Raw genomic sequence first — 72089 nt, 5'->3', positions numbered from 1 at the left:
GCACAACAATAAAAAAAATCTATTAAGTAATTTACCAGATTTATTATTGTGAATTTTACCTCTCCTTATGCCAAATCCAACCTTTTTAGCATATGCCAAATAAAATCGATATGCAACTTCTTCTATCTCAAATTCCAGCCTCATTTGTGGTATAATCAAATTTGTTTCAATGTTAAAGACTATAAAATCAAACAAACAAAGCAAAATGTCTAAAAAGGGAAATTTGATATACTGAAACTCAATACATTCCCAATATGAATTTTATTACCTTCATCAATGGCATCAAAGTCACCTTCTCGACTAACTTTATTTCCTTCAAAATTCAAATGATGACAACTCTTAGATTCACCCTCCATGATAATTACTTTGATCCTGCAGAAAAAAAATAACAAATTTAGAGCTAAAAAAAATAGCGACCGGATTAAGTGTAAAATTCAGTTCTAGCTACTTAGAATTAGTTGCGAAGAAGGATCAATAGCACAAAAAAGATTAAATCAGGAAAAGCGACCAGGAGGAATTAGAAACCAAGGGGTCGAATGAAAAAGGGAATCAAAATTATAGCAATAACTGAGAAGTTTTTTAACCACAATTACCTAATTACACTAGCGAAATGGCAGAAGCAACAACCGAAAAGATCCTCACTTTCTTCCACATGGTGCCAAGGAGGGAGGCCGATAGAGGCTGTGAGAGGGAGGCCACTGGAGGTAATGTGTTCTTACAAGTCTAACTATGTCTTTTTGACATTTATTTCACACGTTAGATAGATTACTGTAAATTAAAAAAAATACAATTTTATGTAATTTTATCCCAAAGTCAGTAATTGACTTAGTTTATATACACTCAATAATAGCATTATGTATTTTCGAAGATGTCTGTCCTTTGAAAAAAAAATATTCCACTCTCTAATTATTTGATGGTCCTTTAAAAAAAATATTCTAAATTATTTGATGATCGATTATAAGTTAATTTTATGATTTATTTTTCTTGATATAACCTAAGACGAGTTATAAGGAACGTATAAAGTGAATATAATCATCTTTGCATATGTATTCCTAAGCTCTTGCGATTATAACCATGTTCAAAAAAAATTTTAATCTAGATTCTATATAATTATTAGTGAATTTGGATTAAAACCTACTGATAAATTTAGACTTGAATTTAAATCAGGATTAATACATTCTCGAGGTTCAACTGAATCTTATCCTCCAATCTTAATTTCACACCTTATTTATGAAAATAAAGTGCTTGATTTAGTATAATACCACCATAAGGTTGTTTTTGCTATATATATCTAATAAATTTTTTAATACTTTAACTTTTTTTGAAAAAAAAAATATATATTATACAGCCCCCCTTCTAACCCAATCCTACAATATTTTATGACATTCTACTTGTAAATCTTATAGTTTAATAAAAAAAATAAAATAAAAGTTTATGTTGCCTGAATATAAAAAAAGTTCCACTAGAATAATAGTGATACAAGTTCAGAAATAAATATAGTTGAGCATCCAAATTGCATCAGTAGAAACCAACATAGTTTATACTTGCTATCCTTGCTCTCTTATTCGCAGCAACCGAAACGCAGCACCACATCAAGACAGGCGGCGGCAGAGTGTGAGGCCATCGGAGATGGAGAGATGGCAGATTTCGACGCGGTGGTCGGCGGCGAGGGACTTGTTGAACTCGATGACGTCATCCCTGAAAGGCATGACAAAGCTAGGGAGAGTTTCCTCTGGCAGTGCCACCACGGAACCGTACCAGAGCGTGTTGTCGTAGGCGACGATGCCACCCACCCGCACGAGCTCCACCGCCCGCGAGTGGTAGTTGATGTAGTTTTTCTTGTCAGCGTCAACGTAGATGAAGTCAAAGGACCCCTTCTTGCCTTCCTGCAGGGCCCAAAATTTAGGGGCAGTTTTATAAGTGCACATATCAATGATCCGTGCAAGCCTGTTCAAACTGGCGAAGAAATGGATCCAACCAAGTGGCTCGCTCAGATGCCATACCTCCTTCATCAGTTCATCAAGGATGGGTAGAGCCTCGCCCTCTCGGAAGTCAATCTTGTGTGAAACCCCGGCATTTTGGATCACAGGCCGCCCAAGCTCATAGAACTCTCGGTTTACATCAATGGCTATTATCAACGCAGAGATATTGAAGCAACGAGAACTGTATACCAAAGCAGAGCATTTGACATATTGTGAGATGTAGGTGATACCTTTCCGTCGTCCGGGAGGGCAAGGGCAGTCGCGAGGAGGGAGTAGCCGGTGAATACACCGATCTCCATTGTCTTCTTCGCGTTCATCACCTTGAGAAGCATGCTCAAAAATTGAGCCTCATCTGCTGCTGTAGCGATGCCATTCCTACTCATGTTAAATTTATATTTGAATCAGAATAATTAACAGAAAGTCAAACATCATACTCGGCTGCAGGAATCTGTAGGTTTGCTAATTGTGATGTAGAAGCGAGTTTGATTAATGTGGTTAACAACTATTTCCTGAGGGTTGAAACTCCGGGAGGAATTTGCTCGCACAAAGCTTAGCAACAATCTTGCTTCCAACGAGAAAAAGCATAAAAAAGAAACAAAAAAAAAAATTACCTTCCAAGATCCAAGGATGCTACATATCATCAAGCATTAGTCTTTTATCTCCATGTATCACTTCATGAGTTTGGCCCTCTCTTTTCCTCTCCCTCTCTTATTTTTCCACCCAAATCAACTCAGCCATAGTCTCATTCTCATATAAGAAGTTCATGAGTAAAATTATATTGAGTTGCACCCAAGGCTTAATAAGCTATTTGAGGTCCTTTCTGGTAACCATATCGATGCCAACTAAATGAAGCTTTTAGATTATTCAAGTATCTACAACTAACACAACTTGTGAGTCTTGAGAGATGTGCTAGAAAAATTTTAGATACGAGTTCTAATGAGCATTCTAGATTGTAAGAAACAAAGTAGTCACGGACATTCTAGACTTTGTAAGAATAAAATAGTTAATATAGAATAGACTATGTTGTTTCATTTAATTTACTTAAAGACCAAAGCCAAAAACTGTTGTCTATTTCTATTATTAAGTTCTTTTCATATACTCCAACATTGTGGTATCAAAGCAGGGCTCAAAAGAGCTCCTAGTTAGCGGTGAGGGCATTATTTTATATAAGTTTGTCATTAGCAGTTCAAGCTTGTACTATATATTATTTTGACAATGACGATGTGTGATCTTCAAGTTGTTGGAGGCATAAGAAACTCAACAATCAAAATTACAACGTGTGGGTAGTGTAGGCCAAGATTCTGGGAGGTTGTTGAGCAACCACTAGAAGCAGTGGCTTTGACGAAATGAAATGTTAAAAGTTGGTAAGGCTATTTTACCATTAAAACTACAACTGAATAAAACATGTTGGAGCATATAAAAGATGAAAAACCAAAAGAATCGTGGGAGAATTTTACAAAGATCTCAAAGAGGAAGAACACAAGATTGCAGTTCTTTGAAGATGAGTTATTATTGGTAGCCTAACATGACATGGCAAACAAGGTAAAGTCCAAGAAATTTTTGAATTGGATATTACTTCTAAAATATAATAATCAAGAATGAGAAGAATTGTTATTGATTAGTTGAGACCCATGTTTTTTGCTGCAATTCAAGGTTGGCCAAATAAATCATCCTTGATTGAACTAAAAAAAAATCTGTGTTGATTAACAAGCCTTGGTAAAGCAAATAACTAGGGTCTTAGAAAAGACTGATTAAGAAGCAGTCTATAGTGGTAAAAAGAAAAACTGGCCAATGCAATCATATGAATGATTAAATATAAATAATTTGAAAACAAAAAATAAGTATTTTGAAGATAAAGAAGATAAAAAAAAAAGGGACCAAAAAAGATAAGTGATTCTATGAATATAATAAAAATTTAAAAAAAAATATTGGAAGATGCTTAATTGTGGAAGAAGTCATTATGTAAAAAATTATAAATTAAAAATAAAAGTAGAAAGTAATGTAGTTATCCAAGAAAAATACCAAAATGGAGAAGAATGGGATGTAGAAGCATCCATTGCAACTCTATAGCTTGTAAAGAGAACAAATAGAGAAACAACATTGGTGGTAGTTGATCCACCAATCACATAACTATGACAAAGATTGGATCATCAACTTGGGTTCCTCCAATCACATAACTATGAGAAAGAGAAGCTCTAAAATATAATGGAATATATAGAGAAGGCCGAATAGTGGTGGTTGTTGATGATTCCAGACTATCAAATTTCTCATATTGGTATGACAACTATTGTTCCTCGATTTAATTCTAACCAACAACAACTACAACATGTCTTTCATATACTAGGAATGAAGAAGAATATATTGTTGCAAACGTATTCTTCAGAAAATTATGTATTGTTTGGCTCAAAGAACATCAAAATGTATCAAAACTTAAGATTATCAGGTATACTAATAATGGAAGGGCAATGTTTAGACTTTGCCTGTGTTATGTCTACAAAGTCACCTTATGTGGACAAAATGACAAAAATAGGATAGCAAATTTGTGCCCTGTAAGATTTGGACATGGTGGATATAGTAAATTGAAAGTAATGATGAAGAAGTAGATGCAAGGGGGTCTTCCCCAACTCGACATCAAAGAAGACTCACTTTGTGTTGGATGCCAATATGGTAAGGCACACCAACTATCATTCAAAGATTCAAAATTCTCAACAAAAGAACCATTGCACCTTGTTCACTCTCATGTCTTTGGATCCATTAAGTAATCAATCAGAGGAATGAATTATATGTTCACATTCATTGATAATTTCTCCAGTTATAAATAAGGTTTTCTTTTTGAAAGAAAAATTAAAGAATCTAACAAACACTAAAGAATTTAAAGAAAATATATTAAAAACACAAAGGCAAAAAGATTCAATGCCTAAGAACATATAATGGAGAAGAATATATCACTGTTGTAAATGGCGATAGGCGGTGGGGGCGGTCAGTGACCACCTACCACCTTGACTACCTAGGTACTGCCTAAGCGGTTGTTTTTTTTTTTTACTATTTTTTATATGTAATATTATAAATAGTTAGCATTCTTTATGTAATATATGTAATTAAATTATATTTATGCATAAATAAGCTTCATACAATACAATATATATATAAGGTACAAATAAATATATAAATGCAACTAACAAATAATTAATAAAGATTTATCACCATATTAATACTAAAAAATTAATATCATAACTTTTACCAATAGCCTAAGTTTAAAATTCAAAGTTTCAATTAAACATAGCAACAAGTGATTGTGAAAGTCCACTTATCAATAGGCCCGAGGTGCTTTGACTTCTTTTTAGAAAAATCTCCCTCCACTTGACAATCATCATCCTCTATATCAACACATATTTACTTCCATCATCTCTTCTTTTAGTTTTTCCACCCTTTCTCGCTTCTTATTCTTGCTATTTTCAAGATAAGATCTTACTCTCTTTTTTTTTGTCTTCGTCAGATGCTCTAGGGCATGCTTCAACTTGTCCTACAATATCCGCAATATAATGCTTCATCCAATAAACTCCTCCCTTAATAAGCCTCTTACACAATTTGCATATAATCCAATCTTTTTTTTTTTTGCAATACAACACCCCATAATCCCAAACAATATCATTAGACTTTCAATTCAATTTCATGCCCAATTGTTTCTCATTTTCCATCATTAATCTTCAATAATAAATAAAAGATTAAAAACGGGAATAAGAACTTATTAGAAATATATAAAAGCTAACCTAGTGTGGTGGTGGTCGCAACGAGCGATGGCGGCAGTGGTGGTGCGGCAGCATGACGATGGTGGGGTGGTTCCAAGCGGAAGGAGGTGAGTTGTGGATGGCTTGGTAGGTTGATGGAGTTATTTATATTTTGGAAGGGAGAGAAAGTGTATTAATATATCTAGGGTTTTTTAAATTTTGTTGACTTTGACCGCCTCACGTACTACCTTGACTACCTCACCCGCCGCCTCGCAAGCCTCACCGACCTCGCTTCATCTTTGATCGCCTAAAGCACCGCCTAAGGCAAAGAAAGTGTAGTTGATGCCCGCCTCTCATCTACGCAAGTGCCACCTCGGCCGCCATTTAGAATATTGGAATATACTTTGATCGACTTTAATACTTAGTTACAAGAAAATAAAAGAAGATGATGATTAACATGTCCATATCCTATGCATTAAAATGATATTGCAAAAAAAAAAAAAAGACATCTTGTAGAAGCATGTTGCAAGCTAATAATGTCCCAACAAAAATTTTAGACTGAATGAGTAGCAAATAGCAAGCCATGTTATGCATAGGCTTCCCCAAGCTAAGTTAGGGTATCTTTATCCTTTGAAAAAATTGTGGAACACTAAACACCATAAGTCATTTTCAAGTCTTTCATTTTGTGTGTTACATTTATGTCTTCTCCCTTGCACTAAGAACTAAGAGGACAATCCGTTGCATCTTTATTGGGTATGACATCCATGGAAAGGATGAAGATGTTGTGATCTTAACACTTGAAAACATTATACTTCAAGGGATGTACTATTTGATAAACCATCTTCTTGGAGGACATCTCAAAAGGAAGCACTACTAGATTCACAGGAAATAGAACTACAAGAAATGGGAGAGGAATTAAGTGAAGATTATTGAATTCCCAAAACGAAAGGAAAAAGAGATGAAAGAGAAAATGAGCCCATTTAGAATCCTCGACAAACCAAGGAATTAAGTGAGACAAGGTTTCAACAAGATGGAGGATCTAGCTAGCTACTATATACGTCAAGGAGGAAACAAGAGTCAAATCCCAAGTTTACTAATGCAATGTTATCCAAAGAAGACAACCTTAGAGAATCCACTATATATGAGGAAGTATCATTAAGTCCTTAATGGAGGAATACAACAGAGGAAGAGATTTCTGCATATATAAAATAAAAAAATTAACTAGATTAGTCAATTAAACAATATAAGGGTCGACTAGTTGCTCAGGATGTTTTTTCAACAATATAGACTAGGCTATGATATCTGTTTAGTCAAGTTGCGAGTATCACTATTGTTTGAATCTTACTAGTATTTGTAGTTAGTGAAGATTGGAGAAGTTATGGAAAATAGGCATAAAGAATGTTTTCTTACATGGAGAATTAGTTCAAGAAATATATATGAATCAACCAAAAGGATATGAAAGCAAGCCAAAATATCTATGTAAAATGAGGAAGGCAAATTAGTGTTTAAAATAAGCTCCGCAAACATAGAGTGACAAAATTACAAAATTTCTAACATAAAATTAATACAAAATGACATAAGCAAACTCTAGCCTATTCCAATTAATCTATGTATGGTGTTAGTATTTGTGGATGGCATAATAATTACAACTGATCTTGAAGAAAAATTTTACAAATTAAAGAAAATTTATTAGTTTGCTTTCAGATGTTCGAGCCCAGAGAATTAAAACATCTCCTTCGACTAGAGATAGAACACTCAAAGGAAGACTTGTTTCATTGTCAACAATGGTATATCACAAATTTATTAGAAAATGAAAATGTTAGATTGCAAGTGGGATACCAACAACAAAGGAGGTGAATGCAACATTATGTGTACATAAAGGAAAAGACTAGGAGAATGATTGTATATATAACATAATTGGTGGGAAGTCTAATTTATTTTACTTTGACAAGATCTCCTTTGCAGTAGGAGTAGAGAGTCAATACATGAAAACCCCGGAGAAGTTGCATCTAGAAATTGTTCAAGGAATACTAAGGTATGTTAAAGGTGTCGTTAATCTTGAAGAAAGGATAAAAGAATGCAATTTACTTGGCAATTATGATGGAGATGATGATACTCGACAATTCACTACTAGATATGTATTTCCATACAACAAAACCAATGGTATTTTTATAAACAACAAAAGCAGACCAATCAATACACTTAGCAAAGAACCCAACCTTTCATGCAAGAATAGAACATACAAAAGTACATTATCACGTCATTAGAGAGAAAGTCTAACAACAAGAAGTTGAAATGGGATATATGAAGACAAAGGAGCGAACAACAAATCTATTTACTAAAGGACTTACTACAAGTTAGCTTGTCAAACGACGAGAAATGTTGAGTAAGATAGAGAAACATTAAAGAAAGATAGCATGAGTGGAAGTGTTAACCATGCCAACATTGACTCAAAGGAAGCTTCCAAATTATTCAAGGATATGCTTTCTAAGATAACAAGTACAGAAAAAGATTCTAGATTTTGTAAGAAACAAAGTAGCCAACATAGAATAGTATAAATAACCTATCACATCATGTTTTAGGTACTTGAAGAGCAATACAAAAATTGTTGTCTAATTTTTATTATCAAGTTCTTCTCATATAACTCTGAGTGTATTGATGTGAAAAACCATTGTTAGAAGTACACTACATATATTTTTGAATTGTATTGGAGCACACTCATGCTTAACATTATAAGTTATACATATTACCCCACAAGGTAACTTAGAAATATAGTGTTGGTGTAATCACCACCAAGTAATCGAGCCCGAACATATTGTTTGATGTAGTTAGCAAAAGGTTTAAAGTTAAATCAACATTGTAGTAACATTTAGTGCCAAATATACAAGTGTAGAATTGGGCAGCTCGGTGCACGAAGCTCTCGTCATGCGGGGTCCTAAGAAGGATCCATTGTATACAGTCTTACCCTGCTTTTTGCAAGAAGCTGTTTTCAGGATTCGAACCCGTGACCTTTTAGTCACATGGCAACAACTTTACTGTTGCACCAAGGCTCCCCTTCTCACTAATATTATAGGAACAATGGAAAAATCCAACAAGAGTGTTTAGAAGTCCAAGTGAGTTAAGATTAATTGGATATTTGATTAAAAAAAAGTCTCGAAAGTATAGGTAGAGTTTGAAATTCCAACAAAGGTTGGTAGATTATAAAGTCTTGCTAGATCAAGGTGGACCAAATACCAAGCAGATAAAGGAAGGGCCCAAATGTGAATCCTCTTAGCAGGCGAGAAGTCTTGGTAGGTAAAGAATAACTAGATACTAGGAATTGAAAAAGTCCATGAGACAAACTTTTAGCAGGTGAGATGTGAGATATCTACTTATACTTTGGGTGCAAGTAAATTTCTTACTTATGTGATGGTTTAACCAAGAGGCAAGTGTTTTAGGCTCAAAGGCAACATGTTAGTTGACTGATGGTAATTACCATTCGATTATTTGAGTTGATTGACATTTAAATCAATTGATTATTAAGTCAAAGCTTATCATCAACCGTCAACTAATAAAAAAAACCGTTAGATGATCTTGTCACAAGATAAAATTATTTCAGAAACCTAATTAATTAGATGACATGTTCGTGATCCAAAGGATGTCATGATTTTATCTGAGTAATCAACTTATGAAACATAACAATCGACCCAATTGATAACCGTAGTTGAGTTGACTTAACAAAGAATTATAGTTGACTAAGAATACAAATAAACAACTAACTCACTGAAGACAATAACAGTCACGGTTGATAAGATCCGAGAACAATGAATCAATTAACTATTAAGAATTGATCAATCACTTGATGGTAATCAGTTTTAGTAGGGCTATGAGTGAACCAAACGTTTGTGAGCAAACTTGGTATTTAGTCAGTAAGAATTTTGTTATATTCATTCAATATACAAATATACAGAAGATTAATTAAATAAAGAAGCTGGAATAACTCATAAAACTAAATAAACAAACTTAAATACATATATATTTAGCTCGTTAATGTTCATGAATAAAAAAAATGGCAGCCCGGTGCACGAAGCTTCCGTCATGCGGAGTCCCGGGAAAGGATCCATTGTATACAGCCTTACCTTGCTTTATGCAAGAGGCTGTTTTCAGGATTCAAGCCCATGACCTTTAGGTCAAAAAGCAACAACTTTACTGTAAATTGTTCGTGAACATTGTTCACGAACAAGGTTTGTGAAGCATACAAGCTCTCAAATCAAACAAATAAGCTTGTGATATAAAGTGCACTAACCAACAAAACAAGTTTAAAAATGTAAAAGTTTAAAAATGTAAAAGTTTCAAACTATTAAACAAACTTAAATTGAGAGTTCTATAACATCTAAATAAACCAAGTTCAAACTCATAAACTAAAATCAAGTCATTTCAACGGATTGGTTCATTTTAACCTCTGTTTGGATCGACTTGGCTTAGTTACCTTATCAAAAAAGCTTGAACAACACAATGCTTGGTTCAGCTTTGCTCGTTTATAGCCCTAAGTTCAAGTCTATAAATATCATGCAAAGGCACTTTAACCATACAATCAATCATAGTCACAAGTGCTTCATCTACAACAATCTTTGATGCTCTTCGTTGCAATATTTTCTTTCTTAGTTTTTGATGTTCTCTATTTCACTATTAAGTAGTTTTTTGATATAGTTTTACACATAAGGTTAGGGGTGTAATCGAGCCGAGCCGAGCCGAGCCGAACTCTTGAATGTTTGAGTTTGGCTCATTTATAATCAAGTCAAGCTCGAGCTTTATTTAACGAATATATTCATGGCTCACGAGCTTATTCAAGCTTTTATCGAGTCTAAATGAGTATAATAAATATAAATTATAAATTTAAATATTTATTTAAAACTAAATTATATATTTAAAGACAATTATAATATTCTTATTAAAATTTATACTTTATTCTAATAAATAAATTTAATAAGTAGAGTGTAAAATCTATAAATTCAATATCAAAATTATTATGTTTTCATTTAAAAGTTGATTCATGAACTTGCTAGCAAACATGCTCACGAGCTAACTAGCTGAGTATTGCGAAGCTTGAGTTTAGTTTGTTTATCTTAACGAGACTCATTAAACGAGCTCAAACGAGCTTTTATCGAATCAAGCTTCGAATAGCTCATGAGCAGCTTAGTTCATTTACACCCCTACATAAGGTCTTCAAATGTTTCTTTTTGGGAAAAAAACAAAGAAACAAAGTTGTTTGCTTTATTTGTACTTTTACTTTCATTGAACCTACCAACCAAACGCTGCAGAAAGCTGGTTCCCATAATGCAGTCCCATTTAATAGTTTACCTTGCAATTTACTTATGCTATCCACAAGTAAGCAACGTATGAATATCGCGTGGTATCATGCGCCAAGCATATTCTTATCCAAATTCATATTTCAAAAAAAGGTTAATTATAAATCTAAGGAGAATTTTTGAGATATTAAGAGATTTACTTTGAACTTTAATGAATACTCGACATACTTTTAAAATTGCAAAAGAATACTGTTAGAAGTTTATGTAGCACAGAAGTCGTCCCTTGTAAAAAGTAATAGCAGAAGTAGTTGATAAGAAAAGGGGATCGGAGATTTACAAGGGATGGTTGGCCGTGATGCTGCGGAGCTCCTTCATGGCGTCAGGTTCACGCGGATACACGCTCGTCTCCAGTAAATACTGCACGTATACCAGGCGCTAAGCACAAAATATTCTTTAGCAAAGTGAAGAAAAAGAAGAATGAAGACTGGCCTGGTATAGAGCCCCGCTCTTCAGGAGAGTTTTGTGGTCTTGCGACGGGATCACATGATCATCGGACGAGCTCTCCATGTCCGGCGGTGGGGGTCTGGTTCTTATTCCCGTCTCTCTTCGTAGCTCTGATAACTCTAGTTCTTTCCTTTCGCTGTTTCCGCTGTTATGAATATATATATTAATAGCCAGCCAATCGGCAACGAGGGTGGTGGGGACAATGGGAATTGGCCCTGGTCGCAGTGCTTCTCTCTCGGCTCGGCTGGTCTGTGCCCCGAGTCAAAAGCGGCCGTTCCATCACACGTACAGGGTCACAGCATCGACCACGATGCCGCCTCTGGACGTTTCGCCAGATGCTGGTTACAATTCTATATTTTTATATATTTGAATTAAAAAAATGAATTTATAATTAAATATTATACAATTTAATAAATGAGTTTATTTTTAATTTTTATTAATAAACATTAACTAGTATTTAAATTTATTAATAAATATTAACTAGTATTTAAGATTATTGATTTTATATATATATATTTAATATTAAATAAATATTAATGAGTTTTATTGATTTAAATATTAAATTTATACTTGAACCTTCATTTATGGTCCTAATTCAGAAGTGAAATTATTGCCCAGTAGACTTTTTCTTAAGGTTTTATGTCAGATTGAGTGCTAATTTCAGTAAATTAATTGAATAAATTTTTTTTAATGAGAGATTGATTGATAAATATTAGGCTGATGAATTATTCGTTACGAGTATTTTTTAATTTATTTTAATAATTAATAAAAAAATTATAGATCATCTCTAAATTAATAGTAAATATTCAGTGTAAAAACAAATATTACTGCACTATGTGCCATTTCTATAGTACATGAGGATGTCGTACATACTTTCAATTAGAAATTAAATAATAGACAACTTATTGAACTATGTGGTCAGATTTCCATAATACTTAAAATATGCACTTAACTTTTATATTTATGAAAATACATAATTATTTAATGAGCCGATGATAAAATATGTCAAAGTTTTGTCAATTTCAAAAACCCACAGCTCTTTATCTATGTTATTAAATGCATATCTAGGAACATAGTTACAATCATAGAGATGTACATATCAGGTCAAGATTTTAAAATTTTGAATAATGTAGATCATCAATAAGTTTTGGCCAAAAACTCATAATAACCTTATGAACCCCATAATCATTCTAAATCATGACAATTACACTCCTTAGAACTTCCTGAGTGTACTATACCCTTAGATATAAATTTCAAAGTTTAGATAGAGAGATGAGGATTTTTAAAATTTTCATAACCCTGAGATAATTTGGCACAAGCTCATTAATGTTAGGATACTCTGACGAACTAACGGAGGGTGATTAACTCCAATCACTTCTTTAATGATGAATTGTAGTGGAAAACACTCAAAGTAATATTAACATCCGGATTTACTTGGTATCTAATCACTTTTTTTTTTTTGGCCCATTTTCATATTTCATAATTTAATTTCTTATATCCTGAATTTAGCACTCACAGGACTTCTTTTGATCAGCTTTATTACCAAAATATAGTGTTAATTTACAATTTTAACATAATACCAAGTGATCCGGTAGTAAGAGCAGGGGACCCCGCCCTGTGAAGTCAACGCCACGTGGAAGTCACAGTGGCAGTTGTCCATCCGGAGAGGGCCGGGTCCGACCGGACGCCCGGAGAGGGCCGGGTCCGACCGGACGTCCGGCCGGCCGATGGAATCGAACGCCCGGAGAGGGATGGGTCCGATCGGCCTGCCGACCGGACGATATATGATTAGGGTTCCGGCGCTCAATGGAAAAGGTCGTGGGCCGAGCGGACCTCACGCTCGGCCAAAGCCATAAGGTAACACTGCTAATAGTCCCCATAAAGCACGTGATGGAGGATCTCTCCAAGTAAACCATCGCATATGTCCGACCAGATGTTGAGGGAGCTGTCCGCCCGGAAGCCAGATTTGGACAAGGAACGTCTTTTTTCTGACAGCAGGTATGTTTCACGTGTGGGCCATGCTCCAAATCTTGTGACAGGGGATTCCGCTGTCCCATCGAGGACATGCTAAGACTGTAGCAGTATGGGTTAGGGAAGCTCACTGACAAGTCCTTACTGGAGTATGGGCTAGGGACACGTGTACACCTCGGTAGGTGTACGCTCACTTCTCCGCTGCCCTATATAAGGGCCCTCATTCTTCGCCGGAGGTACGCAGTCTACGAGTTTTAAAGCCACTGTTTCTTTCTTGAGCTTCGCCTGACTTGAGCGTCGGAGGGTCGCCGCCGGGAATCCCTTCCCGGCCCGACTTCTGTGCAGGTTCGCCGGAGCTTGGTGCCTCTAGTCGAAGATCCACGCCAGCAGCCGGAAGCTCCACGTGCCCAGAGTCCGTTGATTCGGCATTCGGACAGGATCAAATTGGCGCCGTCTGTGGGAACACACCTGCATCCGAGCGGAAGCAATGGACGAGGCTGGACGACCGCCCACGGTGATGCTCTCCACGAAGGAACTCGATGCTCTAATCAAGGCAAGAGCAGCTAAGCTCGTGGAGCAACCGAGAGAGAATGCGCAAGCCGAGCGGCTGAAGCAACAAACAACGTCAGCATCAGGTGGCCGAGCGGAGGCAATTATCTCCGAGCGGAGGCAATGATCCCCGAGCGGACGCCTCCCCCAAGACAATGATCCAACCGGCATTCAAGGGGGAGCACCGCCGAGCGGATGAAGATGGATTGGGACTTGGATCAACCATGAAGCGCAAATCATCTCCAGCCGTACCGAGCTGGGTGAGAGGTGCGCTGATGTAATTTTATATATGTTTTGGTCGCCTATGTCCTTGTAATGCAGGAAGCAGAAATAATTAAAGGATGGCAAATAGCTTCGCCGAACGGCAGTGTCAAAATTACCCTTAAAGGTCGTCGAGCTCCGACGTTAAATATCGAGAGACGAGCCGGCGTCTATAAACTTCCGAGCGGAAGACCGTCGAGCTCCGACGTTAAAAATCGAGAGACGAGTCGGCGTCTATAAATCATCCGAGTGGAAGACCGTCGAGCTCCGACGTTCAAAATCGAGAGACGAGACGGCGTCTATAAACGTCCGAGCGGAAGACCGTCGAGCTCCGACGTTAAATATCGAGAGACGAGCCGGCGTCTATAAACGTCCGAGCGGAAGACCGTCGAGCTCCGACGTTAAAAATCGAGAGACGAGCTGGCGTCTATAAACCCTCCGAGCGGAAGACCGTCAAGCTCTGACGTTAAATATCGAGAGACGAGCCGACGTCTATAAACGTCCGAGCGGAAGACTGTCGAGCTCCGACGTTAAATATCGAGAGACGAACCGGCGTTTATAAACGTCCGAGCGAAAGATCGTCGAGCTCCGACGTTAAATATCGAGAGACGAGCCGGCGTCTATAAACGTCCGAGCGGAAGATCGTCGAGCTCCGACGTTAAATATCGAGAGACGAGCCGGCGTCTATAAACGTCCGAGCGGAAGATCGTCGAGCTCCGACGTTAAATATCGAGAGACGAGCCGGCGCCTATAAATATTCCAAGCGAAAAAAAAAGACTACAAGTGTCCGAGAAGTTCGCCGCCAATATTGTTCGACCGACTCTACGTTCCGCTCGGCTCAAGGCCCAAAGGTTCTTGTCGGCTTATAGCGAGCGATCCTTGCTAGCAAAGCGGAATGATTACGCGTCCGGAATATTTGCCCGAGCGGAAGGGCATGGCCAAGTACTTCGCAAGAATGCCTTTCGAATGCCAGAGGTGTGATAATAGGCGAGCGGGCAACACACATATTAATTAGCAAAAGGACAAAGTGCAAAAAGATAGAGTGCGCGAAAGGAAAGCATTCCATTAAAAATAAAATCTTAGGCCGGGCGGCCTAAGTACAAAAGGGATCATATTTAGCCGAGTGGCCAAATTACAAAAATTACTCGATATAATCGTAGAGGGTCTTGGGGATGTTATCTAGGAGCGCCACCTGATCGCCGACCGGAATATTGGTGGACTCCGGAAGAAGGCCCTTCGACTTCAGATAGGTCATAGTGGCAGTCATGGCCAAGTCGAAGGCTGAGTACATCCGCTCGCAAATTTTCTCCGAGAATTCGGGCGATCGGATGTGGCTCTGTCGTAGAGCGACGACTCGGCTCGGCTCGACATCCTGATATTCTTTGAAAGCCGCCTGGGAGCTTGTGAGGGCCTCGTTCAGATTCTTAAGCTTTTCCGCATCGGCCGAGCGGCCCGCCTTCTCCCTGTCGAGCTGCTCTGTCAATTCCTTTATCTTCAGCTCCAGGCCCCGAGCCTCAACGTTCTTCTTCTCCAGATCGGAGATAGCAGTGTTCTTCCGAGTGGTGGTCAGGGTTATTTTTGTGTCAAGCGACTTGACTTGCCGCTCGGACTCGTCTAGAGCATGGGCCTGGTCGGCTGTCTTCTTCTGCTCGGCCGCCAGAAGAGTTTGAGCTTTCTTCAGCTCCTTTTGCAGCTTGGAATAGGAAGGGCCCTGAAGGCCAGACGGACCAACTGCGGCCTTCAGTTGTCGCAGCTCTTCATCCACCAAGGCCAAGTGGTTGGAAACCGCAATTTCCTCCACCCATCTCTGGCAAAAGAAAATTATAGTTATTAGCTGCCGATCAGAAAGAATGCATACAAAACTTAGTAGAGCAAACTTACCCCAGTGGCCTCCCGCATGTGGCTATTGGCCAAATTTCCGAGGGGTATCAGCGCTGTGCGTGCCCGAGCATCAGCCCACATCTCAGCTAGGGGCCCTTTCAAGGTGATGGTGTGCTCGGGCGCAGATGGACAGTCGGCCTCTGGAATCAGCTCTTCAGTCGGAAGATGAAGAGTGACCCGAATCGTGCGGCCATGACCGGGGGCCATCCGACCGGTAGTCGGAAGGGGATCAGAAGCCGGCGTAGAAAACTGGGAATGAATGGTCGAGTGCTGGGCTGAATGGCGAGCGGGCGGAAGGGTGCTGATTGGAATAGCCTCCACTGGAGCAGTTGGCTCATCCCAATCCGAAGGCGTCCGGTCGGACGAGATGGTTTCGGTCTCTGGTGCCTTGCCCCGAGCAGTTGCAGTGACCCGCTCGGATGGTTGGACCGCGGAGGTTGCCGACCGCAGGGGAGTCTCCACTCGACGCCTCTTTTGTAAGGGCTGCTCCTCCTCCCGAGCGGAACCTTCCTCGGGGGCAGTTGGTTCTACAGAAGGAGTGGCTCCGCTGGCCACGTTTTGCTGAGAAGCGGGAGCGGTCGACTCAGCCTGAGTCCCGCTCTCTCCTTCGTGGGATCCGACTGGCTGGATACCCAAAGCTTCCATTTCTCTAGCCGCCGCGGCTTCCAGAGCGGCCGCCTTCCTCTTCAAAACACCGGCCATGACCGAATCCATAATGATGTCCGCTGCAAAGAAAGGAAAAGAAATCAGTTAGCAATCAAAGCAAATGCCCAACCAAAGTTCTTACCGAAGCCGGCCGGAAGAGGGGTCCGTATAGGACTCAGCCCAAAGATGTACATCACTCCCTCGTGGAGAAGTTTGTTGATGTCAAGTCGCTGACCGGCCAGTATATTTGCAGCGTGGAGGTAGTCCGGTCGGGTCTTGAACTTCTTCAACTCGGGAGTGGGGGGCAGACTGACCTGCCACTGGGTCGGGAAGTTTGCCTGATTGGGCATACGGATGTAGAAAAAATAATCCTTCCAATGTTTATTGGAAGTAAGAAGTTTGTTGAAAAAGACCAAGCCGGGCCGAGCTTGGAACATGAAGGTGTCCGGCTCGGCTTGCTTGGGGTAATAGAAATAAAAGAAGACCTCCGGTCAGAGGGGGATGTTGTGAATCTTAAACAAAACGACAACACCGCAGAGGAGACGGAAGGTATTGGGTACTAAACTGCCGAGTGGCACACCGAAAAAATTACAGACATCTATAATGAAAGGGTGCACAGGAAAACGAAGACCGGCGGTAAACTGGTCTCGGAAGACACAGAAAGCTCCGCGCGGCGGCCTGTGAGGCCGAGCGGCGGGACCAGCTAAGCGAATTTCGAAATCCTCTGGGATTTCGAAATTGTCTGCCAAAATATCGAAGTCCCTCTGTTCGAATCGGGACTGCATGGTGGTGTACCATGGGCCGAGCGACTGATCTTCGGGATTGGAAGAGCTAGCCATGGGCCGATCGGGAGGAGTCAAAAGGTAAAAAGGCAGGAACAAAACAACAGCAGACGAAAGGAAGTTTCAAGGATCGAAACTGAGAAAGAAATGCGGAGGAAACACCGGAAAGGAGGAAGGAAAGATATAAAACCTTGTTGCGGAGAAAGAGATCAAGGAAAAGGCGCCGGAGAGCGTCGGAGAGTAGAAACAGGATCGCCGGAGCTCCGAAGCGCAGGAGGCAATGGTCGAAATCGCGGAGGCAGGTGAGGAAGAGAAGGAAACGAAGAATTTATAGGGTGAAGGCTGGGCGGCCTCCACCGTTGGATCCCGGTCACGGGAATCAAAGCACGCATCGAGCCGTCTATTTCGAATCGTTTCGATCACATCAAAACACCACGCCACCGCCGTCGTACACCGATAGCAGTGCTCCACGTGACATTCAATCATTCGGAGCATTTAATGAAAGCATGCTCAACCTTAATGTCGAAGATTGGCGCAGAACACGAGGAGATCCGATGAATGCCATTATTGATTCGCTTAAGGCTACCTCTATGGTTGGCCGAGCGGATGATACAAGCACGGAGGAACCGCTCGGCCGGATTCTTAGTCCAGTCAGTCGGACTATTCGCCTCCTTCGACTAGACTTGAAGATGAGGCAAGTGATCCGGTAGTAAAAGCAGGGGACCCCGCCCTGTGAAGTCAACGCCACGTGGAAGTCACAGTGGCAGTTGTCCATCCGGAGAGGGCCGGGTCCGACCGGACGCCCGGAGAGGGCCGGGTCCAACCAGACGTCCGGCCGGCCAATGGAATCGAACGCCCGGAGAGGGATGGGTCCGATCGGCCTGCCGACCGGACGATATACGACTGATGGTTAAAGACGCCCTGTCGAAATCAGAGTTCCGGCGCTCAGTGGAAAAGGTCGTGGGCCGAGCGGACCTCACGCTCGGCCAAAGTCATAAGGTAACACTGCTAATAGTCCCCATAAAGCACGTGATGGAGGATCTCTCCAAGTAAATCATCGCATATGTCCGGCCGGATGTTGAGGGAGATGTCCGCCCGGAAGCTAGATTTGGAGCAAAGGGGAAAAGGACAAGGAACGTCTTTTTCTGACAGCAGGTATGTTTCACGTGTGGGCCATGCTCCAAATCTTGTGACAGGGGATTCCGCTATCCCATCGAGGACATGCTAAGACTGTAGCAGTATGGGTTAGGGAAGTTCACTGACAAGTCCTTACTGGAGTATGGGCTAGGGACACGTGTACACCTCGGTAGGTGTACGCTCACTTCTCCGCTGCCCTATATAAGGGCCCTCATTCTTCGCCGGAGGTACGCAGTCTACGAGTTTTAAAGTCACTGTTTCTTTCTTGAGCTTCGCCTGACTTGAGCGTCGGAGGGTCGCCGCCGGGAATCCCTTCCCGGTCCGACTTCTGTGCAGGTTTGCCGGAGCTTGGTGCCGCCAGTCGAAGATCCACGCCAGCAGCCGGAAGCACCACGTGCCCAGCGTCCGTTGATTCGGAATTCGGACAGGATCACCAAGTAATGTAAACTTTTCATGTCAAAAAATACTTATATCTTTTTTTTGAGAAGTATTATAAATTTATGATAATTCGAATATATTAAGGCTCGCTTTAATAAATTGTCGGTTATATTTTCTCTCAAATTTAGAAAGCAATGCATGTTGCATTGATATATTCTTCCAAATTTAGATAAGCAGTTTTTGTTGATATGAACCTACAGGCTTTTGTCTTCTATTCATTTTGGTCATTATAAAAAAAAAAGTTAATTATTTTTCAGCATTCATTTCCTCTATAAACACACAGACAAACAATCCTAATTCCTTTACATATCAACTAAATTTGAAGAAGAATTTAAGATATGAAAGCTACTTAAAACCAATTAATTTTCGAATTAACTTTAATTCTCAATAATGATGTTATTCTTCCAAATTTGGATAAGCAATTTTTGTTGATATGAAGCTACAGGCTTGTGTCTTCTATTCATTTTAGTCATTATAAAAAAAATTATTTATTTTTCAGCATTCATTTCCTCTATAAACGCACAGACAAACAATCCTTATTCCATTACATATCAACTAAATTTGAAGAAAAATTTAAGATATGAAAGCTACTTAAAACTAATTAATTTTTCAATTAACTTTTATTCTAAATAATGATTAAAGCCAACTCGTCGAACATGATCTTCTTAAATCTTAGATAAATAATTTCAAAATGTTAAATGATGAGAAGGTGGCACAAATGCGCTCACGTTGCACATGTCCAAACATTTAGAACTTAGAAGCATGTATTTAGAAGAATTATTTTCAACTATGAAATTTTATAGTCTAGATATGTAAGTGTGGAAGAAAAAAATTAAAGGCAAGAAGACTGCTTATGCATTTAGCAAACAAGAAGGATAGAAGAAGCGTCACATCCTCCTTAGAATCATCAAAAGAATTGGAGGGATCCTCCACATCCAATGGAGAAGATAAAGCGGATTTAGCAAGAAAATAGGCAAGACATTTAAAATTTTAAATAATGATGTCAAACGATCTTTAGAAGTCAAGGGGAAAAAGAGGTATAATGCTAGCTTCAGATACAACAAGGAGGAATGTTGGGTCTCAATCAACATATAATAAGGCTTTTGGGACGTCATCCATAACAAGAGCGACACTAGTGGATTTTAGGGAGAGTGTTGTTGTATTCCAAGGCCTTTGTGAGTAATCCATAGCAACAAAGCAAGTAAGAGATTTCATAAGTTGTAATCTTCATTATTATATTATTTCATATTTGTTTGTATTTTTGTACGTATTCCATTTATTTGTTGTGAGAACAAATTATGTAAGAGATTTCTTGGAAGTTTTCCGAAGAGGAGAAAGGATAACGAGATTATAGGAGTGATCCATTGAGGGATAACTCATTATCCACTTCATCTGATCCAATAGATAAAACAACATAGCATAAACACTTTGAATAGTACATTTCCTAGCCTTTTAACCCATATTTATAGCCCTTGATCAAGTCTTCATTCAACTTGTTGAGTGGTGGTGCAATATGAGTCAGACAGAATGACGATGTAACACCGCTTTAGCTAAGTTGAGACTATAGTTGAACTATATCTCTTTAAGACGAATTTATCTCGTACATAATACTCCTGGAATACAGCAATCGTCTCCCAAAATACGACTTTATCTTGTGATAGTAGCATTGCAAATCACAAGACCTCTGAACCGAAGAAACTTTTCAAACTCTCCAAATGCAAATATGGAATGCAATGTTTGCTTTGCTTTGAATTGGAATGAAAAATGAGAATATGGAGATCTTATTTATACCAAATGTAAGGATATAAAAACCTCTTGGTTCAATTATATTTCATCCATCCAATTTGAATTAGATGATCTAGATTGCATCCCTTCCTAAGAGACACAATATCTCTTCATTTGAATGTCACCCTTTTGAAATCAATGGTTGAGATTATGTCATTGGAAAGGGCACTTATGCCATCTTAAATCAACAATCCAGATTAAGTCATGCCACCAATCTATGTGATTTCTCATTCACACACACTAATTGGTTCAAAACTAATTTTTCAACAATCCTCCACATGAATTTCATGATGCATGTATGTTGTCATCTGATCTTGTCTGGAATCTGAGTCAGACAAAAGCCGGATGAGCTGTTGTTGGTGTTCACGGAGAGGCGACTAAGACACCCTTCTTGTGTGCGCCCACTAGAACGGACCCCCACGTGGCACTGACGGACGACGATGACTGAGCCGACGGTACTTGAGCTATGCGCACACTCAGACAAGTACACGGAACGTTAGAGGCCAAAAATCAGGGAAAAAGCCCCCGGAGCAGACCCTCCGACGCTCAAGTCAGGTATTTTTTTCCCCATAAGAACAGTGTACGAAGGAGAAAGAAAAGTAGAAGACAAGTGCGAATGTGCGAGAGAGCGTACCTGCGCAAGGGAGATGACCTCCCTTTTTATATGACAGTACGTACCTCTAGAGTCTAACTAATGTCAGGGAATGTTGGGTGTCAGAACCTGTCTGGTGATGGAGGGCGCGTGTCACCCTCTTGTGGACTGGAAGAAGGTTTCATTCGCAGATAACTATAGACCATTAGAATATTCCCTAACATACAACAATTATTCCCTGATAGGCAGTTACGATTCCCTGACCTTGTTGTCATGTAGCGCCTTCTATCCTGCCCGGGCATGACTAGGGCAACTCGAGATGATCTGTCAGGTATAACACCTGACCTAAGTCTTGAGGGACAGGGAAAGCTGTGATGAGATCGCCCAAGAGCTGATCAGGAGTTAGCTTACTGAGAGAACCAGGTCTGGGAATGACCGAGTTGTGAAAACCAGACCAGTCGAAGCGGGTCAGGCATCACCCCGATTACACATTCTAATTCAGATCTGGGCTCCTGATATGTAAGTCCCCGACCGAGCATCCTACGTCTGACGACACCAGGCGGTCCTACCTCTTCTTTCCCTAGCTGCTGACTGTCACGTCCTCCTGATTGTTGATTGACACATCCTCCTGACCGTTGACTATCACGTCCTCCTGACTATTGACTGCCACATCCCCTTGACTTCTGACTATCACGTCTCCTTAACTGTTGACTGCCACATCCCCTTGACTTCTGACTGACATGTCTCCTTGACTATTGACTGTCACATCCCCTTGACTTCTGACTGCCACGTCTCCTTGACTCCCAATGACCAGACCCTACCATTATGCACCGTATCAACATCAAAGGAGAGTTTAATCGAAAGATTATTGTATTAGAAGAGGTAGCTTATGACTTTGAACCTTCCATAGTAGAGTACTATCTGATTTACTAGGTTGCTTAGTGAACGCGATGTCTTGAACTACTCAGTCATTCGTGTAAACTAAGACAATGGTACTTACATAATAACATTTCTTACTCTTTATAGTTCTCAGTATTTTATCGATTTTGGCCATGGACAACATCTTGGATTCATAAGTATTTCATTGAAATGACCTCCTATAAAGAGTATCCTATCGTATTCTACTTTTTCAAGTATAGGAGTCATTAAAAGTTTACAACTTAACCTCACTAAATATCATAGGTAGCACTTTTCCATCCTAGGAATGAGAGGGGAACTAGTCCAAGTGATCACACAAACTTTTATAATTTTGTTGTCCCATTGAACTAAGATCTTAGGATCTTTAATCAACAAGATTGGGTTAACACTATGAATGCTCTTGTTTGTAGATTTTTAATCTTATTTCTCTTGATGTGTAATATATTTGATCTCTATTTAAACCTTTTGTAAATAGATTTGCCAAGTTATCTTTTAATTTGACTTAATCGACAGAGATAACTCCGTTAGAGATCAATTGCCCAATAGTATTGTGTCATCGATGAATATATCGCGACTTGCCATTATACATGTCATTTTGTACCCTGTAATTGTTGATTGATTATCACAATATATCATTATGGCAAGCACTGACTTTTCCTAATATGGGATATCTTTTAAGAGGTTATGAAGTAATTCAACTTCTTCTATGTCTTTATCTAAGGCTATAAACTAAAATTCCATAGTTGATCGAGATATGCACGTTTCTTTCATAGATTTACATGACATTGCTCCACCATCAACGATGAATACATATCCACTAGTGGATTCAAAATCTTTTGTATCAGATATTCAATTTGCATCACAATAGCCTTCTAGTATGGCTAAATATCTCATATAATATAATCCATACTCTAAGGTGTATCCTCAATATTTAAGAATTATTATTAGTGTCTTCCAATGGTCATCATTTGGATTACTTATAAATCTACTTAATTTGTTGACTACGTAGGCAATATCCAGACGTATGCAATTAGCAATATATATCAAACTATCAATTATCCTCAAATAATCCAAATGGAATACAAGTTCACCGTGGTTCTTAGCAAAATGCAAGCTTAAGTCCATTGGTGTCTTTACAGGGAAAATATCATACACATTAAATTTCCTTAGTATTGTCTCAATATAATGAGACTGTAAAAGGGAAATTCCATCTAATATCTTATTGATTTTAATTTCGAGTATAACTTTTGTTATACCTATATCTTTCATATCAAAGTTCTTGGTCAACATTGTTGGGACACTCCTGAACTAGAGAAGGGGGTGGTGAATAGCTCTCTCGCTTCATCAATGATGATCTTTTGTAGTGGAAATACTCGATGCGAATTCCTCAATATTAACACAAAGGATTTACTTGGTCAAAAATTGTTAGAGTGTATACTAAAAGCCTAGCTTTTGTAAACATTTATTTTGAAATAAAGAATCACTTTTGGTCAAAAATATCTACATTTATGTTAAGTGTAGATGTTCAATTAATTTGTATCGTAGATAACATGGTGTGTGGTGTTACACACAGAAGATCATGTTATCAGCTCTTTATAAATTATAAATAGCTGCTCACGACTAAGATGGAAAGGAACAAGCCATTGGAATAGTCATAGTGTAATTAGATATTAGTTTATCTTGACTAATAAATTACACTAGTACACTCTAAGTGTATTGAGTAGGACCATTTGAGGTAGTTTCTTTTTATACTGACTAAATAAAAGAACAATACCTCTGTTATTATGGAAGTGTGTGTTCTTAATCCTAATATAATAACAAGCACATATATTTAGTATTTATTTCTTTGACTTATCAATAGGTGAGATTTAGCTCGATAAATCAATAGGCTCGATAAGTTGGGAAATGATATTACTTATAGTGTGTGTTGTTGATTATAGAAGGAAACTGTGTCCTAGTAATCTAGGTTGAGAATGACCCCAAGAGGAGCTCATAAGGATTGTCATGTTAAACCCTGCAGGTGGACTTAGTCCAACATGATAATGAGGTTGAGTGGTACTACTCTTGGACTAAGATATTAATTAAGTAAGTTGTCAGTAACCTATTAAATTAGTGGACATTCGACATCTTAAACACAGGGAGACTAACACACTCATAATAAGAAGGAAACCAAAAATATAATTTGGGATTGGTGCGGTAGTTCAATAATAATTTTTTAGTGGAATGAATTATTATTGATGAAATTAAGTTGTGTGTTCGGGGCGGACACGGGAAGCTTAATTTCATTGGGAGACCAAAACCAATTTCTCCTCTCAGTCCCTATCGCAGCCTCTTGTATATAGAGAATTATACCCACCTTATCACCCACTCTTTGGTGGCCGGCCAAGACCCAAGGATTGAGCCAAGATTAGTGGCCGACCCTAGATTGGAGTCCAAGCTAGGTGTGGCCGGCCACATATACTATAAAAAGGATTTTATTTATAAATTTTTCTTATGTGGATTCCATGATTTTAAAAGAGAGTTTAAAATTTAAATCTTTTCTTTTATAGCTTTCTACAAAAGATTAAGAAAAGATTTGAAATCTTTCCTTATTTGTAGATTGAAAGGTGGATTTTAATTTTAAGAAAACTTTCCTTTTTTAAACCATATTCATGATTTTAAAGAGAGTTTAAAAAATAAATAGTCTCTTTTATAAGTTTCTACAAAAGATTAAGAAAAGATTTGATATCTGTCCTTATTTGTAGATTGAAAGGAGATTTTAATTTTTAGAGAAAACTTTTCTTTTTAGAAATCATCCACATGTTTAAAAGAAAGATTTTAATTTATAAATTTCCTTTTTACAAACCACCATGAAGGGAAAAATTGTTGGAGAAATTTTTTATAAATTTCTGGAAACAAATTAGGAAGTTTTAATTCTTGTGTTAATTAAAACTCTCCTTGATTGGGATTGTTTAGTGGTCGACCATTATAATTAAGAAAAGAAAATTATTTTTAATTAAATAAATTTTCTTTTTTATGGCAAAGGAATTAAGGAATATTTATTAAAATTTTCTTATTTGCCAAGACCAAGGAATATAAAAGAGGGAGTAGAGGTGTCTTCATAAAAAAGAACAACTCTATTCTTTTTCTTCCTCTCTTTTCCTTGGTGGTGGCCGGCCCTAGGGTCTCTTCTCCTTCTCTTCTCTTCCTCCTTTATGGCCGGTGGCATCAACATAAGAGAAGTCCATGGTGGCCGGTTCTAGCTAGGAAAAGAAGGAAAGAAATGAGGTTTTGTTTCTAGCATCCCTTGGAGCTTGGTGGTGGTGGTCGAACCTCTACTTCTCTTGGAGAATTGATGGTGGCCGAATCTAGCTTGGAGAAGAAGGAGCTTGGTGTTTCTCGTCTCGGAAGATCGTTACCCACACAACGTCCGAGATTAGAAGAGGAATACGGTAGAAGATTAAGAGGTTATTTGCTTACAAAAAAAGATAAAACTAATAGTTATTTTCCGCATCATACTAGTTTTCTTTGTATAGTTATTTTTGGAAATACCAAACACAAGAGGCATATGATTCTAGAGTTTCAAATTAGTAATTCGTGTTTGTGTTTTCTTTGTTTTTTGAATTTGTGATTCGATTGTTCTTTTTGGTTAAACCTAATGTTATTTTAGGAAATTAAATATTGAATTTCTATTAAAGGCTTTGTCGAGGCAGTCGTGGATGATCCCATACCCAAGAAGGCCTTGTGCCTCGCCATGTTTGACCTGAGAGTCGATTTTAGAAATAAATATTTAATTAACTTTGTAACATAGGTTGGGCTTGGATCAATAGTGTTAAGTTCCGCTTGCGATCTAAGTCTAAACCATTAAGAACATATAAGTTAAATTTGGAATCAACGATGTTAAGTTCCGTCTGCGATTCCTAATTTAACTTCTAAAGAACACAATAGGTTGTTTAGGAAAGGTTCGACATTTGTACAAAATTTTTGTATAGTGGAACCAGTACGATCTTCCGAGAACCAACCAACAGGGGGTGGTGAATAGCTCTCTCGCTTAATCAATGATGATCTTTTGCAGTAGAAATACTCTAAGTGAACTCCTCAATACTAACACAAAGGATTTACTTGGTATCCATCTCAAGATGAGGTGACTAATCTAAGGATACACACCTTATCACACTCTCCACTATGAAAATACCCCTCGGAACAATTCGGAGGTGGAGAAACCTCATACAACTCAAGAACAAGAAAATACAACTCGAAACAAGAAATCAAATGTAAATACAAATCAAAACACGACTTAACACCTTAAACCTTGAATCCTTTAAACTTTTCTTGCTTTGAATGCCTCTTGAAGGTGGGAAATACAACATCACTTTGTCTCCCAAAACTTCCAAGAACTACCAGAGAAGAGCATGTGAGTGTTTGTTTGGCTTGAACCTTGTCGTCTCCTTTAGATTACACGATTTAGAGCTTCCAATCGATTGGGTTTGCTTTCAATCAATTCCCACATTAGATCTGATCAATCCTCTCTCCAAACCTCGCACCCTGCACAACGATCATCTCTCAATCAATCGGTTGATCGATTGGGGGTAACTGGATCGATCGGCTGATCGATTTAGAATCCCTCCATGTTATAGCAGAAAATTCCAAAATCAATTGACCAATCGATTCCGGCTTCCTCACGTCATCACGAGAAATCTGAGCCCAATTGATCGCTTGATCAATTGGCATGTCCCAATCGATCAATTGATCGATTGGGAAACCCTCTGTGTGTTTGATCGATTGGAGTAACCCAATCGATAAGCTAATAGATTAGGTCACTTTTGTCATGATAGTCCTCCTAATCGATTGATTGCCTAATCCTATCTTGTCAAACACAAGTCTAGGGTTCCCTTGCCCAATATCTGGTCAACCTTGACCTGTTAGGACTTCCTCGTACCTAGCATCTAGTCAGCCCTGACCTGTTGGGACTTTGTCACTAAGTATCCGGTCAATGCTTTGACCCATTTGGACTTTTCTCCTCTTGCTAAGTGTCTGGTCAACCTTGATCCAATTAAACTTCTCATCTCATACCAAGTGTCTAGTCCTCTATGACCCACTTGGACTTCCATATACTAGATGTCTGGTCAGCCTTGACCCACCTACTCTACACGTCTGGTTTCACTCACGAGGGTGTTTCACCACCTGGCTTCACTCACTAGGATTTTTCTCTGCCTAGCTTCACTCACCAAGATTTTCCTTTGCTTAGCTTCATTCACCAAGATTTTCCTTTGTCTAGCTTCACTCACTAGGGATTTTCACTTGACTTCACTTACTAGAATTTTCTACTGCCTAATTTCACTCACTAGGGCTTTCCAACTGTCTGACTTCACTTACTAGGACTTTTCCCACAGCATAGCATCACTCACTAGGATTTTCCAACTACATTGCTTCACTCACCAGGACTTTCCAATATGTTTGGCTTCACTCACTAGGACTTTCTGTTGGTGCAGTGGGGCCGACAAGAGGGGGGTGAATTGCCTAAAAAATAAAGTATACCCTCCTCAAGACTTTTAACTCAAAAATGCAATAATAATAAAGAAATAAACTAACAGAAATAAAGAGAAGACGGAGAATTTAACTTGGTTACAACCCAGGAGGTTGTTAATCCAAGGCGATGAAAAAGCTCAGAAAGATCTTCTTCTCTAAAGGCGGAGAAGCCTTTTACACACTGAAAGCTCTAAACTATTGCTAGGAATTGAATACAGAGTTGATTGATTAATTTCCTAGCTCCAAGGGCCTTTATATAGCTCCTGGAAAACTTATCCCGAGTGTCGAAGGCGCCTCCAAGAGGGTTGAGGGCGCCTCCAAGCGTTTGACCGGATAAAGCTCTATCCGGTTGCAAACGGTCACGAAGACTGGGTCTGAGGCGCCTCAAATGCCCTTGAAGGCGCCTCAGACTGCTCTGAGGCGCCTTCAAGGTGATGGAGGCGCCTCCAAGCCTGTAGACAGCATAGGTGCCTTCAGCACTTCGTTGAAGGCGCATCCAGCTAGCTTTTCAGCTCCTTTTGACTTCATTTTAGCTTCCGATGCTCCGATAACTTGGGTGATTGCGGACAATCGGAATAGGGCTTACCCGAATCCAATTCTCGGCCTTCTCCTCGAGTAGGCTTCCGTCCCGGCTTCTCATCCCTCGAACGCCGCACACGTTCTTTTCGTCCACCGGAGTACTCTTTCGCAGCTCTCTCGTCCATCGGACGCACCGAGCCCGTCGGCTCCCTTCCCATGCCGTCCTTCTCGCTAGCTGCGTCTTCCGCTCGACTTCCTGCGCTCCTAAGCTCCTGCACACTTAGACACATGGATCAAATAACAAGTAGGACCTAACCCAACTTGGTTGATCACATCAAAACAACCATGGAGATCAACAATCTCCCCTTTTTTGATGTGCATCAACCCAAGTTCAAGTTAGGATAAACAGACTAGTAATAATTTAAAAATATTATTAAACTAACATTTCAGCACAAAAATTGTAATAAAAAATTTGCAACACTAAGTAAAAAAAATTAATTTTAATTTACTCCCCCTAAAATGTGAATTCCCCCTAAACTTGTACCTAATTCTCTCCCTTTGATCACATCAAACAAGTGGGGTCAAAATTTCAAGTAAAGATTTCTAAGTGAAAGACACTTCTAAATCAAAATTCAAGAAATAAATCATTTTCGAAATGATGTTCAAGTAAAAAAATTCTTAAGGTTTCTTAAAATAATTTTCTAAGCAAAAAGTTTAACCTTTGATTCAAAATAATTTCAGAGAAAAGTTTTAACTTAGGCAAAAATATTTTTGAGAATTTTTTAAGTAAAAACATTATGCAAAAGACATTTTTCTAAAATTTAAAAATATTTTAAAAGGATTTTAAAAATAAAAAAAACTTTCTAAAGCATTATTTAATTCTAATTTTAATGCTTTATCATAAAGTTAATTAAACATTTTTATTCCAATATTTTGGCTTTCAGGTCGTGGCGAGGCACTAGGCCTTCTTGGTTATTGGAGCAACAACCACTTTCTTAGACAAAGTCTCATAAAGAAATTTTATTGTTTAATTTTCTCATTGAAAACTTTAATATTTTAAACAATTTAATCTAGTAAAGATTTTAGAACCCAGTAAAGGTTCTTTTCTACTGGATTATATAAGAACTTAGGGGGTGCAAAATTTCTGGGAATTTGTCTAAGTTGTCCCTAATGTTTTTTAATATACCAATTCAGTTTTCCATAAATTCTAAGTTTTGATTTTGGAAATTTATTTGAGCATGCATGATTATTTTTTAATTTTTCAATTTCAATTTTTAATTTTTCATTTTCTAATTTGAAATTATCATACATTTCTAGGGGACATGCTTTTTCTAATTTCAATTTCAATTCAGCATTTTATTTTTCTAATTTTGCTATATCTTTTGTAAGTACTTTGATAAACTGAAAAGACTGAGTAAGGGTGAAAGCACGTACCTTACTTACCTCACTTGGTGATGCTCCCCCTTCATCGTAGCTCTCCTCTTTTGATTCTCCCCCTTGATCTATGCTCATCTCTAAGTCCGAGTCATCTTCAAAGAGATGGTTAGCCATCAGTGCTACTCCTGAGAAGGCTTTGACTTCTAACTCGGAGGATGATGATTCATCTCATGTAGTCTTCAAACTCTTGCGCTTCTAGGATGTCGGTCTTTGAGACTTCTCCTTGTCCCTTTTCTTTAGTTTTTGGCAATCATCCTTGATGTGCCCTTCCTCGTTGCAGTTGTAGCATCAGACCGTCCTTTTATTACGATGATGTTTTTTTGACTGCGATCTCAATTTATTAGTTTTAATAAATTTATTTAATTTTCTTACCAAAAGAGCCGCTTCAGTTTCATTGATCAATGCTTCAGAGTCGGGATCGCCCATCTTGACTTGTAGGGCAACATTGAGGTCTGAATTCTCTAATTGTTTCGGCTTTGCAATTCCAGACTCGTGAAGTTTGAAAGTAGAGAATAAACTTTCTAAAGTACTTACCTCAAAGTCCTTAGAGATGCAGTAAGCATCTACTAAGAACGCCCACTCTGGAGTTCTTGGGAAGGCGTTGAGCGCATACCGGATAGAGTCTCGGTTTGTTACCGATTCTTCGAGATTTGTCAGTTGCGTTATCAGCTCCTTGATTCTCGCCTGGAGTTATGCTACCTTTTCGCCGTTATTCATCCGGAGGTTTGTCAGTTGCGTCCGGAGGATGTCGCGTCTCGCTAACTTGGCTTCTGAGGTGCCATCATGGAGCTCCAGGAATTTCTCCCAGAGGTCTTTAGCAGAGTCGTAGCTTCCAATCTGACTTACCTCCTGGGGCGGCAAAACGCTGAGCAGGTGGAACTCCGCCTTTCCGTTGGCCACGAAATCGGCTTGCTCCTTCTTTGTCCAGTTATATTCTTCCTTGTCTTTGGGGGCTGAAAAACCATATTTCATAATAAGAAGAATATCAATCTCACTCTTAAAAAATACCACCATTCTTCGCTTCCATGTAGCGAAGTCTCCGTCGAATTTCGGAGGATGAATGCTTGTTCTAGCCATCGTCTTGATCTTCATGCTTCAGTCGGCGGTTAGTCCTTCTGAGGCTGTCAGGATCTGATACCACTTATTAGTGCAACGGGGCCGGCAAGAGGGGGGTGAATTGCCTGAAAAATAAAGTATACCCTCCTCAAGACTTCCAACTCAAAAATGCAATAATAATAAAGAAATAAACTAACAGAAATAAAGAGAAGACAGATAATTTAACTTGGTTACAACCCAGGGGGTTGTTAATCCAAGGCGATGAAAAAGCTCAGAAAGATCTCCTTCTCTGAAGGCGGAGAAACCTTTTACACACTGAAAGCTCTAAACTATTGCTAGGAATTGAATACAGAGTTGATTAATTAATTTCCTAGCTCCAGGGGCCTTAATATAGCTCCTGGAAAACTTATCCCGAGTGTCGAAGGTGCCTCCAAAAGGGTTGAGGGCGCCTCCAAGAAGTTTAACCGGATAAAGCTCTATCCAGTTGCCAACGGTAACGAAGACTGGGTCTGAGGCGCCTTTAATGCCCTTGAAGGCGCCTCAGACTGGTCTAAGGCACCTCCAAGGTAACAAAGAGAGATTTATTTTAAAATAAATTATTTAATATTAAAATGCAGGAAGGTGAGATTGTCAATCAGCTGCACGCGAGGATAAAGGACATCCTCAACGGACTCCACACAATCGGTCACCAATTAGAGAACCAGAGCCTGATAAGGTATGCCTTAAACACATTTCCTCCAAATGCACTGTTGGCTTTCATCGTGGATGCCTATAAAATTTTGAGGAACTTGTCAAAGTTAAAACTAGATGAATTATTTTGTGAACTAGAACTACACGAACAAACTAACGCCAAATCCGAGAAACGTCTTGCTCTTATTGCAAGATCATCAAAAGAAGTCCAAATCCAAGCCGGAACCTGAAGAAAAATTTGACCTAGACTCAGATGATGAAGAACACCTAGTGAACTTGGTAAAAAAAAAATGTTCACCAGGAGAAAGAAGAACTTCACCAGCAAGGGCTTGCAGAAGATCAACTCCACCTCCAACTCTAACAATAAGAACGTGACCTGCTTCGGATGCAACAAGAAGGGGCATTACAAGACCGACTGCCCGAATCTGAAAAAAAAAGAAGGCTCTCAAAGTGACATGAGACAAATCGTCCGGAGATGAATCAGAAGGCAGAGAACCGAAGCACTTCAACTACCTCGCACTGATGGAGCACGAACCTGAATTGGAAAGTGAATCGGAAGATGGGTCCGAACCCGAATTGAGCCACGAGTCTACATTCATTTCCGAAGGTTCTGATGAGGTATATTTTAGTTTAAATAAAAAATTCTTTAAAATCATTGCATGCTTGAATAGGAAATTAACTGCTTATGAAAATCAAATAAACGAACTAACAAAAGAAAATAATAAACTTAATGAACAATTAGAATTGAACTCAACAACTGAACCAATTCAAACTAAAATCCCAACTCAAGCTGCAAAACTTGAGGAGGATAATTTCAGATTGAAAAATGAAATAGTTAAACTAAAGGAATTACTTAAAAGATTCATCTTAGAAGAGCGAGAATGGTTTTCGAACTGGGTACTTGGTGCATTTGGAGAAACTCATGGTTGCTAAATTGCCATCAAGTAGTTTGAAGGCTACTCCTCATATTGAGTCAAGATACAAGCTACTAAAGAGACAGTTTCATGCTATCACCGAGATGTTGAATCATAGTAGTGGAGTTGGGTGGAACTATGTTGAGAAGTGTATTATTACAACAAAAGATATCTTTGATGATTGGGTTAAGGTAACTTTTTCTACTTTGTGTATTTCCATTTCTTTGATAACTGTGGGGTGTTTTTTTGCTAATGATATGTTTATAATTTAGAGTCATCCAGCTGCTATTGGGTTAAGGAACAAAGAGTTCCCCCACCTTGATGACTTGATGTTTGTGTGGGGGAAAGATCATGCCACAGGAGCTAATGCAGAAACCCCTGCTGATACAATAGAAAAGATAAATCTATGCGATGAAGAGGTCGACACATCTAATGCATAAATATTTGCTGAATGTTACAAAGGTGAAGAATCTAATGATGCCAACCAAGCAATAAGGAAATCTGAGACTCTGGATTCATCAATTTGTCCATCAAACAAGAAGCCAACCACTAGAAAGAGAAAAGGAAAGGCTGATGATGCTTTAGATGACTTGGTGGGAGAGATTCACAAGTATGTTATTGCTGTTACCGAGGCTAATGAGGAGATGAAGAGAATTTCCACATACTTCAAGAAACAAACCGAGAGTGGTGATAGAAAAATGAAGATATATGATGAGCTAATAGAACTTTCTGAATTCTCTGAGCAAGAAATTATAGATGTCAGAGAGCATATTCTCAAGAATGAACACAAGATTGACAATTTCTTTGCATTGTCAAAGGCATTTAGGAGAAATTATGTGATAAAGCAGTTCAATGAGATCCATCCAAAATGAATTAAATATTTGAATTAGGTTCTTGGTACTTATGTTTTGATATACTTTAGATTGAACTTGAATGTATCTTTTTGTTTGGATTGAACTTGGATGTATCTTTTTGTTTGGATTGAACTTGGATGAATCTTTTTTTTTGGATTGAACTTGGATGTTATTGGATTGAACTTTAATCAGCTTAATGTGTTGGGTCTACCTTGGCTGTTGCCAACTTTGTGCATCCATGTGACAAATCCTTCTTCTATGTTATTACTGACTTTCACATTCCTTAAAAGTTGAAATTGAAGGAAAATGGTCCAACCAAACAGGATCCCAGTTGCTACTGAGTCTATCTATCATGTTCTTGTTATCTGTTGTTGTAGCATTTGTTTAGAAATATGTCAACAGCTGTAGTATGCTTCCCTAGGTAGACCAACTTTGTTTTGTTGCACTGCAGAAAAGGTAAATTCTTTAACTTAAATGACTCCAAAGACATGTTAGTGTCTTCTTGAGACACTTTTTGAGTTAAAATTGTCATAATATCTTTGTTTCATTATTTGTAAATTCATATTAAGTTTCTGTGTAATTTTCTATAGAACAATTTTGCATTAGCATAACAGGTTGCAAATTTTTTGAAGACTAACTGGACAACAGATGTAACTCTGATATACAACTACCTTTCCCTCATTCTACTACCCTTTTTGCTTGTTTGAAACTGGAGTACAGTCTGCTATCTTTTTTAGGGAAGGACAGTCTTCTAAAATGCTTAATCGTTGTTGTTCTTTACTTTGTCGGCAGCATTTTCTGTCCAACAATTGCCTCTAGCAGAGTTATTCAATGAGGTAATATATTTTGCATCCCTGATTGATCTTATAAAGACACCTTCATTTACTTTTACATGCTTAATATGTGATTCAGTCATGTTATTTCTAGTTATCTTTAATTGCCGAAGCTCAACAATCTTATATACACCACAAAGTTCACGTATCAAATGGTTCAACTATCAAGGTTTCGATCATTTTAACTCATCTCCTCGATCTCAATATATTTCCTTCCAACTTTGCATATTAAAATTTCTAAATTCTCTTCAACTTATTTTTATTGAGTTATTCACTAGGTCCTATACTGTTTTTGGCAAGGACTCGAAAGAAAACTTGATCCAAATTGGACATCATTAAAAAATTGAACAGAAAATTTGGAGCTCGTCCAAAGTAATTTTTTGTCTATTAAAAATTATGGAATCTTAATGGACATTCAAGATAGTATTTAAACATTTCATTGTTGTGCATTGTTGCGTGTAGGATTTATTTGTACCTTCAGCCATTTCTTTAGTTGTTCCATTGCCTTTGATGTCCCTTACTAGGTATGTAATGCATAACTAGCAAATATAAATATACATTTTTAATAATATTACTGATATAATTTTTTTTGTTCTATTTATTGTAGCGAGGTCAGTGGTACATCAGAGAAAGGTGCCAATATTTTAGCTTCCGAGAAAATGGCTCCTAGAGGACAACGTGTTTTTGCTGTTGGCATAGGAGCGTTACTGTTTGTTCCGGTGTTCAAGGCTATTACAGGCTTGCCACCTTACATTGGTATTCTTCTTGGACTAGGAGTCCTATGGATTTTGACCGATGCAATTCACATTGGTGCTACCTTACATTGAAATTTAACATATCTATTTCGTTGTTATATATATATATATATATATATATATTAATAATATAATAATATAATATTATCATTATTAAATCAAGGGTAATATGGTAAAATATCACATTAGGTTATGTACTAAAACCTCCAAACAAACGAGATTTTACTATATTACCTAAATTGAACCAAACAACCAATGGTTATGTTTCATTCCCTATAACCTTGGTTATGTGATTACTTGGTAATCACATAACTAAGGTTATATACCATAACTTGAACCAAACACACCCTTAGGACCCGTGTGGCTAGCAAGAGGGGGTGAATTGCCTGCCCAATAATAACAAAAAAACCTTTCTCGATCTTTTGAAATAATAAGACACTTGTATAAAAAGAATTGATAAACTAAAAAGAAAGAGACTACAGATTTTTACTTGGTTATAATCGGGAAGGTTCTTAATCCAAGACTCTGAAGCACTACTCAAATTCTCCTTTTGTTGTAGGCGGAGAAGCCTCTTACAAGTGTTGGAAACACACAAAGTAGTAGAACACTTAAAGAAACTCGTATACAAGTGATTCTAGACTATTGGGATCAAGGCTATATTTATAGCCTTGCTCGGGACACTCAGAAAGGTTCCAGACGTCTGGAGGGGGATAAAATTTTATCCCCGTCGTAATGGCTCGTGCCACATTGTGTTGGCTATGTTTTCAACTCCGAGAGCCTGGAGGGGTTCCGGGCGCCCCGAACCAAAAAGTCAACATCTTGTTGACTTTTTGGTCCGGATCTTCCATTCCGATTCCGCTCTCTTGGGTCTGGATCTTCCGCTCCGATTTTGCTCACTTTAGTTATTTCAGCCATCTGAAATAAGGCTCACCCGAACCCATCTTCCGATCTTCTCGAGCAATCATCCACTCTAGATTCTCGTCCCTCAAAAACACTGCACACCTTCTTCTCGTCCGCAAGCATACTCTTCCGCAGCACCTCGTTTCTCAGACGCACACGAGCTCGTTGACTCTCTCATGCTGTCCTTCTCACTAGCTATGTCTTTCGCTCGACCTCCTGTACTCCTAAGTTCCTGTACACTTAGACACAGGGTATTAAAACATAACAGGACCTAACTTGACTTGGTTTGATTACATCAAAACTTCCACGGGGTACTTATAAACATTTGAAATTCTAGCATTGCATACATACTTTAATCACCAAACTGAAGGAAAAAAACCACCATACCTTTGTACTAACTGCATTGCGATAAAAATAACTACCTTTTGTAGCATTATTCCAGATAATTTGTCAGAAAATAACCAAGATGAGATGGTTGATGCACCTATAACATAATAGTAAAGCATTATTAAGTATATACTCAACCGTAAACTATTAAAAAAATAAGCTAGATTACTAAATGGTATAACTTGTATGAAAAATAAATACCAGTAGTAAACTAGGCCATTTAATGAAAGATTGTGAACTTGTATTAAAAATAAATATTTGAAAAGTTGTGATGCCAATAATGGTGGGAATTGAGTCTCAGTCATACTTACAATATCAACAAAACTACCAATTGTTGACACAAAATTTATAGGCTAAAATAAGAAAATAAAATATAGTTTTAGATAGTTATAACATAAATTATCTTAGATTAACATAAGATAAACAAATTCTAAATTGATGATTGATCCTATCACATTGTATGCTAGCCATGCTAGAAATAGTTTGATATACACCCTGTGTTATACAAAAAAATAGAATGATTTAAGTTGTTTAAATTTAACAACAAATAATATCAAATAAATAAAAATTTGGAAGTTATGGAGTAGAAACCATTACAATCGTTGAAGCTTGGTTTGTTTTCCTCGCTGCTTTTCTTTTCCTTAAAATCTTCTCTAACCCACCTTTCAACTTTTTACCTGAGACCGTTTTCTTCTTCATTTTAAGTCCTTTCACTCCAGTAGAGTTCCCTTCACCATAATTAAATTCCCAGGATTCTTGGCTCACTTTTGATTGTTGGGCATTTGATTCATTAACTTGTAACTTATCATCCACCATCTTACATAAGCTCAACATAGCATCTTTAACAACCTTGTAAGTGTCATCCTTTTTCGCTGCCTTAGAACTAATTAAACATTCAATCCACACAAATCTTTGTATCACATGTTTTGAAGTACCTTTGGATCTAAACTAGCATTGTTGGCCATTGAATCATTAACTCTAAAATATCCAATTTTTGCTTTTCTTGTCCACCTTTTCAATACATACTCACTTGGGATCTTCATAATATTATTCCACATAAATATTTTCAAAATATGAGAACACAAAATTTCAGCAAATTCATATTTTCTACATCTATACTCAAATTTTCAGACTTTTTATCAAGTGTAACTATATGATGATTTCTCTTTTTGTGAGAAGTAATTTTATATTTTGTAAATGTATTAACATCCTCACAAATGTATAGACTAGAATCATGAGATAAGCACCACTCCTATTGAAAACACTTGTATGCCTCATGAGTATAAATTTCACTAGCATGCTTTAAAATCTCAATTGTAACATTAAATATGAAACAGTTGTACTTGATCTAAAATCAGCTTTTAATTCCTCATATCGATGATCATCAAGGAGTCTTTGGAAGTGATTGAAGAAGTTTAAAACTTGTGTTTATAAGTGACATACTTTTCATAATACTATTGATGCTCTCACTTCTTTGGGTTGTAGTCATATCCACGTAAAACATTTGTCGTCTATATACTAAAGTTTATTTTTCCTTTATGCTGTATATGTGCCTCAACCAATCATTGTCTTCAAGTGAATACTTGGCCAACATCATATTCCATCCTGAAATAAAATCTTCCTCTTCATCAAAATCATATACACATGAGGTAAAATCTTTAGTAAAGTATCTAAACTAAGAAAAAAAACTCCACTCAAATGTATGGTGGCATTTTGATAAATGTGTCAAATGAACAAACGATGATGTATTTTATGCCATCTGGAAGCTAACGCCTTTGTCATTGTTGCATCTTGATCTGTAAGAATAGTAGTTGATTTTTTTCTCACCCATAGCTCTAGTTAATGTATCAAACAACCATTCAAAAGTCAAATTGGTTTCATTATAAAATAAAATTGCACCAAAAAGTATTGATTGTTTATAATGATTAACACTTACAAACAACATAATTTGCTGACCTTCATTGTTTGTTCTGTAGGTTTGTTAAAGCAAAAACATCTCCAAAATTAGCATAATCAACTCTCCTCTTAGCATCAGACAAAAAAATATTAGTAATTAAATCATCTTCATCAACTTGAATAGCATAAAAAAAATTAGGATCATCAAACTATATTTTCTGCAAATACTCCAATACACCCCCTATATCCCCAACTCTCATATTTATTGTTCTTTTGGATCGTAGGTAGTTTTTGTAATCCTTAAGAATAAATCATAAATTCTCCCTCCCACCTACTTACCTCACCATAAGATCATGTGATTCTTTTGGAGAGATTCCCACATCACTTGTCATCTCAATCTATTTCACTAAAGAAGAAGATATATTTCTATGACTTCTATAGAGGTGTGTTTTGTTTGAACTTGAGAAATAATGATTATGCTCTTTAACAAATTGCATGGCAGTAAGCTTACTTTTTTTCAATTACTAACATTTATTTTAGCATCACAACCAAATCTTGTTTCAACACGACTTGCTTTAACATAAAGATCTCATTTGTCTTTTCCTCTTTTACCTTGGGCACAACAATAAAAAAACTCTATAAAGTAATTTACCAAATTTATCATTGTGAATTTTACCTCTCCTTATGACAAATCCAACCATTTTAGTATATGCCAAATAAAATAGATAGGCATCTTCTTCTGTCTCAAATTCTAGCCTTATTTGTGGTATAATCAAATTTGTTTCAATGTTCAAGACTATAAAATCAAACAAAAAAAAGCAAAATGTCTAAAAAGGAAAATTTGATATACTGAAACTCAATACATTCCCAATATGAATCTTATTATCTTCATCAATAACATCAAAGTCACCTTCCCGACTAGCTTCATTTCCTTCAAAATTCAAATGATGACAACTCTTAGATTCCCCCTCCATGATAATTACTTTGATCCTGCAGAAAAAAATAACAAATTTAGAGCTAAAAAAAATAGCGACCGGATTAAGTGTAAAATTCAGTTCTAGCTACTTAGAATTAGTTGCGAAGAAGGATCAATAGCACAAAAAAGATTAAATCAGGAAAAGCGACCAGGAGGAATTAGAAACCAAGGGGTGGAATGAAAAAGGGAATCAAAATTGTAGCAATGAATGAGAAGTTTTTCAACCACAATTACCTAATTATACTAGCGAAATGGTAGAAGCAACAACTGAAAAGGTCATCGCTTTCTTCCACACGATGCCAAGGAGGGAGGCCGATGGAGGCCGTGAGAGGAAGGCCACTGGAGATCGCTTGAGGCCCCTGAAGGGAGGTTGCAGGAGGGAGGCCGTTGGAGGTGGCGGGAGGGAGGTCGGGGCGGACGTTGGAGGCCGCAGGAGGGAGGCGATGCTGGAAGGAGGTCGCTGGAGGGAGTTCGCGGGAGGGAGACAACTTTGGAGGGAGCCACAGGAGGTCGCTGGAGGGAGGTCGCGGGAGGGAGGTGACATTGGAGGGAGGCCACAGGAGGTCGCTAAAGGCCACGGGAGGGAGGTCGTAGGAGGTCGAGAGGTTAAGGTTTTGTGCGTTGGCGTGTTTCTGCACATTCCTGCGTGCGTGTGTTTTATACGTGAACAAGATTTTATATGTGATATGCAGTCCAGGGGGGACCAGGAATAAGCGGTCCAGAAGATACCTCCCCCTATCTATGGCGTGAAATCAAGGTTGGAGGATATGGTTACACTAAAGAGACTTATAAAAATATATTGGTCCTATTTTTATTTGATTTGAATGTGGAAGGTTATTAGTGAGATTTTATCAAAACTTACTAATAAAATTCATTAGTAAAATTTGGTAAAACTCACTGATAACTTTAGGGTTTATCCAAATCAATTCAAATTAGTACATAGCTTTAGACATATCCAAATCAATTCAAGTGAGTACAAATGCATTCTTACAAGTCTAACTATGTCTTTTTGACATTTATTTCACACGCTAGATAGATTACTGTAAATTAAAAAATATATATAATTTTATGTAATTTTATCCCAATGTCAGTAATTGACTTAGTTTATATACACTCAATAATAGCATTATGTATTTTCGAGGATGTCTGTCCTTTGAAAAAAAATATTCCACTTTCTAATTATTTGATGGTCCTTTAAAAAAATATTCTAAATTATTTGATGATCGATTATAAATTAATTTTATGATTTATCTTTCTTGATATAACCTAAGACGAGTTATAAGGAATCTATAAAGTGAATATAATCATCTTTGCATATGCATTCATAAGCTCTTGCGATTATAACCATGTTCAAAAAAAAATTTAATCTAGATTCTATATAATTATTAGTGAATTTGGATTAAAACCTACTGATAAATTTAGACTTGTCAAATTTAATTTAAATCAGAATTAATGCATTCTCGAGGTTCAACTGAATCTTATCCTCCAATCTTAATTTCACACCTTATTTATGAAAATAAAGTGCTTGATTTAGTATAATACCACCATAAGGTTGTTTTTACTATATATATCTAATAAATTTTTTAATACTTTAACTTTTTTTGAAAAAAAAATATATATTATACATCCCCCCTTCTAACCCAATCCTACAATATTTTATGACATTCTACTTGTAAATCTTATAGTTTAATAAAAAAAATTAAAATAAAAGTTTATGTTGCCTGAATATAAAAAAAGTTCCACTAGAATAATACTAATACAAGTTCAGAAATAAATATAGTTGAGCATCCAAATTGCATCAGTAAAAACCAACATAGTTTATATTTGCTATCCTTGCTCTCTTATTCGCAGCAACCGAAACGCAGCACCACATCAAGACAGGCGGCGGCAGAGTGTGAGGCCATCGGAGATGGAGAGATGGCAGATTTCGATGCGGTGGTCGGCGGCGAGGTACTTGTTGAACTTGATGACGTCATCCCTGAAAGGCATGACATAGCTAGGGAGAGTTTCCTCTGGCAGTGCCACCACGGAACCGTACCAGAGCGTGTTGTCGTAGGCGACGATGCCGCCCACCCGCACGAGCTCCACCGCCCGCGAGTGGTAGTTGATGTAGTTATTCTTGTCAGCGTCAACGTAGATGAAGTCAAAGGACCCCTTTTTGCCTTCCTGCAGGGCCCAAAATTTAGGGGCAGTTTTACAAGTGCACATATCAATGATCCTTGCACGCCTGTTCAAACAGGCGAAGAAATGGATCCAACCAAGTGGCTCGCTCAGATGCCATACCTCCTTCATCAGTTCATCAAGGATGGGTAGAGCCTCGCCCTCTCGGAAGTCAATCTTGTGTGAAACCCCGGCATTTTGGATCACAGGCCGCCCAAGCTCATAGAACTCTCGGTTTACATCAATGGCTATTATCTACAAACGAGAGCAACTATGTCCATATGCAGAGATATTGAAGCAACGAGCACTGTTATACCAAAGCAGAGCATTTGACATATTGTGAGATGTAGGTGATACCTTTCCGTCGTCCGGGAGGGCAAGGGCAGTTGCGAGGAGGGAGTAGCCGGTGAATACACCGATCTCCAGTGTCTTCTTTGCGTTCATCACCTTGAGAAGCATGCTCAAAAATTGAGCCTCATCTGCTGCTGTAGCGATGCCATTCCTACTCATGTTAAATGTATATTTGAATCAGAATAATTAACAGAAAATCAAACATCATACTCGGCTGCAGGAATCTGTAGGTTTGCTAATTGTGATGTAGAAGCGAGTTTGATTAATGTGGTTAACAACTATTTCCTGAGGGTTGAAACTCCGGGAGGAATTTGCTCGCACAAAGCTTAGCAACAATCTTGCTTCCAACGAGAAAAAGGATAAAAAAGAAACAAAAAAATAAATAAATTACCTTCCAGATCCAAGGATGCTACATATCATCAAGCATTAGTCTTTTATCTCCATGTATCATTTCATGAGTTTGGCCCTCTCTTTTCCTCTCCCTCTCTTATTTTTCCGCCCAAATCAACTCAGCCATAGTCTCATTCTCACATAAGATGTTCTTGGAGCGTTGGAAGCATACACAAATGTGGCTGCTACTAGCTAACTATTTTGAGTAAAATTATATTGAGTTGCACCCAAGGCTTAATAAGCTATTTGAGATCCTTTCTGGTAACCATATCGATGCCAACTAAATGAAGCTTTTAGATTATTCAAGGATCTACAACTAACACAACTTGTAAGTCTTGAGAGATGTGCTAGAAAAATTTTAGATACCAGTCCATAAATTCTAATGAGCATTCTAGATTGTAAGAAACAAAGTAGTCACGGGCATTCTAGATTTTGTAAGAATAAAATAGTTAATATAGAATAGACTATGTTGTTACATTTAATTTACTTAAAGAGCAAAGCCATAAACTGTTGTCTATTTCTATTATTAAGTTCTTTTCATATACTCCAACATTGTGGTATCAAAGCAGGGCTCAAAAGAGCTTCTTGTTAGCGGTGAGGGCATTATTTTATATAAGTTTGTCATTAGCAGTTCAAGCTTGTACTATATATTATTTTGACAATGACGATGTGTGATCTTCAAGTTGTTGGAGGCATAAGAAACTCAACAATCAAAATTACAACGTGTGGGCAGTGTAGGCCAAGATTCTGAGAGGTTGTTGAGCAACCACTAGAAGCAGTGGCTTTGACGAAATGAAATGTTAAAGTTGGTAAGGCTATTTTACCATTAAAACTACAACTGAATAAAACATGTTGGAGCATATAAAAGATGAAAAACCAAAAGAATCGTGGGAGAATTTTACAAAGATCTCAAAGAGGAAGAACACAAGATTGCAGTTCTTTGAAGATGAGTTATTATTGGTAGCCTAACATGACATGGCAAACAAGGTAAAGTCCCTTTGTCAAGAAATCTTTGAATTGGATTTTACTTCTAAAATATAATAATCAAGAATGAGAAGAATTGTTATTGATTAGTTGAGACCCATGTTTTTTGCTGCAATTCAAGGTTGGCCAAATAAATCATCCTTGATTGAACTAAAAAAATCTGTGTTGATTAACAAGCCTTGGTAAAGCAAATAACTAGGGTCTTAGTAAAGACGGATTAAGAAGCAGTCTATAGTGGCAAAAAGAAAAACTGGCCAATGCAATCATATGAATGATTAAATATAAATAATTTGAAAACAAAAAATAGGTATTTTGAAGATAAAGAAGATAAAAAAGGGACCAAAAAAGATAAGTGATTCTATGAATATAATAAAAATAAAAAAAAAAATATTGGAAGATGCTTAATTGTGGAAGAAGAAGTCATTATGTAAAAAATTATAAATTAAAGATAAAAGTAGAAAGTAATGTAGGTACCCAAGAAAAATACCAAAATGGAGAAGAATGGGATGTAGAAGCATCCATTGCAACTCTATAGCTTGTAAAGAGAACAAATAGAGAAACAACATTGGTGGTAGTTGATCCTGGACATCTCGACTATAACAAAGATTGGATCATCAACTTGGGTTGCTCCAATCACATAACTATGATAAAGAGAAGCTATAAAATATAATGGAATATATAGAGAAGGCCGAATAGTGGTGGTTGTTGATGATTCCAGACTACCAAATTTCTCATATTAATTGGTATGACAACTATTGTTCCTCGATTTAATTCTAACCAACAACAACTACAACATGTCTTTCATATACTAGGAATGAAGAAGAATATATTGTTGCAAACGTGTTCTTTAGAAAATTATGTATTGTTTGGCTCAAAGAACATCAAAATGTATCAAAATTTAAGACTATCAGGTATACTAATAATGGAAGGGCAATGTTTAGACTTTGCCTGTGTTATGTCTACAAAATCACCTTATGTGGACAAAATGACAAAAATAGGATAGCAAATTTGTGCCCTGTAAGATTTGGACATGGTGGATATAGTAATGATGAAGAAGTAGATGCAAGGGTCTTCCCCAACTCGACATCAAAGGAGACTCACTTTGTGTTGGATGCCAATATGGCAAGGCACACCAACTATCATTCAAAGATTCAAAATTCTCAACAAAAGAACCATTGCACCTTGTTCACTCTCATGTCTTTGGATCCATTAAGTAATCAATCAGAGGAATGTATTATATGTTCACATTCATTGATAATTTTTCCAGTTATAAATAAGGTTTTCTTTTTGAAAGAAAAATTAAAGAATCTAACAAACACTAAAGAATTTAAAGAAAATATATTTAAAAAAACAAAGGCAAAAAGATTCAATGCCTAAGAACATATAATGGAGAAGAATATATGACTGTTGTAAATGGCGGTAGGCGGTGGCGGGACGGTTAGTGACCACCTACTGCCTCGACTACCTAGGTAGTGCCAAAGCGGTTGATTTTTTTTTTACTATTTTTTATATGTAATATTATAAATAGTTAGCATTCTTTATGTAATATATATAATTAAATGATATTTATGCATAAATAAGCTTCATACAATACAATATATATAAGGTACAAATAAATATATAAATGCAACTAACAAATAATTAATAAAGATTTATCACCATATTAATACTAAAAAAGTAATATCATTAACTTTTACCAAAAGCCTAAGTTTAAAATTCAAAGTTTCAATCAAACATAGCAACAAGTGATTGCAAAAGTCCACTTATCAATAGGCCCGAGATACTTTGACTTCTTTTTAGAAAAATCTCCCTCCACTTGACAATCATCATCCTCTACATCAACACATATTTACTTCTATCATATCTTCTTTTAGTTCTTCCACCCTTTCTCGCTTCTTATTCTTGCTATTTTCAAGATAAGATCTTACTTTTTTTTTTTTTGTCTTCGTCAGATGCTCTAGGACATGCTTCAACTTGTCCTACAATACCTGCAATATGATGCTTCATCCAATAAACTCCTCCCATAATAAGTCTCTTACACTATTTGCATATAATCCAATCTCTTTTTTCTTTGCAATACAACACCTCATAATATCAAACAATATCATTAGACTTTCACTTTAATTCCATGCCCAATTGTTTCTCATTTTCCATCATTAATCTTCAATAATTAAATAAAAGATTAAAAACGGGAATAAGAACTTATTAGAAATATATAAAAGCTAACTTAGTGTGGTGGTGGCCGCAACGAGCGATGGCGGTAGCATGACGGTGGTGGGGTTGTTCCAAGCAAAAGGAGGTGAGTTGTGGGTGACTTGGTGGGTTGGTGGAGTTATTTATATTTTGGAAGGGAGAGAAAGTGTATTAATATATCTAGGGTTTTTTTTAATTTTGTTGACTTTGACTGCCTCACGTACTACCTTGACTGACTCACCCGCCGCCTTGCAAGCCTCACAGACCTCGCTTCATCTTTGATTGCCTAAAGCACCGCCTAAGGCAAAGGCAGTGCAATTGATGCCCTCCTCCCGTCTACGCAGGCGCCACCTCGGCCGCCATTTAAAATATTGGAATATACTTTGATCGACTTTAATACTTATTTACAAGAAAATAAAATAAGCCGATGATTAACATGTCCATATCCTATGCAATAAAATGAAGTTGCAAAAAAAAAAAAAAAAAAAGACATCTTGTAGAAGCATGTTGCGAGTTAATAATGTCCCAAAAAAATTTTAGACTGAATGAGTAACAAATAGCAAGCCATGTTATGCATAGGCTTCCCCAAGCTAAGTTAGGGTATCTTTACCCTTTGAAAAAATTGTGGAACACTAAACACAATAAGTCATTTTCAACTCTTTCGTTTTGTGTGTTACATTTATGTCTTCTCCCTTGCATTAAGAGGACAATCCATTGCATCTTTATTGGGTATGATATCCATGGACAAGATGAAGATGTTGTGATCTTAACACTCGAAAACATTATACTTCAAGGGATGTACTATTTGATAAACCATCTTCTTGGAGGACATCTCAAAAGGAAGCACTACTAGATTCACAAGAAATAGAACTACAAGAAATGGGGGAGGAACTAAGTGAAGATTGTCAAATTCCCAAAACAAAAGAAAAAAGAGATGAAAGAGAAAATGAGCCCATTTAGAATCCTTGACAAACTAGGGAATTAAGTGAGACGAGGTTTCAACAAGATGGAGGATCTAGCCAACTACTATATACGTCAAGGAGGAAACAAGAGTAAAATCCCAAGTTTACTAATGCAATGTTATCCAAAGAAGACAACCTTAGAGAATCCACTATATACGAGGAAGTATCATTAAGTCCTTAATGGAGGAATACAACAGAGGAAGAGATTTCCGCATATATAAAATAAAAAAATAACCAGATTAATCAATTAAACAATATAAGGGTCGACTAGTTGCTCAGGAATTTTTTTCAACAATATAGACTAGACTATGATATCTGTTTAGTCAAGTTGCAAAATCACTATTGTTTGAATCTTACTAGTATTTGTAGTTAGTGAAGATTGGAGAAGTTATGGAAAATAGGCATAAAGAATGCTTTCTTACATGGAGAATTAGTTCAAGAAATATATATTAATCAACCAAAAGGATACGAAAGCAAGCCAAAATATCTATGTAAAATGAGGAAGGCAAATTAGTGTTTAAAATAAGCTCCGCAAACATAAAGTGACAAAATTACAAAATTTCTAACATAAAATTAATACAAAATGACATAAGCAAACTCTAGCCTATTCGAATTAATCTATGTATGGTGTTGTATTTGTGGATGGCATAATAATTACAAGTGATCTTGAAGAAAAATTTTACAAATTAAAGAAAATTTATTAATTTGCTTTCAGATGTTCGAGCTCGTAGAATTAAAACATCTCCTTCAACTAGAGATAGAACATTCAAAGGAAGACTTGTTTCATTGTCAACAATGGTATATCACAAATTTATTAGAAAATGAAAATGTTAGATTGCAAGTGGGATATCAACAACAAAGGAGGTGAATGCAACATTATGTGTACATAAAGGAAAAGACTTGGAGAATGATTCTATATATAAAATAATTGGTGGGAAGTCTAATTTATTTTACTTTGACAAGATCTCCTTCGCAATAGGAGTATAGAGTCAATACATGAAAACCCCGGAGAAGTTGCATCTAGAAATTGTTCAAGGAATACTAAGGTATGTTAAAGGTGTCGTTAATCTTGAAGAAAGGATAAAAGAATGCAGTTTACTTGGCTATTCTGATGTTGACTATGATGGAGATGATGATACTCGACAATTCACTACTAGATATGTATTTCCATACAACAAAACCAATGATGTTTTTATAAACAACAAAAGCAGACCATAGCAATGAAAGAAGGATGGTGTTTAAAGAATTATTAAAAGGGACCACATCAAACATAGACTATGCAATGTCACTTTATTTGGATAATTAATTATCAATACACTTAGCAAAGAACCCAACCTTTCATGCAAGAATAGAACATACAAAAGTACATTATCACGTCATTAGAGAGAAAGTCTTACAACAAGAAGTTGAAATGTGATATATGAAGACAAAGGAGCAAATAACAAATCTATTTACTAAAGGGCTTACGACAAGTTAGCTTGTCAAGCGACGAGAAATGTTGAGTAAGATAGAGAAACATTAAAGAAACTTAGCATGAGAGGAAGTGTTAACCATGCCAACACTGAGTCAAAGGAAGCTTCTAAATTATTCAAGGATATGCTTTCTAAGATAACAAGTACAGAAAAAGATTCTATATTTTGTAAGAAACAAAGTAGCCAACATAGAATAGTATAAATAACCTATCACATCATGTTTTAGGTACTTGAAGAGCAATACAAAAATTGTCTACTTTTTATTATCAAGTTCTTCTCATATAACTCTGAGTGTATTGATGTGAAAAACCTTTGTTAGAAGTACACTACATATATTTTTGAATTGTATTGGAGCACACTCATGCTTAACATTATAAGTTATACAAATTACCCCACAAGGTAACTTAGAAATATAGTGTTGGTGTAATCACCACCAAGTAATCGAGCCCGATCATATTGTTTGATGTAGTTAGCAAAGGTTTAAAGTTAAATCAACGTTGTAGTAACATTTAGTGCCAAATATACAAGTGTAGAATTGTCTTGACACTAATATTACAGGAACAATGGAAAAATCCAACAAGAGTGTTTAGAAGCCCAAGTGAGTTAAGATTAATTGGATATTTGATTTAAAAAGTCTCGAAAGTATAGGTAGAGTTTGAAATTCCAACAAAGGTTGGTAGATTATAAAGTCTTGCTAGATCAAATACCAAGCAGATAAAGGGCCCAAATGTGAAACCTCTTAGCAGGCGAGAAGTCTTGGTAGGTAAAGAATAACTAGATACTAGGAATTTAAAAAGTTCATGAGACAAACTTTTAGCAGGTGAGATGTGAGATATCTACTTATACTTTTGGTGCAAGTAAATTTCTTACTTATGTGATGGTTTAACCAAGAGGCAAGTGTTTTAGGCTCAAAGGCAACATGTTAGTTGACTGATGGTAATTACCATTCGATTATTTGAGTTGATTGACATTTAAATCAATTGACTATTAAGTCAAAGCTTATCATCAACCATCAACTAATAAAAAAAAATCGTTAGATGATCTTGTCACAAGATAAAATTATTTCAGAAACCTAATTAATTAGATGACATGTTCATGATCCAAAGGATGTCATGATTTTATCTGAGTAATCAACTTATGAAACATAACAATCAACTCAACTGATAACCGTCAATGAAAGATTCAATTTGATAGCATGTCATAGTTGAGTTGACTTAACAAAGAATTATAGTTGACTAATACAAATAAACAACTAACTCACTGAAGACAATAATAGTCACGGTTGATAAGATCCGAGAACAATGAATCAATTGACTATTAAGAATCAATCAATCACTTGATGGTAATCAGTTTTAGTAGGGCTATGTGTGAACCAAACGTTTGTGAGCAAACTTGGTATTTAGTCAGTAAGAACTTACTTATATTCATTCAATATACAAATATACAGAAGATTAATTAAATAAAGAAGCTAGAATAACTCATAAAACTAAATAAACAAACATGAATACATATATGTTTAGCTCGTTAATGTTCATGAATAAAAAAAAGGGCAGCTTGGTACACGAAGCTCCCGCCATGCGGGGTCCCGGGGAATGATCCACTGTACACAGTCTTACCTTGTTTTTTGCAAAAGGTTGTTTTCAGGAATCAAACCCATGACCTTTAGGTCACAAAGCAACAACTTTACTATAAATTGTTCGTGAACATTGTTCACGAACAAAGTTTGTGAAGCATACAAGCTCTCAAATCAAACAAATAGCTTGTAATATGAAGCTCACTAACCAACAAAACAAGTTTAAAAATGTAAAAGTTTTAAACTATTAAAAAACTTAAATTGAGAGTTCGATAACATCTAAATAAGCCAAATTCAAACTCATAAAATAAAATCAAGTCATTTCAATGGATTGGTTCATTTTAACCTCTGTTTGGATCGACTTGGCTTAGTTACCTTATCAAAAAAGCTTGAATAACACAATGCTTGGTTCAACTTTGCTCGTTTACAACCCTAAGTTCAAGTCTATAAATATCATGCAAAGGCACTTTAACCATACAATCAATCATAGTCACAAGTGCTTCATCTACAATAATCTTCGATGCTCTTCGTTGCAATATTTTCTTTCTTAGTTTTTGATGTTCTCTATTTCACTATTAAGTAGTTTTTTGATATAGTTTTACACATAAGGTTAGGGGTGTAATCGAGCCGAGCCGAGCCAAACCGAACTCTTGAATGTTTGAGTTTGGCTCACTTATAATCGAGTTGAGCTTGAGCTTTATTTAACGAATATATTCTTGGCTTACGAGCTTATTCGAGCTTTTATCGAGTATAAACGAGTATAATAAATATAAATTATAAATTTAAATATTTATTAAAATTAAATTATATATTTAGAGAAAATTATAATATTCTTATTAAAATTTATATTTTATTCTAATAAATAAATTTAATAAGTAGGTGTAAAATCTATAAATTCAATATCAAACTTATTATTTTTTCATTTAAAAGTTGATTCATGAGCTTGCTAGCAAGCATATTCACAAGTTAACTAGCTGAGTATTGTGAAGCTTGAGTTTAGTTTGTTTATCTTAACGAGATTCATTAAACGAGCTCAAACGAGTTTTTATTGAATCAAGCTTCGAATAGCTCATGAGCGGCTTAGTTCATTTACACCCCTACATAAGGTCTTCATGTTTTCTATTCTTTGTCTTTACTATAAATAATTTTTGTAAAGGTTTCTTTGCCTCCTAAAGCTTTCTAAAAAGGAGAAATTAGTGGATTTGAGAGGGGTGACTCACCTTACCGGCCCATAAATCGTAGAGTAAGAGTCTTCAAGACTATCAAACTACGTAAAAGACCTTTTACTATTTGCTTTCTTCTTATATTGCAAGTATTAACCATATTTACCATTCTTATTATTTCCGTTATGCTCATTTATTTTGCTATATTAATTATATTTGCTTACATTTTTGCTATACTCACTACATACTTTCCTTCAATTGTCTTTATTATTCCACTATTCACCACTTTCCATCTCTAGCAGCCATGCACAATCCAACATATAACATATAGATTAAGCTCAATGTTTTGAGCAAACAAATGTTTCTTTTGGGGAAAAAAACAAAGAAACAAAGTTGTTTGCTTTATTTGTACTTTTACTTTCATTGAACCTACCAACCAAACGCTGCAGAAAGCTGGTTCCCATAATGCAGTCCCATTTAATAGTTTACCTTGCAATTTACTTATGCTATCCACAAGTAAGCAACGTATGAATATCGCGTGGTATCATGCGCCAAGCATATTCTTATCCAAATTCATATTTCAAAAAAATCCAACAAGAGTGTTTAGAAGTCCAAGTGAGTTAAGATTAATTGGATATTTGATTAAAAAAGTCTCGAAAGTATAGGTAGAGTTTGAAATTCCAACAAAGGTTAGTAGATTATAAAGTCTTGCTAGATCAAGGTGGACCAAATACCAAGCAGATAAAGGAAGGGCCCAAATGTGAAACCTCTTAGCAGGCGAGAAGTCTTGGTAGGTAAAGAATAACTATATACTAGGAATTGAAAAAGTCCATGAGACAAACTTTAAGCAGGTGAGATGTGAGATACTTTGGGTGCAAGTAAATTTCTTACTTATGTGATGGTTTAACCAAGAGGCAAGTGTTTTAGGCTCAAAGGCAACATGTTAGTTGACTGATGGTAATTACCATTCGATTATTTGAGTTGATTGACATTTAAATCAATTACTATTAATTCAAAGCTTATCATCAACCGTCAACTAATAAAAAAAAACCGTTAGATGATCTTGTCACAAGATAAAATTATTTCGGAAACCTAATTAATTAGATGAAGGGGAGCCTTGACGCAACGGTAAAGTTGTTGTCATGTGTCCAAAAGGTCACGAGTTCGAATCCTGGAAATAGTCTCTTGTAAAAAGTAGGGTAAGGCTGCGTACAATGGATCCTTCCCAGGACCCCGCATGACGAGAGCTTCGTGCACCGGACTGCCCTTTTTTAAAAAAAAAACTTAATTAATTAGATGACATGTTCGTGATCCAAAGGATGTCATGATTTTATCCGAGTAATCGACTTATGAAACATAACAATTGACTTAACTGATAATCCTCAATGAAAGATTCAATTTGATAGCATGTCATAGTTGAGTTGACTTAACAAAGAATTATAGTTGACTAAGAATACAAATAAACAACTAACTCACTGAAGACAATAACAGTCATGGTTGATAAAGATCCGAGAACAATGAATCAATTGACTATTAAGAATTGATCAATCACTTGATGGTAATCAGTTTTAGTAGGGCTATGAGTGAACCAAACATTTGTGAGCAAACTTGGTATTTAGTTCAGTAAGAACTTACTTATATTCATTCAATATACAAATATACAGAAGATTAATTAAATGAAGAAGCTGGAATAACTCATAAGACTAAATAAACAAACTTGAATACATATATGTTTAGCTTGTTAATATTCATGAATAAAAAAGAGGCAACTCGGTACATGAAGCTCCCGCCATGCGGGGTCCCGGGGAAGGATCCATTGTACGGAGCCTTACCTGCTTTTTGCAAGAGACTGTTTTCAAGATTCAAACCCATGACCTTTAGGTCACAAAGCAACAACTTTAAATTGTTTGTGAACATTATTCACGAACAAAGTTTGTGAAGCATACAATCTCTCAAATCAAACAAATAAAGCTGTAATATGAAGCTCACTAACCAACAAAACAAGTTTAAAAATGTAAAAGTTTCAAACTATTAAACAAGCTCAAATTGAGAGTTCGATAATATCTAAATGAACCAAGTTCAAACTCATAAAATAAAATCAAGTCATTTCAACGGATTGGTTCATTTTAACCTCTGTTTGGTTCGACTTGGCTTAATTACCTTATCAAAAAAGCTTGAACAACACAATGCTTGGTTCAGTTTTGCTCGTTTACAGCCCTAAGTCCAAGTCTATAAATATCATGCAAAGGTACTTTAACCACACAATCAATCATAGTCACAAGTGCTTCATCTACGACAATCTTCAATGCTCTTCGTTGCAATATTTTCTTTCTTAGTTTTTGATGTTCTCTATTTCACTATTAAGTAGTTTTTTGATATAGTTTTACACATAAGGTTAGGGGTGTAATCGAGTCGCGCCAAGCCGAACTCTTGAATGTTTGAGTTTGGCTCGTTTATAATCGAGCCGAACTCGAGCTTTATTTAACGAATATATTCATGGCTCATGAGCTTATTCAAGTTTTTATTGAGCCTAAACGAGCATAATAAATATAAATTATAAATTTAAATATTTATTAAAAACTAAATTATATATTTAGAGAAAATTATAATATTATTATTAAAATTCATATTTTATTATAATAAATAAATTTAATAAGTAGAATGTAAAATCTATAAATTCAATATCAAAATTATTATTTTTTCATTTAAAAGTTGATTCATGAGCTTGCTAATGAACATGTTCATGAGCTAACGAGCCAAGTATTACGAAGCTTGAGTTTAGTTTGTTTATCTTAACGAGACTCATTAAATGAGCTCAAATGAACTTTTATCGAATCGTGCTTCGAATAGCTCATGAGCGGCTTGGTTCATTTACACCCCTACATAAGGTCTTCACGTTTTCTATTCTTTGTCTTTACTATAAATAATTTTTGTAAAGGTTTCTTTGCCTCCTAAAGCTTTCTAAAAAGGAGAAATTAGTGGATTTGAGATGGGTGACTCACCTTACCGGTCCATAAATCGTAGAGTAAGAGTCTTCAAGACTATCAAACTATGTAAAAGACCTTTTACTATTTGCTTTCTTCTTATATTGCAAGTATTATTTCAAATTATTATATTGTTTTTCAATCTTAACCATATTTACCATTCTTATTATTTCCAGCAAACAAATGTTTCTTTTTGGGAAAAAAACAAAGAAACAAAGTTGTTTGCTTTATTTGTACTTTTACTTTCATTGAACCTACCAACCAAACGCTGCAGAAAGCTGGTTCCCATAATGCAGTCCCATTTAATAGTTTACCTTGCAATTTACTTATGCTATCCACAAGTAAGCAACGTATGAATATCGCGTGGTATCATGCGCCCAGCATATTCTTATCCAAATTCATATTTCAAAAAAAGGTTAATTATAAATCTAAGGAGAATTTTTGAGATATTAAGAGATTTACTTCGAACTTTAATGAATACTCGACATACTTTTAAAATTGCAAAAGAATACTGTTAGAAGTTTATGTAGCACAGAAGTCGTCCCTTGTAAAAAGTAATAGCAGAAGTAGTTGATAAGAAAAGGGGATCGGAGATTTACAAGGGATGGTTGGCCGTGATGCTGCGGAGCTCCTTCATGGCGTCAGGTTCACGCGGATACACGCTCGTCTCCAGTAAATACTGCACGTATACCAGGCGCTAAGCACAAAATATTCTTTAGCAAAGTGAAGAAAAAGAAGAATGAAGACTGGCCTGGTATAGAGCCCCGCTCTTCAGGAGAGTTTTGTGGTCTTGCGACGGGATCACATGATCATCGGACGAGCTCTCCATGTCCGGCGGTGGGGGTCTGATTCTTATTCCCGTCTCTCTTCGTAGCTCTGATAACTCTAGTTCTTTCCTTTCGCTGTTTCCGCTGTTATGAATATATATATTAATAGCCAGCCAATCGGCAACGAGGGTGGTGGGGACAATGGGAATTGGCCCTGGTCGCAGTGCTTCTCTCTCGGCTCGGCTGGTCTGTGCCCCGAGTCAAAAGCGGCCGTTCCATCACACGTACAGGGTGACAGCATCGACCACGATGCCGCCTCTGGACGTTTCGCCAGATGCTGGTTACAATTCTATATTTTTATATATTTGAATAAAAAAATGAATTTATAATTAAATATTATACAATTTAATAAATGAGTTTATTTATAATTTTTATTAATAAACATTAACTAGTATTTAAATTTATTAATAAATATTAACTAGTATTTAAGATTATTGATTTTATATATATTTAATATTAAATAAATATTAATGAGTTTTATTGATTTAAATATTAAATTTATACTTGAACCTTCATTTATGGTCCTAATTCAGAAGTGAAATTATTGCCCGGTAGATTTTTCTTAAGGTTTTATGTTAGATTGAGTGCTAATTTCAGTAAATTAATTTAATAAAAAAATTTTAATGGGAGATTGATGGATAAATATTAGGCTGATCAATTATGCGTTACGAGTATTTTTTTAATTTATTTTAATAATTAATAAAAAAATTATCGATCATCTCTAAATTAATAGTAAATATTCAGTGTAAAAACAAATATTACTGCACTATGTGCCATTACTATAGTTCCATTAGAAATTAAATAATAGATAATTTATTGAACTATGTGGTCAGATTTCCATAATACTTAAAATATGCACTTAACTTTTATATTTATTAAAATACATAATTATTTTCCATTATATATCTCTTTTATTAGCAATTGACGGTCCATAACTCATGAGTTGATTGCTGAAATTTTTGTCCATTATATGCTAAACTTTTTAATGAGCTGATGATAAAATATGTCAAAGTTTTGTCAATTTCAAAAACCCACAACTCTTTATCTATGTTATTAAATGCATATCTTGGAACATAGTTACAATCATAGAGATGTGAGGAGTATAATAAATTTGTTTTATAATATTTATGAGATGTTTAAGGATATTAATGAGTTTTGACCCAAATTTACTATCTTAGAAACCTTAAAATCACTTCAAACTAAGATTATTATACTATTAGGAGCCTCCTAAATGTAACCATGTGCTCAAACCTAGATTCCACAACATAGATTGTGAATTTTAAAAATCTTCACAACCTTGATACACTTTGGCATAAGCTCATTGAGAGGCCTAAATATATCATACTTACTCGCCAATACTATCAAAGGGTTCTTAAGACTCCGCTAGTTCACATCATATCAAGCTTTTAAAATTTTAGATATTGTAAGACTATCATCGAGTTTTAGCTAAAACTCACTAATAGTTTTAAGAACTTTAGAATCACTTCAAATTAGGACCATTATACTCTTGGAAGTTTTCTGAGTGTAATCATGTTCTCGGACCTAAATTCCACAGTCTAGATTAAGAGTTATGAGTTTTTGAAATTTTCATAATCTTGAGACAATTTGAAACAAGCTCATTAAAAGGTTTAGACTTGTTATATTTACTCATCAACACTACCAAAGATTTGTACGATTCTTTTAGTACATATCATGTCAAGATTTTAAAATTTTGGACAATGTAGGTCATCAATAAGTTTTAGCCAAAAACTCGCAATAGGCTTATGAACCCCATAATCATTCCAAATCATGACAATTACACTCCTTAGAGCTTCCTGAGTGTACTATACCCTTAGACATAAATTTCAAAACCTAGATAGAGAGATGAGAATTTTTAAAATCTTCACAACCTTGAGATAATTTGGCACAAGCTCATTAATGTTAGGATGCTCCGGCGAGCTAAAGGAGGGTGATTAACTCCAATTGCTTCTTTAATGATGAGTTGTAGTGGAAAACACTCAAAGTAATGCTGACACCCAGATTTACTTGGTATCCACCTCAACGAGATGACTAATCCAAGGATCCACACTGAGTACACTCTTCACTATGAAAATACTCCTTCTCAAAAACACTTTGGAGGTAGAGAAACGTCGTACAAGATCACATACAAAAAATACAATGCAAACAAGAAAAAAATACACAATACAAATGAAAACCTTGCTTGCTTTTTTATAACTTGTAAACGTCTCTTGATTTGTTGAAAAGTACGATAAAACTTATCTTCTAAAGCTCAAGGATCGGTGGTGAAGAGTGGAGAAGAAAAAGTTACATTTGAATTTTCATTGTCACCTTTATATCCAGCGAATTAAGGCTCCCAATCTATTGGCCTTACCCCCAATCGATTGTCATGTCTGATCCGAGCGCATTCAACCATCCAAACCTCTCAAAGGCTTTTTTTATCACTTAATCAATTAGTCAATCGATTACAAGCCTTCTTAATCGATCACCGAATCAATTACGAAGCCCTTTGTTCACTCACAAGCTTCTTCCAATCGATTACCGAATCGATCAAGTAATTTTATTCGATTACCTGATTATTTCATAAGCTCATTGCTTGCTCACGACCAAGCTTAATCGATTAGCCAATTGATTAAACCTCTAGCGATATCCTCAATCGATTGGAATTCTTCCCAATCGATTCAGCACAGTGCAATATACTGTGCTTCGTGAATAACTAGCTTTCAATCGATCACTTGATTGATTGGGTTCAGGGTTAATCAATCACCTGATCAATTCACAATGCACTTTGCGAAGAGATGTGCTCAATCGATCAACTAATCAATTGACACAGGTCTTAATCGATCACTTGATCGATTACCTAACCCTAACTTTCTTAACCCAAGTCTAGAGTTCCCTTGCCTAATCTCCAATCAATCGTGACCTGTTGAGTTTTCTCCACCAAGTGTTTGATCAACCTTTTGACCCACTTGAACTTTGTCAACTTCCAATTGGATTTCCGATCACCAAGTACAGTCCTTCTTAATCCACTTAGATTTTCCTCTTGCCTAACCGCAATTAGGACTTTACCTTGTCAATATAGGGTCCCCCTTGACTCACTGAACTTTCCTTTGCCTAAATACAGTTAGGCCTTTCCTTTACCAACCTGCTATCTTTCTTGACCCACTTTGACTTGCTTGCCTAACCGTAGTTAGAACTTTCCTTGCTAACGTGTGATCCCCCTTGATCCACTTAGACTTTATTTGCCAGCGTGCGATCCTCCTTGACCCACTTGGACTTTCATTTATTTACCGTAATTAGGACTTTCCTTTGCCAACGTGCGATTCTTCTTGACTCACTAGGACTTTCCTTTACCTAACTGCAGTTAGAGCTTTTTTTTGCCTAACCGTAGTTAGGACTTTTTCGGTCAAGTGTTGACCCTCCATGACCTGCTTAACTTCTCTCACATATGTCTCACAACATATTTTCCAAACATGTTGTCCACAACATATTGTCTAAAGATCAAAACTCAAGCTCGACTCCACTCGAACTTAGTCAAACTAGTCAATATTAACCTGGGGACAATTGTATTAATAATCTCCCAACAATTAAAAGACCTAAACCTATCATACTTACTCTCCAACATCACCAAAAGATTCCTAGCTAGGACTCCTTTAAGATTTTGAAATTCTAGACATTGTAAGGCCATCAGCGAGTTTTATCCAAAACTCATTGATGGTTTTAGGCACCTCAAAAACGCTTCAAACTAAGTTCATTGCACTCCTACTATATTATCCTAAGTACAGTCATGCCCTTAAAGCTAGATTACACAGCCGACACTAAGATGTGAATTTTTGAAATATTCACAACCTTGAGATAAATTTGGTACAAATTCATTAAAGGACCTAAGTCTGCCACACTTACTCTCCAACACCACCAAAAAGATTTTTATAACTCTTTAGTTTTTTTGACACCATATAAGATCATTAGTGAATTTGGCCCAAACTCACTGATACCTTAAATACCTCAAAAATATTTCAAATCAAGTTCATTATACTTTTTACATCATCCTAAATATAATCGTACCCTTAGACCAAAATTCTACATTAAGAAATGTGATTTTTTTAAAAAAAATCTTCATGATCTCAAGAAAATTGGGCACAAGTTCATTAAGAACCTAAGCCTATTATACTTATCAATACAACCAAATAGTTCATAGAACTCTCATTATTCCAACCACGTCAAAATTTTGAAATTCTGGATAATATATTATCATCAATAAATTTTGACCAAAACTCATTACTAATTTAGATACTTCAAATCAAATTCATTGCATTCCTTATATCATCCTGATTATAACTATACCTTCAGACATGAATTTCATAATCTAAATAGAGAGTTGTGTGCTTTTGAAATTAACATAACTTTGAGATATTTTATCATGAGTTTATTAAAAAATTTAGCACATTATTATGAGAAGAAAGTTTAACAGCCAATTGACGAGTTATGGACAATCGGGTGATAAAGGAGAGGTATAGTAGGCAACAGCTATGCATATTGGTAAATCTAAAAAGTGAGTACGTATTTTAGATATTACGGAAATTTAGCTACGTGATTTTATAGAATACTATTAAATAATTTATGATTTATCGAGTCAATATGATAAACAACAAGCGAAAAGATGTTCTAATTGACGTCCAAATCTAGAATGCACGGTTAATTTATACCGAGCAAAAATTTAAATGACACCTTCATAATCATTTTTGTTAAAACGGTTTTTTTACAAAAAATCAAAATAGCATCCTAACATATTACTCATCTCAACAATTTTTATACTACATTGAATTAAAATAAATATACTCAACTTAATCAAAATAGCTATAAAAATTATTATATCAAAAATATTTTTATTAAATTAAAATATATCATATTTAAATAATTTTATTTTATCTTGTAATATCTACTTTAACACGTGCTATAATATATAAGAATAAGAATATTATTAAGATCAAAAATATATTGAGACGTTATCTCAACTTATGTATTTTTAAATAAATATTTTTGACAAAAGTAATAATAAATGACGTCTTTTAATTTTTTGCCCATTATATATTCTTCCAAATATAGATAAGCAGTTTTTGTTGATATTAATTTACAGGCTTTTGTCTTCTATTCATTTTGGTCATTATAAAAAAAAAGTTAATTATTTTTCAGCATTCATTTCCTCTATAAACACACAGACAAACAATCCTAATTCCTTTACATATCAACTAAATTTGAAGAAAAATTTAAGATATAAAAGCTACTTAAAACCAATTAATTTTTAAATTAACTTTAATTCTCAATAATGATGTTATTCTTCCAAATTTGGATAAGCAATTTTTGTTGATATGAAGCTACAGGCTTGTGTCTTCTATTCATTTTAGTCATTATAAAAAAAATTATTTATTTTTCAGCATTCATTTCCTCTATAAACGCACACACAAACAATCCTTATTCCATTACATATCAACTAAATTTGAAGAAAAATTTAAGATATGAAAGCTACTTAAAACTAATTAATTTTTCAATTAACTTTTATTCTAAATAATGATTAAAGTCAACTCGTCGAACACGATCTTCTTAAATCTTAGGTAAATAATTTCAAAATGTTAAATGATGAGAAGGTGGCACAAATGCGCTCACGTTGCACATGTCCAAACATTTAGAACTTAGAAGCATGTATTTAGAAAAATTATTTTCAACTATGAAATTGTATAATATGTAAGTGCGGAAGAAGAAAAAAATTAAAGGCAAGATGACTCACTTATGCATTTAGCAAATAAGAAGGATAGAAGAAGCGTCACATCCTCCTTAGAATCATCAAAAGAATTGGAGGGATCCTCCACATCCAATGGAGAAGATAAAGCGGATTTAGCAAGAAAATAGGCAAGACATTTAAAATGTTAAATAATGATGTCAAACGATATTTAGAAGTCTAGGGGAAAAAGAGGTATAATGCTAGCTTCAGATACAACAAGGAGGAATGTTGGGTCTCAATCAACATATAATAAGGCTTTTGGGACGTCATCCATAACAAGAGCGACACTAGTGGATTTTAGGGAGAGTGTTGTTGTATTCCAAGGCCTTTGTGAGTAATCCATATATAGCAACAAAGCAAGTAAGAGATTTCATAAGTTGTAATCTTCATTATTATATTATTTCATATTTGTTTGTATTTTTGTACGTATTCCATTTATTTGTTGTGAGAACAAATTATGTAAGAGATTTCTTGGAAGTTTTCCAAAGAGGAGAAAGGATAACGAGATTCTAGGAGTGATCCATTGAGGGATAACTCATTATCCACTTCATCTGATCCAATAGATAAAACAACATAGCATAAGCACTTTGAATAGTACATTTCGTAGCCTTTAAACCCATATTTATAGCCCTTGATCAAGTTTTCATTCAACTTGTTGAGTGATAGTGCAATATGAGTCAGACAGAATGACGATGTAACACCGCTTTAGCTAAGTTGAGAGAACTATATCTCTTTAAGACGAATTTACCTCGTACATAATACTCACGGAATACAGCAATCGTCTCCCAAGATACGACTTTATCTTATGATAGCAGCATTGCAAATCACAAAACCTCTAAACCGAAGAAACTTTTCAAACTCTCCAAATGCAAATATGGAATGCAATGTTTGCTTTGCTTTGAATTGGAATGAAAAATGAGAATATGGGGATCTTATTTATACCAAATGTAAGGATATAAGAACCTCTTGGTTCAATTATATTTCATCCATCCAATTTGAATTAGATGATCTAGATTGCATCCCTTCCTAAGAGACACAATATCTCTTCATTTGAATGTCACCCTTTTGAAATCAATGGTTGACATTACGTCATTGGAAAGGGCACTTATGCCATCTTAGATCGACAATCCAGGTTAAGTCATGCCACCAATCTATGTGATTTCTCATTCACACACACTAATTGGTTCAAAACTAGTTTTTCAACAATCCTCCACATGAATGAAATTAATGATGCATGTATGTTGTCATCTGATCTTGTCTGGAATCTGAGTCAGACAAAAGCCGGATGAGCTGTTGTTGGTGTTCACGGAGAGACTACTAAGACACCCTTCTCGTGTGCGCCCACTAGAACGGACCCCCACGTGGCACTGACGGACGATGATGACTGAGCCGACGGTACTTGAGCTCTACGCACACTTAGACAAGCACATGGAACGTTAGAGGCCAGAAATCAGGGAAAAAGCCCCTGGAGCAGGCCCTCCGATGCTCAAGTTAGGTATTTTTTTCCCCATAAGAACAGTGTAAGAAGGAGAAAGAAAAGTAAAAGACAAGTGCGAATGTGCGAGAGAGCGTATCTGCGCAAGGGAGATGACCTCCTTTTTTATATGACAGTACGTACCTCTGGACTCTAACTAATGTCAGGGAATGTTGGGTGTTAGAACCTGTCTGGTGATGGAGGACGCGTGGCACCCTCTTGTGGACTAGAAGAAGGTTTCATTCGCAGATGGCTACAGACCATTAGAATATTCCCTAACATACAACAATTATTCCCTGATAGGCAGTTACGATTCCCTGACCTTGTTGTCATGTAGCGCCTTCTATCCTGTCCGGGCATGACTAGGGCAACTCGAGATGATCTGTCAGGTATAACACCTGACCTAAGTCTTGAGGGACAGAGAAAGATGTGATGAGATCGCCCAAGAGCTGATCGGGAGTTGGCCTACTGAGAGAACCAGGTATGGGAATGACCGAGTTTTGAAAACCCGACCAGTCGAAGCGGGTCAGGCATCACCCCGATTACACATTCTAATTCAGATCTGGGCTCTTGATATGTAAGTACCCGACCGAGCATCCTACGTCTGACGACACTAGACGGTCCTACCTCTTCTTTCCCTAGGTGCTGACTGTCACGTCCTCCTGATTGTTGATTGACACATCCTCCTGACTGTTGACTGCCACGTCCTCCTGACTATTGACTGCCACATCCCCTTGACTTCTGACTGCCGCGTCTCCTTAACTTTTGACTGTCACATCCCCTTAACTTCTGACTGCCATGTCTCCTTGACTATTAACTGTCACATCCCCTTGACTTCTGACTACCACGTCTCCTTGACTCCCAATGACCAGACCCTACCATTATGCATTGTATCAACATCAAAGGAGAGTTTAATCAAAAGATTATTGTATTAGAAGAGGTAGCTTATGACTTTGAACCTTCCATAATAGAGTACTATCAGATTTACTAGGTTGCTTAGTGAATGCGATGTCTTGAACTACTCAGTCATTCGTGTAAACTAAGACAATGGTACTTACATAATAACATTTCTCACTCTTTATAGTTCTCAGTATTTTATCGATTTTGGCCATGGACAACATCTTGGATTCATAAGTATTTCATTGAAATGACCTCCTATAAAAAGTATCCTATCGTATTCTACTTTTTCAAGTATAGGAGTCATTAAAAGTTTACAACTTATCCTCACTAAATATCATAGGTAGCACTTTTCCATCCTAAGAATGAGAGAGGAACTAGTCCAAGTGATCACATAAACTTTTATAATTTTGTTGTCCCATTAAACTAAGATCATAGGATCTTTAATCAACAAGATTGGGTTAACACTATGAATGCTCTTGTTTGTAGATTTTTAATCTTATTCCTCTTGATGTGTAACGACCCGCCTTCTACTGGCTAAGCTGTAAGGTCGGATCGTCACATTATACTATTGCTAATCATTCTTAATGTGCAGAAAACTGATCTGATTTAAAATTTTTGCTAACTAATAAAACTTCTTCTGCTAATTGCTATTAGATCTGAAATTCATGTTTAAACTACATCTTGAATACTGTTCCTATGCTAAGGGAGGTAATCTAGGCTTCCCATATGATCAAGGGCTGAGATAAGGGGTTTCTAGCTGTTATCAGGCCTTCCAATCGATCGGTGGATCGATTGGAGTTATTTGATCGATCCACTGATCGATTCAGCGCGCTACTGTGCACGGGATAATATTCTGGATCGATCGGCTGATCGATCCAGACTTGCCAATCGATCTAGTGATCGATTCTGAAGCTCTCTGTTCGCAAGAGCTAATTCCTCGATCGATCGGTTGATCGATCCCTTAACCTTCTGTTCGCGACAGAATGCGACTGGATCGATCAGCGGATCGATCCAGAAGCTTACTGTTCGCGGAAACAAGCTCCCCAATCGATCAACTGATCGATTGAGGACCCCCAATCGATCGGCTGATCGATCGGGGTTTCTGATTTCGTATCAGGAGTCTGATTTCAGCACTGCTTCGTGCCCAATTCATATACATAGGTTCTAACATGGCTGAAAACATACTAATGACAATTAACTAGCATTCTGAGTATGATCACTAACAACCTAAGCAGGTCTTTCATGATTCAAAACGTTGAAATAACTAGAAGTGCGGAAACGTAATAACATAGGAAAATGCTAAAGGTTTCTAATTTTGCTAGTTTCTCCAAGATCTTTATTCCAAGTTCCATCCACACACATCTTCATCGCATTGTCCTCCAGCCTCCGCTAATCCATCTTTCCTTTACCTTTATCTGCAGTATAAGGAAAAGAAGTATCTGTAAGCTTGGGAGCTTAGTAAGAAACCATCTACCTCACAAAACATGCATACGATGCAATTTATGTTTTTAAAACATGCTATTTAAAATATGTGCTGAACATGCTAAAACATGGCATTCTTGCATACAAAACATAGAAAGCAAGTGCTGATCATGGCAATATCTCCTAGTATCAACAAGATAGAACTAAACTGATACAATAGTAACAACTAATGCTAAGCTGATACAAATTCTGAATTGTAATCACATAACTAAGTTGTGAAGCTTTGAAAAAACTATTTATCATAAATAGATGAAAATACTAATCATGCTGCTGTTGGGCCCGGCAACTGTACTTGCTATGCGCGCATCCCTAACTAGACCCAGGGTTGCAAGTCTCACATCTAGTAGGGTTTACTAGGTTATCTAAACCTAGGGACGACTATGGGAGCCCAGCCCAAGGACAACTGAAGTCCAGTACAGTGCTACTGAAAAGTAAAATACTGTGCATAAGCTAATAATTCTTGGCTTGCTTTTACTAGCTTGTCTGAACCTAGAACTAGGTTATCTAAACCTAGAGGCGACTGTGGGAGCCCACCCATTGGACCGTAGTCCCATAAAAGCTGTAGCAAGACTAAATGTACTATAAAATGCTTCTACTACATTTATCTACACTATTGAAATGCCTATGGTGGCATTTTACTGAACTAAGCATTAAAGCAAACACTTAGTGTGCGCTAATTCACACCCTATATACTGAAAATTCTGCATATGAATAAACTAATGCATAAAACGTACGAAAAGCTACTTAAACTGTAGGTGAGGAGTTTCTTACTTCCTGCGCTAGTTTTCCTTACGATCTAATCGCTAGGTTTTTCCAGAAAACGATCTTCTCGACGACCCTCTTGCTTCCACGTGCTCTTTTCGTAGAGAGGAGCGTCCTCGTGCCGGAGTCATCACCGGAAGGTGTTCTTGGAGCCTTTGGGACGGAACCCTAGCCCTTGGGGCTTGGTGCGCCAAGAGAAGAAGAGGAGGGAGAGGAGGCGGCGTGTAGGGGTTTGAGGAGAGAAAATTCCCGATGAAAATAATCCCCTTACTTAATTATTTTCCTATTTATATTAAGTGGGTAATTCGGCCCAACTCTAACATAAATATAATTGATTCCCTTTTCTTTCAGCATCTCCTTGCTGGGTTCACTTGGTTACTAGAGTCATCCATAAAGCATACGGTCTAGTAGGTCTCGGGTTCAGTACCCGCGTAGGCTATTTTATGTTTCTATTTGTTTTTGCTACTTCCGCTACTCTAAAAATCTCATAAAAATATCCTAAAATTCAAGAAAAATCATAGAATATTTCTAAAAGTCTTTTGAGAATTTTCGGGCATTACAATCCCCCATACCTTATAAAAAGTTCGTCCTCGAACTTAGAATAACTCTGGGTACTTCTGTCTCATACTAGCTTTTGTCTCCCAAGTTGCCTCTTCTGCTGTGTGACTTTGCCAAATAACTTTTACTAATGATACTTCCTTGTTCCGTAATTTCTTAACTGCTCGGTCTATTATCTGAATAGGCCGACTGTCATAGCTGAGGTCTTCGCGGACTTGTACCGACTGGGCTCAATCACCTGGGTGACATCTGGGATATGCTTCTTCAGCATAGAGACATGAAATACATTATTGATAGCTGACATCTCCTGGGGTAGCTCTAGCTCATATGCTACTTTGCCAACTCTCCTAGTGATGAGGTATGGTCCCACATATCTGGGACTTAATTTGCCCTTCTTCCCAAAACGCATTAATCCCTTCATGGGAGCTACTCTGAGGAATACTGTATCCCAAACTTAATACTCTAAGGGTCGCGCCGTATATCAGCATAGCTTTTCTGGCGGCTCTGAGCTATCTCTATCCTCTGCCGGATCTGCTGTATAGCTGCTGTGGTATCTGCTACTAGATCAGTCTGAAGTTCTAGTTCCTTCTGTTCACCACTCTAAAACCAGCATATTGGAGATCTACACCTCCGCCCGTAGAGAGCCTCGTAAGGTGTCATACCGATGGTGGCCTGATAGCTATTGTTGTATGTAAATTCTGCCAAACTTAGATATTTTCACCAACTTCCCTTGAAGTCTAGGGCACATGCTCGGAGCATATCTTCGAGTACCTGATTTACTCGCTCCGTCTGACCATCTGTCTGAGGATGGAAAGCTGTGCTAAATTTTAACTTAGTGCCCAATGCTGACTGTGCACACTCCCAGAACTGTGATGTGAATCTACTATCTCTGTCTGAAATGATGGTCCATGGGACTCCATGTAATCTGACAATCTCCTTGAGATACAACTAAGCTATCTGCTCCATGGAGTAGGACATCCTGATAGCTAAGAAGTTGGCTGATTTAGTCAATCTATCGACTATTACCCAGATGGCATCAAAACCATTCGTGGTCCTGGGTAGTCCCACTATGAAATCCATAGAAATATCCTCCCACTTCTACTCTGGAATCTGTATAGGCTGCAGAACTCCTCCTGGTCTCTGGTGTTCTGCCTTGACCCTCTGGCAGGTCAGACAAGTACTGACATATCTAGCGATGCCTCTTTTCATCCCCGGCCACCAAAAATGTTTCTTTAGATCTTGATACATCTTGGTGGAGCCAGGATACATCGCATAAGGATTCCTGTGAGCCTCGTCTAAGATCTTCCACCGTAGTTCCTCCTGATCAGGAACACAAAGTCTGTCACCAAAATATAATGCCCCACCATCAGATACTCTAAACTCTCGACTTTCTGATCCTGCTTGCCCTTGCTTGATTTTCTGAATTTCAGGATCCTGTCCCTGAGCTGTCTGGATGTCACCAAGCAAGGTGGATTCTAACGTCATAGTAGAGAGCTGTCCCACTATGAGTTCGAGACTGAAAGCTGTGATCTCTTTCTGTAGGGGCGGTGACATGGCTGCTAGGGATAATAAGGTGGCACTAGACTTCCTGCTAAGTGCATCTGCCACCTTATTGGCTTTTCCTGGGTGGTAGAGGATGCGTACGTCATAATCTTTGACTAGTTCGAGCCATCTGCACTGTCGCATATTCATATCTTTCTGAGTGAAGAAATACTTCAGACTCTGATGATCTGTATACACTCTACACTGAGCTCCATACAGGTAATGTCTCCAAATTTTGAGGGCGAAGACAACTGCTGCAAGCTCAAGGTTAGGAGTGGGGTAGTTCCTCTCATAGTCCTTGAGTTGTCTAGAGGCGTAGGCGATCACCTTGCCATTTTGCATCAGTACTGCTCCTAGTCCCAATTTAGAGGCGTCACTGTAAATATCAAAGCTGTCTGTGTTTTCTGGTAGAGTCTGAATGGGAGCACTTGCCAATCTTCTTTTGAGCTCCATGAAACTGTTCTCACAGTCCTCTGTCCACTGAAATTTTCTGTTCTTTCTGGTGAGAGCTGTCAGTGGGGAGGCTATCCTAGAGAAATCCTCTACGAATTTCCTGTAATAACCTGCTAGTCCCAAAAAGCTTCTGATTTCACTGGCGTTCTTGGGTCTTTTCCAGTTACTCATAGCCTCTATTTTACTGGGGTCTACCATAATACCATCCTTGGAGATAATGTGACCCAGGAAGACTACCTGATCGAGCCAGAATTCACATTTTGTGAACTTGGCGTACAGCTGGTTCTGCTGAAGGATCTGCAGTACTATCTTCAGGTGCTCTGCGTGTTCTTCCTGAGTTCTAGAGTAGATGAGAATGACATCGATGAATACGATAACAAACTTATCTAGGTATTCTTTGAATACCCTGTTTATGAGGTCCATGAAAGTAGCTGGAGCATTTGTCATGCCAAAGGGCATGACTACAAACTCATAGTGTCCGTATCTGGTCCTGAAAGCCGTCTTGGGTATATCACCTTCTTTGACTTTAACCTGGTGATATCCCGATCTGAGATCTATCTTAGAGAGCACTGCTACTCCCTTTAGCTGATCAAACAGGTCATCTATTCTGGGAAGAGAATACCTGTTCTTAACCGTGACTTGGTTTAGTGCTCTGTAATCTATGCACAGGCGCATGCTCCCGTCCTTCTTCTTCACGAACAATATAGGCGCTTCCCATGGTGAGTGACTAGAGCATATGAAGCCCTTGTCGAGCAGCTCCTGTAGTTGCTCATGAAGTTCCTTTAGTTCGGCTGGAGCCATGCGATAGGGTGCTTTGGAGATGGGATTCATACCGGGAATGAGCTCTATCCCAAATTCTATCTCCCTGTCTGGTGCTAGGCCTGGTAACTCCTCATGAAAGACTGCTGGGTAGTCACATACGACTCGGACCTCCTCTAGCTTTCGGTCCTTGTCCTGGCTGGTACTGATTACATGTGCTAAGAATCCCATACATCCCGAGTCCAGCAGTTTCTGTGCCTTCAGAGCTGAGAGAAACTTCTTGGCCTTTCTCTTTGGTTCTCTGATGAACCCATACTGCACTCCTGCTTCGGGTTGGAATACAACTCTCTGTTTACGGCACTCTATAGAGGCACCGTACTTCATCAGAAAGTCCATTCCCAAGATGACGTCGTAGTCGGCCATATCTAATACTATCAGAGCACCAAAAAGCTCTCTGTCTGCTATGACGATCGGCACTGCTCGGAGCTAGTGCGTGGATGCCATAATCTCTCCCGAAGGTAGCGTCGTCAAAAACTGACTATTGAGTACCTCTGGAGGTATTGCCAGCTTTTCGGCGAATGCCCTGGATATATAAGAATGGGTTGCCCCAGTATCGAATAAGACAGTTGCACCTTGCTGTAAAATACTAATCTGACCTATAACAACTGTCGAGGCATTTGCTACATCCTCTCTAGTGAGTGAGTAGATCCTCGCATTCGTCGTGGCTGAGGGGGCTTCTAGTCTGCCCTGGCTAATGTGTGGACCATTTAAAGCCGCTTACATCTGGTGCAATTGTGTTGGCTTGACTTCGTACTGAATCGGCTGTGGTGGAGGAAAGCTGGTCTTGTTTGGGCATTGTTTAACCATATGCTCTTCCTAGCCACATTCAAAGCATCCTCGAGTGCCCTTGCGACAAACTCCTGGGTGAAATTTTCAACAAGTGGAACACTTGGGATAGCTGGGTTGTTTACTAGCTGGTCCTCCTTTTGGGTAACCCCCTGGTTTGCGTTTGTTGCTGGAGTTCTCTTTCCAGTTAGAGCCGTGGGAGCTGTGGCCCTGGTGTTTCTGAGTACCTGAGCCTCCTTGGCCTTTTGACTCTGAGAGGGATTGATTCTGCTGTTTGATACTGTTCTGATAATGCTCGGTGGTTAAAGCATTGCTCACTAGTTCCTTTATTTGCAGTATAAGGAAAATAAGTATCTGTAAGCTTGGGAGCTTAGTAAGAAACTATCTACCTCACAAAACATGCATACGATGCAATTTATGTTTTTAAAACATGTGATTTGAAATATGTGCTAAACATGCTAAAACATGACATTCTGGCATACAAAACATAGAAAGCAAAAGCTGATCATGGCAATATCTCCTAGTATCAACAAGATAGAACTAAACTGATACAATAGTAACTAACTAATGCTAAGCTGATACAAATTCTGAATTTTAATCACATAACTAAGTTGTGAAGCTTTGAAAAAACTATTTATCATAAATAGATGAAAATACTAATCATGCTGTTGTTGGGCCCAGCAACTGTACTTGTTATGCGCGCATCCCTAACTAGACCCGGGGTTGCAAGTCCCACATCTAGTAGGGTTTACTAGGTTATCTAAACGTAGGGACGACTATGGGAGCCCAACCCAATGACAACTGAAGTCCAGTACAGTGCCACTGAAAAGTAAAATACTGTGCATAAGCTAATAATTCTTGGCTTGCTTTTACTAGGTTCTCTGAACCTAGAACTAGGTTATCTAAACATAGAGGCGACTGTGAGAGCCCACCCAGTGGACCGTAGTCCCATAAAAGCTGTAGCAAGACTAAATGTGCTATAAAATACTTCTACTACATTTATCTAAACTATTGAAATGCCTATGGTGACATTTTACTGAACTAAGCATTAAAGCAAACACTTGGTGTACGCTAATTCACACCCTATATACTGAAAATTCTGCAAATGACTAAACTAATGCATAAAACGTACGAAAAGCTACTTATACTACAGGTGAGGGGTTTCTTACTTCCTACACTAGTTTTCCTTACGATCTGATCGCTAGGTTTTTCTGGAAAATGATCTTCTCGACGACCCTCTTGCTTCCACGTGCTCTTCTCGTAGAGAGGAGAGTCCTCGTTCCGGAGTCATCACCGGAAGATGTTCTTGGAGCCTTTGGGACGGAACCCTAGCCCTTGGGGCTTGGTGCGCTGAGAGAAGAAGAGGAGGGAGAGGAGGCGGCGTGTAGGGGTTTGAGGAGAGAAAATTCCCGATGAAAATAATCCCCTTACTTAATTATTTTCCTATTTATATTAAGTGGGTAATTCGGCCAAACTCTAACATAAATATAATTGATTCCCTTTTCTTTCAGCACGGCCCTGCTGGGTTCACTTGGTTACTAGAGTCATCCATAAAGCATACGGTCTAGTAGGTCTCGGGTTCAGTACCCGCGTAGGCTATTTTACGTTTTTATTTATTTTTGCTACTTCCGCTACTCTAAAAATCTCATAAAATATCCTAAAATTCCAGAAAAATCATAGAATATTTCTAAAAGTCTTTTGAGAATTTTCGGGCATTACAATCCCCCATACCTTATAAAAAGTCCGTCCTTAAATTTAGAATAACTCTGGTACTTCTGTCTCATACTGGCTTCTGTATCTAAAGTTGCCTCTTCTGCTGTGTGACTTTGCCAAATAACTTTTACTAATGGTACTTCCTTGTTCCACAATTTCTTAACTGCTCGGTCTATTATCTGAATAGGCCGACTGTCATAGCTGAGGTCTTCGCGGACTTGTACCGACTGGGGCTCAATCACCTGGGTGACATCTGGGATATGCTTCTTCAGCATAGAGACATGAAATATGTTATGGATAGCTGACATCTCCTGGGGTAGCTCTAGCTCATATGCTACTTTGCCAACTCTCCTAGTGATGAGGTATGGTCCCACATATCTGGGACTTAATTTGCCCTTCTTCTCAAAACGCATTAATCCATTCATGGGAGCTACTCTGAGGAATATTGTATCCCCAACTTAAAACTCTAAGGGTCTGCGCCGTATGTCAGCATAGCTTTTCTGGCGGCTCTGAGCTGTCTCTATCCTCTGCCGGATCTGCTGTATAGCTGCTGTGGTATCTGCTACTAGATTTGTCAGAAGTTCTAGTTCCTTCTGTTCACCACTCTAAAACCAGCATATTGGAGATCTACACCTCCGCCCGTAGAGAGCCTCGTAAGGTGTCATACCGATGGTGGCCTGATAGCTATTGTTGTATGTAAATTCTGCCAAACTTAGATATTTTCACCAACTTCCCTTGAAGTCTAGGGCACATGCTCGGAGCATATCTTCGAGTACCTGATTTACTCGCTCCGTCTGACCATCTGTCTGAGGATGGAAAGCTGTGCTAAATTTTAACTTAGTGCCCAATGCTGACTGTGCACACTCCCAGAACTGTGATGTGAATCTACTATCTCTGTCTGAAATGATGGTCCGTGGGACTCCATGTAGTCTGACAATCTTTTTGAGATACAACTGATCTATTTGCTCCATGGAGTAGGATATCCTGATAGCTAAGAAGTGGGCTGATTTAGTCAATCTGTCGACTATTACCCAGATGGCATCAAAACCATTCGTGGTCCTGGGCAGTCCCACTATGAAATCCATAGAAATATCCTCCCACTTCTACTCTGGAATCTGTATAGGCTGCAGAACTCCTCCTGGTCTCTGGTGTTCTGCCTTGACCCTCTGGCAGGTCAGACAAGTACTGACATATCTAGCGATGCCTCTTTTCATCCCCGGCCACCAAAAATGTTTCTTTAGATCTTGATACATCTTGGTGGAGCCAGGATGCATCGCATAAGGAGTCCTGTGAGCCTCGTCTAAGATCTTCCTCCGTAGTTCCTCCTGATATGGAACACAAAGTCTGTCACCAAAATATAATGCCCCACAATCAGATACTCTGAACTCTCGACTTTCTGATCCTGCTAGCCCTTGCTTGATTTTCTGAATTTCAGGATCCTGTCCCTGAGCTGTCTGGATGTCACCAAGCAAGGTGGATTCTAACGTCATAGTAGAGAGCTGTCCCACTATGAATTCGAGACTGAAAGCTGTGATCTCCATCTGTAGGGGCGGTGACATGGCTGCTAGGGATAGTAAGG

General features: G+C 37.4%; 2 protein-coding genes across 2 annotated transcripts; both read right to left on the bottom strand.

The window, feature by feature from the left end:
• Positions 1-1406: 1406 nt before the first annotated feature.
• Positions 1407-11754, bottom strand: LOC121981395 (caffeoyl-CoA O-methyltransferase-like). The gene is made up of 5 exons (XM_042533883.1): positions 11488-11754; positions 11336-11415; positions 2213-2357; positions 2004-2135; positions 1407-1886 (listed from the first exon to the last, which is right to left on the bottom strand). Exons 1-5 carry the CDS (start codon positions 11563-11565, stop codon positions 1593-1595), a joined length of 729 nt encoding a protein of 242 aa, XP_042389817.1. The 5' UTR covers positions 11566-11754; the 3' UTR covers positions 1407-1592.
• Positions 11755-40908: 29154 nt separating this feature from the next.
• LOC121981393 (caffeoyl-CoA O-methyltransferase-like) lies at positions 40909-54441 on the bottom strand. Its single transcript, XM_042533882.1, has 5 exons — positions 54170-54441; positions 54018-54097; positions 41704-41848; positions 41470-41601; positions 40909-41352 (listed from the first exon to the last, which is right to left on the bottom strand). The coding sequence occupies exons 1-5, from the start codon at positions 54245-54247 to the stop codon at positions 41059-41061; spliced, it is 729 nt and encodes a 242-aa protein (XP_042389816.1). The 5' UTR covers positions 54248-54441; the 3' UTR covers positions 40909-41058.
• Between the last annotated feature and the right edge of the window lie 17648 nt (positions 54442-72089).

This window comes from Zingiber officinale, chromosome 5A (assembly GCF_018446385.1).
Source record: "Zingiber officinale cultivar Zhangliang chromosome 5A, Zo_v1.1, whole genome shotgun sequence".
Lineage (NCBI taxonomy): Eukaryota > Viridiplantae > Streptophyta > Magnoliopsida > Zingiberales > Zingiberaceae > Zingiber > Zingiber officinale.
The sequence above is the reverse complement of the archived record's forward strand: the minus strand, read 5'-3'. Positions and strand labels throughout refer to the sequence as shown.

Coding starts and splice junctions, on each gene's coding strand:
- LOC121981395 (XM_042533883.1), bottom strand. CDS start 11,565: ATGGAGAGCTCGTCCGATGATCATGTGATCCCGTCGCAAGACCACAAA. Junction 2,358..11,335: donor ATCACGGCCAACCATCCCTT/GTAAATCTCCGA, acceptor TAACATGAGTAG/GAATGGCATCGCTACAGCAG. Junction 2,136..2,212: donor CCCTCCCGGACGACGGAAAG/GTATCACCTACA, acceptor ATCTCTGCGTTG/ATAATAGCCATTGATGTAAA.
- LOC121981393 (XM_042533882.1), bottom strand. CDS start 54,247: ATGGAGAGCTCGTCCGATGATCATGTGATCCCGTCGCAAGACCACAAA. Junction 54,098..54,169: donor AGAGCGGGGCTCTATACCAG/GCCAGTCTTCAT, acceptor GTATACGTGCAG/TATTTACTGGAGACGAGCGT. Junction 41,602..41,703: donor CCCTCCCGGACGACGGAAAG/GTATCACCTACA, acceptor TCTCGTTTGTAG/ATAATAGCCATTGATGTAAA.